Below are 72,089 nucleotides of genomic sequence, written 5' to 3'. Positions count from 1 at the left end.
GTAGCTGGAAACGGCAGATTTTTTATGGAATATCTACATAGGCGTACAAAGGCCCATTATCAGCAACCATCACTCCTGTGTTCCAGGAGTGATGGTGTTAGCTAATCCAAGTTTGTCATTTTTAAAGGATAATTGATCATTAGAAAACCCCTTTGCAAAACTATGAAATAAAACATATGGAATCATGTAGTAACCAAAATCAAAATATATTTTATAAGTAGTCACCCTTTGCTTTTATGACAGCTTTGCACACTCTTGGCATTCTCTCAACCAGCTTCATGAAGTAGTCACCTGGAATGCATTTCAATTAACAGGATGTGCCTTGTTAAAAGTTAATTTGTGGAATTTCTTTCCTTTTTAATGCGTTTGAGCCAATCAGTTGTGTTGTGACAAGGTAGGGTTGTTATACAGAAGATAGCCCTATTTGGTAAAAGACCAAGTCCATATTATGGCAAGAACAGCTCAAATAAGCAAAGAGAAACGACAGTCCATCATTACTTTAAGACATGAAGGTCAGTCAATCAAGGAAAATGTAAAGAACTTTGAAAGTTTCTTCAAGTGCTGTCGCAAAAACCATCAAGCTCTATGATGAAACTGGCTCTCATGAGGAATGCCACAAGAAAGGAAGACCCAGAGTTACCTCTGCTGCAGAGGATAAATTCAGTAGAGTTAACTGCACCTCAGATTGCAGCCTAAATAAATGCTTCACAGAGTTCAAGTAACAGACACATCTGTTAAGAAACCACTACTAAAGAACACCAATAATAATAAGAGACTTGCTTGGGCCAAGAAACACGTGCAATGGACATTAGACTGGTGGAAATCTATCCTTTGGTCTGATGAGTCCAAATTTGAGATTTTTGGTTCCAACCGCCATGTCTCTGTGAAACACAGAGTAGGTAAACGGATGATCTCCGCATGTGTGGTACACACCGTGAAGCATGGAGGAGGAGGTGTGATGGTGTGGGGGTGCTTTGCTGGTGACACTGTCTGTGATTTATTTAAAATTCAAGGCACACTTAACCAGCATGGCTGCCACAGCATTCTGCAGCGATACGCCATCCCATCTGGTTTGCGCTTAGTGGGACTATCATTTGGATAAGATGGCGCCGAAGAACATGGCTGACGTTTTACATTCTCCCAACCATTTGTGCAATTTTGTTATTTTTTTTGCGTTTTGTGTAACTTATTTTTTTAACTTATTATGCACATAATGTTGCTGCTACCGTCTCTTATGACCGGAAAGAACTTCTGGACATCAGAAAAGTGATTACTCACCACGGACTGGAAGAAACTTTTTCATTTAACGAGTCTGACGAGAAGGATATCCTGCTTTCACTGGAACAGGTCCAGATCCCCGCCTTTTGCGTGAAAAAAAGACACCGGAAAAGGGGACGCAGATTGGAGATCCTTCTGAGAAGCCAGAGGCAAGCGAGCGAGTAAACTCCCAATGCCTTCCATTCTCCTTGCTAACGTGCAATCGTTAGAAAATAAAGCTGATGACCTATTATTAAGACTATCCTACCAACGGGCATTAAAAATGGTAACATCTTATGTTTCACCGAGACGTGGCTGAACGAAGAAACGGACAATATAGAGCTGCCGGGATTTTCCATGCACCGGCAGAACAGAGACGCTACCTCTGGTAAGATGAGGGGTGGGGGTGTGTGTCTTTTTGTCAATAACAGCTGGTGCACGATGTCTAATATTAAAGAAGTCTCGAGGTATTGCTCGCCTGAGGTAGAGTACCTTATGATAAGTTTTCGGCCACACTATTTACTAAGAGAGTTCTGATCTGTATTATTCGTAGCCATCTATTTACCACCACAAAGCGAAGCTGGCACTAAGACCTCTCTCAACCAACTCTATAAGGCCATAAGCAAAGAAGAAAATGCTCACCCAGAAGCGGCGCTCCTAGTGGCCGGGGACATTAATGCAGTCAAACTTAAATCAGTTCTTCCAAATCTCACCGCCCTTTCTCACCTGGACAAAAGGAACACCTATGTGAGAATGCTGTTCATCGACTATAGCTTAGCGTTCAACACCATAGTGACCACGAAGCTCATAATTAAGCTAAGGACTTTGGGACTAAACATCTCCCTCTGCAACTGGATCCTGGACTTCCTGACGGGCCGCCCCCAGGTGGTAAGAGTAGGCAACAATACGTCCGCCACGCTGATCCTTAGTACTTAGTCCCCTCCTGTATTCCCTGTTCACCCACGACTGCGTGGCCAAATATGACTCCAACACCATCATTAAGTTTGCTGATGACACAACAGTGGTAGGCCTGATCACCGACAATGATGAGACGGCCTATAGGGAGGAGGTCAGAGAACTGGCAGTGTTGTGCCAGGACAACAACCTCTCCCTCAATGTGAGCAAGACAAAGGAGCTGATCGTGGACTGCAGGAAAAGGCAGGCCGAACAGGCCCCCATTAACATTGACGGGTCTGTAGTTGAGCGGGAAGAGAGTTTCAAGTTCCTTCGTGTCCACATCACCAACAAACTATCATGGTCCAAACATACCAAGACAGTCGAGAAGAGGGCACGACAAAACCTTTTCCCCCTCTGGAGACAAACATTTTTGGCATGGGCCCCCAGATTCTCAAAATGTTCTACAGCTGCACCATCGAGAGCATCGAGAGCATCCCGTAAGGCGCTACAGAGGGTTGTACGTACGGCCCAGTACATCACTGGGGCCAAGCTTCCTGTCATCCAGGACCTATATAATAGCCGGTGTCAGAGAAAAGCCCATAAAATTGTCAGAGACTCCAGTCACCAAAGTTATAGACTGTTTTCACTGCTACCGCACGGCAAGCGATACCGGAGCGCCAAGTCTAGGACCAAAAGGCTCCTCAACAGCTTCTACCCCCAAGCCATTAGACTGCTGAACAATTCATAAAAATTGCCACCAGACAATTTACATTGACCCCCCCTGTACACTGGTGCTACTCACTGTTTGTTTGTTACCTATGCATAGTCACTTCGCCCCCACCTACATGTACAGAATACCTACATGTACCTACATGTACCTAAACTAGCCTGTACCCCTGCACACTGACTCGGTACCGGTGCCCCTTGTATATAGCCTCGTTATTCTTATTGTGTTACTTTTTATTATTACTTTTTATTTTAGCCTACTTGGTAAATATTACATTTTTCTTGAACTTCCCTGTTGGTTAAGGGCTTGTAAGTAAGCATTTCACGGTAAAGTCTACACTTGTTGTATTCGGCGCATGTGGCAAATAAAGTTTGATTTGATTTGTTTTTCAACAGGACAATGACCCGAAACACACCTCCAGGCTGTGTAAGGGTTATTTGACCAAGAAGGAGAGTGATGGTGCTGCATCAGATGACCTGGCCTCCACAATCACCTGACCTCAGCCCAATTGAGATGGTTTGGGGTGCTTAGCATATGTGGGAACTCCTTCAAGACTGTTGGAAAAGCATTCCTCATGAAGCTGGTTGAGAGAATGCCAAGAGTGTGCAACGCTGTCGTCAAGGCAAACAGTGGCTACTTTGAAGAATCTAAAATCTAAAGTATATTTTGATTTGTTTTGATGTCTTCACTATCACTAAAACGTAGAAAATAGTAAAAATTAAGAAAAACCCTTGAATGAGTAGGTGTGTCCAAACTTTGGACTGGTACTGTATATATATAGCGACCTTCTCAAGGTGGACGCCGACGTGTTATTTCCATATGAGACATACAGTATATTTTAACAAGCTAGTAAGACTGCGGTGTTTTATGAAACACTCACTATTAACATTGCACTTTAGCAATGATTCCTTGTAAATGTGCGTCGCTAACGTTGCATAACAAACGTTGCGTGGCAAACGTTTCGGCACCATGGACAGGGAAAGCAACCAACTCTAATCCAGGGACAAAGCCTGTGAAAACCGGGCACCGTTTCAGCACGTTAGACAGTTCCACATACATATATTATCGTTTCACTTTGTATCATCACACTTGAGTAATAATGCGTCGTAAAATGGGATGCTACATTGGAATTGTTTCAACACCATGGACAGGGAGAAACTGCGAAAGCTTTAAAGTCATTTTAGCTTGGACAGATACGCATAGAGCTCTTAATGAGAGACTATCCCTCACAGCTGTGCCCGGCTGTGGCTGTAGGCTGGAAGGCCTGTTGATAGATATAGTGTTAATCGTATTCATTTTCTTTTGAATACTTTAGCTGCGCTTGTTTGAGCTTGCCTGGTGCAATGGATTCAACGTAATAGTCCAAAAAGTGAAACTCCCACCCATCTAACACACTAGGCAGGAACCCCAAACGCTTGAAGTAAATGAAAGAAAACAACAAACGAGTAATGGGTTGGTAGGGTTTGGGTTATGCAACGTAAACACACATCTTTGTTTGACTTACTATATTGAAGCGATGTACACTTACAACAAAGTTTGCTGTGGATGCCATGTAAGCTTGTTATAGGAACATTGAGTGAGTTAATGAGCCAGGGAATGAGTGAGTGAAGGAGGGATCTTGCTCTTTTCTCTTAATTGTGTCATTAGTAACAGACATGTTATCAGTGGATGCTTCAATCAAGGCTATACGTGCTAAATGCCTAAGTGTATTGCACGTCTCCATTGTTAAGTCTGCAGAGATACTGACATGCCTCGGATGTCTCTGTCTTGGTGCATCGATTAGATTCCCTTCTCACCGAGCCTGGAAGTTTACGTATCGTTTTCCCAATGAACTGGCAATGTCTCCTGCCAAATTTGTTTGGAGGCTTCCTACACTTGGCCAAGTTGCAGATATGGATCTACAGGATGTTTGGTGGTGAGAGAGTACTGTGATTATATTTTTCCTCCTAGACTTTTTTTCTTTTGTACTGCGACATGTTTTGTGAAATTGCAACCTAAATACATTTTGATTCAACACCCAAAAAATCTGTCGATTTTGGGGTGCTTAAAATGTGGATGTTTTGATGGCAAGTAGTGTCGCAAGACTTAAAGTGGTAGTTCACTCCAAAATCAAGGTTTGTCAGATGTTTTCAGACCTCCACAATGGGTTAACGTCCCAAGCCATTTGTTCCAGCTATATATCCATATCCAGGTGTATGGGCCTCAATCTCTTTTTTCATCATCTCTATTTACCTGGGATTGACGAATCAGCTTGACATCAGACCACTTTTGAGATCTGAAAGCATCTGACAAACTTTGATTTTGAACCTTGTTAAATAGCTAATTGTATTGCCACGTCACTGTTTTCAGTCAAGCTACCATTTTATTGAATCATTTTGCCTCAACTTTCTTTTTCTACGGTGCGAAAAAATATATATTTTTATTTTTTATTGAAAAATGAACCACATTGTATTCCCAGTCAGAACAGAGAAAGGGAGAATTCAGATGTTAAATTACATCATAGACTAAATTAAAAGTGTGCTGTCATATTTCTTTGAGAATATTGGTTGCCGTAACTCAATTATTAACAAAGAACTAATATGCTGCTTTAATAGTATAATCCCAATAGCGAGGCACAGCCTTCAGAGGTGTGCAGAAATACAGCTATTTCTTCATGGCGGCATTCCAACACAATTTGTCTGTAATTATTCTCTAAGATGAATAGATTGGTTAGCTAAAGAGGATTTGGTTAGCTTTTATCTCCTTTAGGTATTCGTAACACACTCCGAAGCAATGACTGTACAGACACGATAGTGCTTGTAGGGTATAAAAGCCATGTTGGTTTTATATCCACTTGGTGTTGTTCCACCTGTGGCAGCTTGTTTCAGATTTTCCTGGATTTGTGTTCCAGTCATGAAAGACTTGCTCCAGCCTCCCATCTCTCTACCTCATCACACTATTCCTCCTGTTATCATCTCTATGTCCTTCAACTTCCTGGTGAGAGAGGCCAATGCCCTGTCTTCCTATGACAAAACAACAGGGTAAACAACCAAGATGGGTTTCTATTGTTTTCTGTTAATTAGGGCCTATTTTTAATATTTCACAGAACTGGTCGGCAGCGTGGCAGCTCTATACTTACGAATGAAAACAAGTGGTTTCACCGCGAATGTGGATTCACTTCAAACAAAACAGAGACAGACACAGAGGCTCACACACACACACACACACACACACACACACACACACACACACACACACACACACACACACACACACACACACACACACACACACACACACACACACACACACACACACACACACACACACACACGTGCGCACACACACACACACACACACACACACACACACACACACACACACACACACACACACACACACACACACACACACACTCACTCAAGTGCACATGTTATACGACACACACACACGCACACACACACACACACACACACACACACACACACACACACACACACACACACACACACACACACACACACACACACACACACACACACACAATGATTACATCAATATATAAAAGGTGTGTGTGTGTGTGCATGGTACATAGGCACATCCTCTCTTCTTCTCTGCTACATTCAAACATGTGATGTCCAGCATAGAGGACAAAATGGCTGGTGCTGAGCAGAAAAGATGAAAAAGGGTGAATAAGATTTTTTTCTCTGTTATTTCCTATACGGGCTAATTATAGTACTTACTTTCAGAAGTAGAACAATTGCAAAAGCCTAATATTGTGATATCAAATAATTACCAGATAAATGCAGACAGGATTACAGTAATTAAATAGCACGATTCTTTATATGTGTATCTCTAACATATGCATTATTAAGTTCTTTATCTGTGTGTAATAATTTCAAGTGGCAAAATCCCCTTGCAGTGAAAAAGTTCAGCCCAGAGTTGAATATTAGAAACTCACAATAGCAATTATCATGTATTCCCTTAGGACAAACATAACCGCAAAGCGCGAGGCTTCAATTATCTTTAGTGTTTTTTTTAAGGTAGGCTATAAACTGGCTTCTCTTTTGCTTGGAGAGAGAGAGGAGATGAGGGAGCAGGGAGGAGGAATAGAGGTTTACATATGGGTTTAAGGGGAGGGGGAAAAAAGAGAGGGGAGGGAGGGAGACAGGGAGAGAGAGTTTTAATAAATATCTTGATTGCATACTGATACACCACTGAGTGTGTATCTACTCCTTCGTAAAAAATATTCCACAACGACAAGTTTAGCATTCAACACGTGTCGCGGGAGTGATGAAGAGAGAGGTTGCTAGGTGACGAGGCGTATATACGGAATTTTAACAAAATAACTGGTGAGAGGGGAAAAAGAGGGAGGGAGGTAGTCAGCAACATGTAGGTTCGCTGAGTACAGAAAAGCTCGACACTGTGTATCGGTGCAACATTTCAATAGATAGGCTACACATCGGGAGATCACCCGCAGGATATGGTCAGAAGAGGAATGGATGTATTGTGGATGGAGAGACGAGGGGAGAAGAGAGTGTCGGGCTCCTGAAAAACAGTGAGTATTTTCTCCTTGCTGTGAGGCTGATATGTTTAGGTTTCCATTAAGAAGTGTTCCAAGATTTGCCCTTCAAATTCTGCTGAATGTTATGCACGGGGACCGGAATAGTGGCGTAGCGTTTCTCGAGGCTATATATGTGTCGACTCGTATGGGTAGCTAGCTTGATGGATAGGCGACAACCTGCCGGTGCGCGAGACTTTGACCCCTCTGTCATTGATGCGCGTGCACACTCCAAGAGCTCTGACTATTTCCAGACTCACATTGCACATGCATAGCCTACTGTACACACACACACTGGCACGGGCTTTTATTCACACACACACACACGCGTTCTGAGTCACCACACATAACTTACATTAGTGATGAAAGAAATGTGGACCTTTCTTACCTCACCAAAATCCGCATGTGTATCTGGGTACATTACCATTCCTCATTAATATGCCATGTCGACCACATTGCCTTCATTTGAAGTCGGTTTATGCGCATGTGTGCGTTTGTCCTTTCTATTGTTTTCTTGTCCAGGGAGAACACTTTGTAGCCTTTTCCCTGCCACATCTCCTGCTATTTGCCCAAGACAGCTTTCAGATGTTGAATCAATCCTAGAGCTTTCTGTATGTACCCAATACCCATTTGTCAGCTGTTCACCCCACTATATTCATTGGGAGACAGCTCTTTGAATTGCAATTCTGAGCTGTGCACAAGTTAATTTGCTCTGATCTTATCAGAATTCTTTAGGCGAACTATCCTACTTGCACTGATGTTGTGTGTATTTCAGTGGAGGCTCCTCAGAGGAGGAAGTGGAGGACCATTCTCCTCAATGAATTTCATAAAAATAAATATAGTGAAACATTAAAAAGTTATCCTTTTTAGATAAAACTATACAAAATATATTCACATCACCAAATAATTTATTAAAATGCACTGTTTTGCAATGAAGGTCTACAGTAGCCTCAGCAGCACTCTGTGGGGTAGCACCTTGGTGTAGCCGAAGGACAGCTAGCTTCCGTCCTCCTCTGGGTACATTGACCTCAATACAAAACCTAGGAGGCTCATGGGTCTCACCCCATTACATAGACTTACACAGTAATTATGACAGCTTCCGGAGGACGTCCTCCAGCCTATCAGAGCTCTTGCAGCATGAACTGACATGTTGTCCACCCAATCAAAGGTTTAGAGAATGAATCTAGTACTGAAAGCATAAGCTACAGCTAGCTAGCACTGCAGGACATAACATGTGGTGAGTAGTTGACTCAAAGAGAGAGAAAGACAATAGTTTATTTCAAAATGAAGGAGAAGCAAGAGAGAGAGTGAGCTAGCTAGCTATATTTCGTATTACAGTGCATTTGGAAAGTATTCAGACCCTTTCACCTTTTACACATTTTATTATTTTACAGCCTTGTTCTAACATTGATTAAATAGTTTTTTCCCCCCTCATTAATGTACAAAACTGAAATATCACATTTACATAAGTATTCAGACCCTTTACTCAGTACTTTTTTTAAGTACCTTTGGCAGCGATTACAGCCTTGAGTCTTCTTGGGTATGACGCTACAAGCTTGGCACACCTGTATTTGGGGCGTTTCTTCCATTAATCTCTGCAGATCCTCTCAAGCTCTGTCAGGTTGGATGGGGAGCGTCGCTGCACAGCTATTTTCAAGTCTCTCCAGAGGTGTTAGATCGGGTTCAAGTACGGGCTCTGGCTGGGCTACTAAAGGACATACAGAGACTTGGCTGTGTGCTTAAGGTTGTTGTCCTGTTGGAAGGGGAACCTTCACCCAAGTCTGAGGTCCTGAGCGCTCTGGAGCAGGTTTTCATCAAGGATCTCTCAGTACTTTGCTCCGTTCATCATTCCCTCGATCCTGACTAGTCTCCCAGTCCCTGCCACTGAAAAACATTCTCACAGCATGATGCTGCCACCACCATGCTTCACCATCTCTTTTGCATTCAGGCAAAAGAGATAAATCTTGGTTTCATCAGACCAGAGAATCTTGTTTCTCATGGTTTGAGAGTCCTTTAGGTGCCTTTTGGCAAACTCCAAGCGGGCTGTCATGTGCCTTTTACTGAGGAGTGGCTTTTGTCTGGCCACTTTTCCATAAAGGCCTGATTGGTGGAGTGCCGCAGAGATGGTTGTCCTTCTGGAAGGTTCTCCCATCTCCACAGAGGAACTCTGGAGCTCTGTCAGAGTGACCATCAGGTTCTTGGTCACCTCCCTGACCAAGGCCCTTCTCCACCGATTGCTCAGTTTGGGATGGCCGGCCAGCTCTATGTCCAAGCTTCTTCTTTTTGATATTGATGGAGGCCACTGTGTTCTTGGGGACCTGCAGCAATGTTTTGTTACCCTTCCCCAGATCTGTGCCTCGACACAATCCTTTCTCGGAGCTCTATGGACAATTCCTTCGACCTCATGGCTTGTTTTTTGCTCTGACATGCACTGTCAACTGTGGGACCTTATATAGACAGGTGTGTGCCTTTCCAAATCATGTCCAATCAATTGAATTTACCACATCGCAAGGATGATCAATGGAAACAGGATGCACCTGAGCTCAATTTCGAGTCTCATTGCAAAGGGTTTGAATACTTATGTAAATAAGGTATTTCTGTTATGTATTTTAATACATTTGCAAAAATTTCTAAACACCTGTTTTTGCTTTGTCATTATGGGGTATTGTGTGTAGATTGATGAGTAAAAAATGTATTTAATACATTTTAGAATAAGGCTGTGACGTAACAAAATGTGGTAAAAGTCAGTGGGTCTGAATACTTTCCGAATGCACTGTATATATATATATATACATTTTTTTTTAAACTTTCACTTACTTAGCTAGCAAATGTAGCTAAGTAGTTTAGCATACTCAAACACCCGGTTCAGAGAGGGATGCTATGTCAGCTAGCTGGCTATGGACATTCAACACGGGAACTCTTCCAAGTCAAGGTAAGCATTTGGTTTTATTAATTTATTGCCACCGGAGCCCACCGGTGTAACTAACTGCTTGCTATAAACTGCACTGCATGATTGTAGCGGGTTAACTAATGCGTTAGTTCTAGTAGCTATGTTGACTATGACCTTAATATAGTGAAAACAATGTAGACTATGTGTAGCGGTTATGGTAGGAAAGTTTGGCTTGGAAAGGTTTTTTCCCCTGATAATAGACAGCTGTTGTATTGTGCACTGAAGTCCACAAGCAAAGGGTAAAGGTCAGAGGAGGAGAGAACGTAGATGTAAGAAGGAGTTATACATACAACGAACAAAGTGATCATGTGGTTTATGGGTTCGTTCACTCTGGCTATCTACTCTGATTTCAGAGCACTCTAGTCTGAGTGCCAGAGCGCAGAAAAAAGGATTCATTTACGAACGCGCAACACCCGTTGAATATGACCGGTGCCAGTAAATGTCGGCAAAATAACGTAATTACATTTTTGCCAGCAGTTCAGTTACAGTCACCAACACTCTAGATAACAGGAAAACAGCCTAACCAGCTCTGCTAGGGCGAGTAACATGGTCAGAGTCAGGTGTTCTCTCATTTGTGTCTGGAAGTAGCTAGCAAGCTAGCCAACTTTAGCCAGTTAGCTTAAGTTCTTCACTGACGTTGTGAGGTCAGAATGCTCGGATCAACCCTACTCGTCGGCCAGAGCGTCCAGTGTGCGCTCTGAACGCCCCGAGAGCTAAACGCTCTGAATTTACAAACGCCCACAGCGAACTCGGAGTTCACTCTGGCACCCCAGAGTGAATTTATGAACACACCCTATAGGCTATGTGGCTATTAATTCTGCTGATTCTGTTGAAAAAACGTTTCTTAAACGGAAGCAAACAAAATGAACCGGGGATAAACATACCTGAATTTGTCCAATAGAAACTCTCGTTTGCAACTGTTGGAGTAACGATTATAACCTAGATGAACTAGATGCAGGCAAGAGCGTGCAAGGTGGTGTTGAATGTGTGTCACTGTCTGTCACCTTGATTACTCTAATTTCTCTCGACCTGTGCACCTACATTGTAAAACGTTCATTCATAGGCTAGGTTGTAGCAACCTCATGATGAGTATAGGGAAAATTGGAGTATCATGTAGTAGCCTAAACCCATCGACGTTACGTTGAACCGGGTGAACGGAATATGAATGAGAGTCATCCAATATGCTGGAATAGAAATAAGGCCATGCTCATGAAAAAGAAAATGGTCCCCCCTCATCATAAACGGCACCGACCGCCACTGGTGTATGTTGAGTAAATACTTGATCTGTAGGCTAGTGGCATGTTTAAATAACATTTGCATCCTTAAACGGTCCATGGGTACACTCTGATTCTTGTGAAAACTAATATTGTAGGCCTTTTATTTCTATCCTAGAGCAAGTTGAAACAGGGCTTTTCATTGATCATTATGAGATAGATAGCCTTGAAGGGACACTTTCATGTTTGGGGTTCTCAAGTGCTTGACAGCATGGAATCTTGACTGTAGCCTGAAAACTCCGTGTTCAGTTGATGACACTGTGCCCGACATGTTTTCTTTTGTTAGTTATTCTGGACTGGACATGTGTGCATGAAAGCGGGTGGGATTTGCTATTGGACTATAATGGACCTAGTTTCACGTGTCATCAATTTTCACACACAATATGCAACAGTCCACACAATCTAATTTAGTTTTTTTTTCTCTGTGAAACCGATTGTGGAACTAGTGCTAATCCAAAATGCTCCATTTCATCCATTTAATCCGGGAAGGAAGTTGAAACATCTTACCATTTGTCATCAGCTGATATCATGGCCTCTGAATGAGTTATCCCAGAGTTATCCCAGAGGAACCCTTTTATGTAGAAAACCAAATCCGACAATGGCAGACCCAAGTCACTCAGGGGAGGCTTCTCTCAGACAGTTGTTTCAGCTCTGAGTAACTCTCGACTTGTTGGGACTTGTCACAGTAAATCACCAGAGTAATGTGACACTCAGAAGTTCAGGTCCACCGAGTAGGAGACAGAGGAGGAAGAGAAGTAGGGCTGCACCTGTAGTGTCACCTGAGGATTCAGTTCTGTGCTTCCAACTTCCAGGCAGGGGCGGGTTGTGTTCATTAGGGCACACGATTGAAAACGTTTCGAGCAACAGAAAATGAGTCCAGGTAGTTCCTTCCTGTTTCAGCCTGTTTTCTACCATTTGGTGCCTAATGAACACAAACCCTACCACAGACAAAGAACAGAAAGCAGGATGTCCTTTCATATCGAGTACACCTTTACAAAAGTGATTCTTCATCCCTGAGAATTGCACTCAGTCTGAGGTGTTTCATTGAGTCACTTGTGTATGAATGAAGGGTTGTTGGCTGCATGACATTGTCAGCTATGTTAGTGGGGGCCTTGGACTGAAATCACCTGTTCTGCTTAGCGGAGGAAAGGAGGCCATTTTAGCTTCACCTTCTTTAGCGACAAGCCAAGTGGCTTGATGGTGATGGTGATGGTGATGGTGGTGAAATTGTTGGTTGGTTTGGCTACACCCAGGGGACCCACCATGAGACTTTCTCAGCTTTCCTGACTGACAAAAAAAATTGGATTAAGCTTTCGATCCGACTTAACGTCAAAGTAGTGAGCTGGAGGTGGGGGTCTGCCTTAAGGTCGCATCCAATGACGACCGCCTGAACGTACTTGACAGAATAATATGATCGGAACCTCACCTTCGACTCACCCAGACCCTGTTTGAAGGCCACTCCGAAACTTCTGAACCACATCTTCATTCCAAATGCTCTATTGTCGCTCTTTGGCTACGTAGCCTAGTCAGTTAGCCTACAGTAGGCTAGGCTAAATGCAGGCCTAAAGGCTATCCTTTTCAGTATCAGATCCCATTGACCAAAGAAGGCGCCGTCTCATTTAACACAAGCCTATCTGGGAGCCGATATATCTAATGTTCAAATTAACTTTCAAAATTCATTAATGCTCCTTTTCTGTTTTTATCGGCTGTGTGTAAGCTAGTAAGACTTTTCAATGATAACCAACTCAAGCTTCTTGCCTCGGTGACTCAGAGAACTGGTGTTTAATGGTGCCTCTAGTATCACTGTTTGCATATTTACAGTGCAGCCAGCCAGTATCTATCCATTGCAAATAGGCCTGTGGTATATCATGGCTATAGTGTAGGTGTCGCAATATCTACTCTACTTCTAAAGCACAAAACCTGATAACGTCCCACGACAAGGAACCACACAATGCCCGTGAATTAATACTTGTTCTTTACTGTGAGCTGAGCACTCTTTCCAAAGTCTTCGGGTTACATTTTTTTTTGGGGGGGGGGGGGGGGGTCGTCTTGATCAAATGCATTCAGGGGACCCCAACCTTGATTGTTTAAGATTTTTTTTAAGCTTGGGCAAACAGTTTGGTATGGAGAGTCTCTATGCTTGACGATGGTGGGGCTGATACTGTCTAAATAATACTAGCTATAACGGTTGTTGAGAACACTGTGGAACAGATTGGTTTGCTTTCTGTTAACATTGCGTTTTAATCGGGTCGTAAATTGCGTCTCCCTTATCGTAGAGAGCTAACATTCGGCTCACGGCATTGATCGTAAATCCCCTTCGTCCAAATGTAAATTGACATTTCATTTGCACACTTTGGCTTGATGAAGTCACTGCTTCGACCTGCTAGGCCACAGCCTCTTGTACCAGTGCGACTGGAAACGTCTGTCTTCATTTCACTTCCTCTTAGGAGAGCAATTGAGCTTCAGTCAGCTACTCTACGACACCGACCAACACAAATGATTACACATCTCAGATCAGCTGTGTTTTTTTTTTCTTTTTTTTTTTTTCTTAGTCAGTTCTACTGACAGGCAGGTTTATTGGTCGGTCGCTTGATTGGCAGCTGGTTGTCTGACAGAGCCGATGAATAAGTCTGTGGACCTTTTTCACAGAGGCAGGTTTTTGGCTCAAACCCCAGTACAGTATGTTCAGAACATGTCTAGGAATAGAGAAAGAGAGAGAGAGAGAGAGCTGAATGAGGCATAAGAGGAAGACAATTTATAGAGACTGAAATAAAGAGTTATGTGTGTGTGTTGTCACTGGTATAGATTCGTTTTTTTCTTCTCTATTTTCTTCCGTTCTTCCCAGGTGTACTTTCCCTGCGATAGGTCTGTTTGTGTACAGACCCTGCCAATTTCTTTGTCTCTCTTTACCTTCAGCAACTTTAATTCCACCTTAGCACCAAACCACAAAACCACAGCCAAGGCATTTTACATAATTATACCTCAAATAGATGGATCTACTGTCAGACACATGGATTTAATAAAGCTGGTCATAAAGCTTTGTGTAACAATAAGGCCAGTCTTTGGGGGTTTACGTTGTGCCCAACAGGTCGTTAATCTTTGGTGCCACTGCATGGGGCGTGTAGATAGGCACCTTTGCCGATTCTTTATTGTGGCGTGACAACCGAGACACCCACCGGCGGAGACCTGTAATCCGCCAACTCCCCTGGGGTCAAAGTTGAGGATCGTGAGCCAGCTAAATACCAACTCATTAGGCCTGGCCAAATGGGACTCTGGAGACATGAAACCCTTAGAAGCGTGTGAGAGACTGAGGGAGCCACAAGGGAGGGAGAGGGAGTAGGATAGAGGGAAGAGAGGCAGGAGAGGAAAGAAGGAGAAACAAACGAGGGAGTGTGATAGATAGGATGTGGGAGAGGGAGAGAGGGACAGGCCAGGGATAGATAGAGAGGGAGTGGGAGATAGATGGAATGGTAGAGAGAGAAGAGAGAGAGAGAAAGATAGAGGCAGAATGAAGATACCAAGGGGGGGTCGAGGGAGCAAGAGACACCCTCAGCATCCTATAACCCACTGGGCACACATCCCCCCCACCCACCGTCCTTGGTCTGTCCTCATGTCTCTCCTTCGTCTTATCCACTTCCCCTCCCACCCCTCTTGCTCTCTCACTTGCCTGATTTTACCTTTCCTTCTTCCCCTGTCATTTCCTGAAAAAAAAAAATCTGATCATCCCTTGCCCCTTTACCCATAACTCCCTTCACCAGCTTCTCTTTAAATCTAATGAAGGTCATGTTTATTAAAAACATTGTTAGCAAGGTCACCGGTTAGCCTGTTGATTACTTCTTTGCAGAGGGAGCAGACGCTGTTAAATACCTCAGTGCTTCCTCCGAGCAGGCCAGCATTCATTGATTCCTTCCCCTCCCATCATCCATAGCCGCAGCATATGGGGAATGAAGAATGTCACCAATGACCCTCAGCAAATGTAATGTGATATGTATTTTTGGAGTAGCAATTATTGATAGAAATAATATTGCTCCTTTGTATGCAGAGTGCTATGGGGCAAGGTTTGTTCCCAGTACAATTTCCACCGCCAAATTACTTTCATGCAAAGACGACGCGTGAGGAAATGCATCACATCCCCAATAAATTGGAATGCGATGTTCTTTATTTACAGCCACAAAATCAGTAGGAAATGATGAATATTGCTTCTTGTGTGTCCTTATTTGGTGCAAAATGTAATGGGAAATACTAGTGCGTAATGTAATGATTTGTATTTCATCCAGGCAAACCCTTTAGACCATTTATCTTAACTACTTAAAGTAGTGTTGCATAACTAACTGCTGTGCTCAGTGTGAGGGAATTGGCGTATATTTTTTGTTCGAGAAAAAGAGGTATGTTTACGTGTTTCTGTTCCGTTGTTCTCCTGGGACTTCCTTGGAAACAAGACAGATCACCTCGAGGGGATTTTTAAATATTTTTTTTGTTTTGTTATATATAAATATATAAATAGAATAAGATAAATATAGTAACTGCCAGTCTGTCTGACAATGTATATATTACAAATGCATCGAGCTGTACCTACAGTAGATGCTGTAGCAGGAGGAAGACATCTTTAACCACGTGAAATTCCATTTCTGTCAGACATGGAGTCACGGAGTGCCATGAAAAGCAGTTTGCTTTGACAAAATTGAATTGAATCTTACTCTATGTGAGTGTGTATGAGAGTGTGTGTGTGTGTGTGTGTGTTTGCGTGCGAGAGCGTTTGTGTGTGTGTGTGTGTGTGTGAATGTCCTTCTGTGTGTCAGGGGGCTGGTCAAGTCATCTTTAAACTTATTAGGGAGGGTCCTGACTTATGGGTCATGAGATGTTTTGTGCACACCTGACTGTCCATCACACTCCTGCTAATGGTGTTAATGGTGCTAATGGGGTTAATGGTGCTAATGGTGTTAATGGTGCTAATGGTGTTAATGGTGCTAACGGTGTGCCACAGTGCCAGCGGATGCCGTTTGGAGTAAGACAGGGACAGACAGTTCCTCATAAGCCTTGTGCTGCTCTGGACAAGAGCAGAAAGTCTGGCAACTGAGACGGCCAGAAAGAGAGACTGGACACAATCACGCTGTCTGTGGGCTCCGCCCGTCCGTTTCCTTCATGGGCAGTGCAGTTACTAATGGCTACCGGTTATCTTGTTTTCCCGGAGAGCGTTTTTTTAGCTGACCGTGCTATATGATCACCACAGAAGATTCATGTTGGAGCTGAACATGCAATACGACCGTCGACGCAAGATGCGGGAGCTTTTGGAGGGGAAATATGAGGACATCCATTCATGTTGTAAAACCCATTAGGCCTGTAAGCCGTTGACAACCAAGACAAATAGATATGGGGTGGAGTTCAAGGATGTAAACCCTCTATGCTAATGCCTGGATAGATAACGTGGCTACAGAGTTCCGTCCAGTACTTACAGCTGAAACTGCTCATGCAGGCCAGGATATTCATTATCCATTCATACAGCCGTGTGTTTGACAGCAATCTCTGGGGAGCCACAGCGTACAGCAACTCTGACCTGTATTCTAATCATCTTCTCCCAACGCTATTTCCCTAACCCCTATACCACTCTACAGCCATGATACCGCAGGGCCCATTTAACATAGGCAACAAACAATGCACTCCATGCCAGTGGAAGACCATAAAACTCCTGTGTATGAGAGCTCTGGGGAGTGACAACAAGCTGACTGGTGTTAGGGCCAACGGATGGAATGCTAGCCTGGAATGATTGGTCCGGAACCCGTATGTATGGTTTGTAGTGCGGTTTGTACTGGATTTAGCCATATCCCCTTCGAACTGAGTGCAGAACCTGTGTCTGTACTGGTGTGTACTGGTTTCATACGGTTTGAACTAGATGAATCCCTATGGCCTGCGGACTGAGTACGGCACCTGTGTGGTTTGTACTGTTTTCATATGGTCTGTACTGGTTTCATATGGTTTGTACTGGTTTCATATGGTCTGTAGTGGTTTCATAAGGTCTGTACTGGTTTCATACGGTCTGTACTGGTTTCATATGGTCTGTACTGGTTTCATACGGTCTGTACTGGTTTCATACGGTCTGTAGTCGTTTCATACGGTCTGTACTGGTTTCATATGGTCTGTACTGGTTTCATATGGTCTGTACTGGTTTCATACGGTCTGTACTGGTTTCATATGGTCTGTACTGGTTTCATATGGTCTGTACTGGTTTCATATGGTCTGTACTGGTTTCATATGGTCTGTACTGGTTTCATACAGTCTGTACTGGACTCAGCCACTTGCCCTTTGGGCTGTATCGGGGAAACATATTCAAGAGTCTTTCTCCCTGTGAAAAAGGGTGAGGCCATTAGGTTTCATGGCAGGTTCTGCCCATAGGCTTAACTGGGGTAGGCAGTAGTAATATCCAACTTAATTATGCAACAGGCCGGGTTCGGGTGAGCCATTTTTCACTCATTCGGGCTGAGGTCTGGCTCTGTCTGAATGGTATATTGAGGGTAGTGTTAAATATTTCTCTTTCTACCCTCCCTCTACTACCGTCCCCTAGATACAGTATATCCTCTAGCCCTACTTTATTGCCTTCTATTTCACTTTCCAGCCACTGTGGCTATCTGGCTCCTATATCCTATATCTGGCTCTTATATCACTCCTATATTTGCTCTCTCTATTCCACGACTGCTACGGTTTATTTTTGTTTGTCCCCCCCCTTTTCCCCCAAACTGATCACTTCATTGTGATCCCCCTCTTTTTATGCATTTCTTCCTCAGATGATGACTCGGCATCAAAAGGAGGGTTGCGAAAATGGAATTAGATAGAGAGAGAGAGAGAGAGTGAGAAAACAAGGCAGGAAGAAGCTGTTGGTTTGGGGGTGTGAGGAGAACATTACGTCAGCAAGCCTTCTGGTTCAAAGCAATGACATCAGCCACGGACGCTAGGAGAAATAACAGGCTCTAGGAGACGGATGGCCAGATGCTGATTGTGTATGCACGTTAGTGATCTGGAGAGAGTGTGTTTTCGACTGTGTGTATTTGTGTGTGCCCCAAGGGGATAGGGAGGGTTAATTAAAGAGAGTGAATGGAAAGGGGGGTGAGAAGAAAGGGGGATTGGCGGGGGTGGGGGGGTTGGCACGCTAAGCGACTTCAAAATGATTCATTGCTTTACATCTCCTTACGTTTCGCGTACAGTCCCATAGCCTGATTCGACTGCACGGAGCATTACCCCACCTCAACCACAATTGTTTAAAAAAAAATGTGCATACACACACCTACCTCGACTTAATTCTTCCTTCCGCCACAGTTGTATTTGTATTGTAATTTAGCCCGGTCCGTTTAGATATACAGTACCTGTTGGTGGTTTATGGCTGCAAATACCTATAGCTTAGCTTTAAAGCTCTCCAATGGTATGGGACCGAACCATGAATCAGCTCCTGGGGTAATGAATTCTGATGTCCCGTAGGGGGGAGGGTTGAGTTCAAGGGGTGAGCACTCCTACTCTAGTCCCTAAGCAGTGAGCTTATGTTCCTCTGTAGTTCACTGTACTTGGCTTTACGCTTACACTGACCTTAATTGATGTTGATCGATCGTATGGTAGGTGATGCAGGCCTCCCCTTCACATTTCATCCACCCCCCCGTCTAGCGCAATCTCTCTGCCCCACTGCGACTCTCTCTCTCTTTCGCTCTCTCTCTCTCTCTCTCTTTCTCTCTCTCTCTCTCTCTCTCTCCCCCCTTCCCTGTTGAAACCTGCTCTTTGTAGATGAGGCACAGTGGAAAGCGCCCCTTTTCCCATTACGCCTAACCCCCCCTCTCTCTTCCACTTGATAGTTTTTCAATAGTATCCCTCGCCACTGCAGCTCCGACTTACTTCTATGCGTATCATTGCTCCTCTCCTCACTAACTTATCCTTTCTTCTCCCCTCTCCACTTCAGGTCCCTCTTCGCCTGTGAACCGCCGCCACCACTCCGCCCACCAAACTGCGCCCCCCCTCCTCCCTCCCCCATGGCGGCCAAGCCTGCCCTCTCCCTCCTGTTGGCCGTGCTGGCCTGCACGGGGCCCGCCCGCTCCTCCCCTCCCCTCCTGCTCCGCCCCCGGGAGAGAGAGAGGGACTTGGGCGTAGTCAACATCGCTGTGGTCCACTCGGGCTCCTCCCTGCTCCCGGAGACGGCTGCTGCTGGGGGAACGGGCGCAACGGGCGGGCCGGGGGGGCCTCAGGGAAGGGGGGCCTCGTCGTCATTGGCTACGGTGTCGGCATCCGCGCCGCTGGCGTCTGCATCGGCGGCTCTGGTGGGTGACAGCGTGATGACGCAGTATGGCCCGGCCAACGTGATCTACCTGACGGTGAACGAGAGCAGCCCGGCGAGCCTTCTTCTGCAGCTGTGTGAGCTGCTGGCCACCACGCCGCTCCAGGGCCTGGTGTTCGAGGAGGAGAGGCCCCCGCCACACAACCAGGCTCCCCTGGCCCCCATGATGGAGTTTGTCTCGGCCCAGACCGGAGTGCCCGTTGTGGCCGTGGGAGGAGGGGCCGGCCTGGGCAGGGAGCCACAGGTAACTACCTGGCTGTGACCTTTCCCTTGTTAATGGACTTCAAGTAATCAACCATTCTGTCGTGGCAGAATTATTGAATTTTCCACAATAAGTCCTAAATTACTGTGTGTTTGAAGCCTTACTAATTTGGCACATGATGCCTTCATTTTCTGCTTGTAAACTGGGTTTCTGGTTGAGAAGACGTCATAAAACCAGATTGCAACCAACTGGTCTCTGTTACAACCAGGTAAAGATGTCTTTTTCAAGACGTCATGGGGAAAGACGTTGTATTTTGGTTGCTCTCTGGTTGCTCAAAAGATGTTCACAGAACGTCCTCCTTATACAACTAGTATTGAACTGCACTGTTGGTTAAGGGCTTGTAAGTAAGCATTTCACGGTCTACACCTGTTGTATTCGGCACATGTAATAACTACAATTTGATTTGATTTGATCTTTGCAACAATGTTTGCCCGCTGTATACAGTGTGGTCTGATTAGGAGCACACTACTTCAGTTCTCGAGGGCCACAGTCCTGCTGCTTTTTGTGTCTGCCTCGTACTTACTATAATTGAACAATTAATGTCACTGATTGCTGGGAAGGTTCAACACTTGGTCTCCAAAGGTCAAAATCAGCCGCTGATGAAACAGACAACAGAGCGAGTGGTTGCACAACATTACCTTTAGAGACTCTCTCAATGGCATATCCTGTCTAAGTGTACTTATGTGCTTATTCGCCACGCAGTCCCATTTAGGATAAGGGCACCCAATACTTAAAGGCAACCCAGACCTTTGCCTAGCACCTTTAATCAGTCTTTCTTCTCAAACCCAAATGTATAATTTGATGCTTAACCTATTTTTGTACACATATCCAACTGTGAACCTTTCTACAATTAGAGGCTCCGCTCAAGTCTCACTTGGCTTTGTTAATTGTGCACAGTGCATTCGGAAAGCATTCAGACCCCTTGACTTTTTCCACATTTTGTTACGTTACAGCCTTATTCTAAAACGGATAAAAAAAAAAAAAGGTTTCCCATCAATCTATACACAATACCCCATAATTACAAAGCGAAAACAAGTTTTTAGACATTTTTGCTAATTTATATAAAAAACTACAACAGAAATAGCTTCTTTACATAAGTATTCAGACCCTTTGCAATGAGACTCGAAATTGAGCTCAGGTGCATCCTGTTTCCATTGATCATCCTTGAAATGTTTCTGCAACTTGATTGTCTCTATAAGATCCCACAGTTGACAGCGCATGTCAGAGCAAAAACCAAGCTATAATGTCGAAGTAATTGTCCGTAGAGGTCAGAGACAGGATTGTGTCGAGGCACAGATCTGGGGAAGGGTACCAAAAAAATGTCTGCAGCATTGAAGGTCCCCAAGAACACAGTGGCCTCCATCATTATTAAATGGAAGAAGTTTGGAACTTCCAAGACTCTTCCTAGAGCTGGCCGCCCGGCCAAACTGAGCAATCGGGGGAGAAGGGCCTTGGTCAGGGATGTGACCAAGAACCTGATGGTCACTCTGACAGAGCTCCAGAGTTCCTCTGTGGAGATGGGAGAACCTTCCAGAAGAATAACCATCTCTGCAGCACTGCACCAATCAGACCTTTATGATAGAGTGGCCAGATGGAAGCCACTCTTCAGTAAAAGGCACATGACAGCCTGCTTGGAATTTGCCGAAAGGCACCTAAAGGACTCTCAGACCATGAAAAACAAGATTCTCTGGTCTGATGAAACCAAGATTGATCTCTTTGGCCTGAATGCAAAGCGTCACGTCTGGAGGTGACCTGGCACCATCCCTACGTTGAAGCATGGTGGTGGCAGCATCATGCTGTGGTTATGTTTTTCAGCGTCAGGGACGGGGAGACTAGTCAGGATCGAGGGAAAGAGGAAAGGAACAAAGTACAGAGAGATCCTTGATGAAAACCTGCTCCAGAGCGCACAGGACCTCAGACTGGGGTCCAGACTTCCAACAGGACAACGACTCTAAGCACACAGCCAAGAAAGACAACGCAGGAGTGGCTTCGGGACAAGTCTCTGAATGTCCTTGAGTGGCACAGCCAGAGCCCCTCTCCGGAGAGACCTGAAAATAGCTGTGCAGAGATGCTCCCCATTCAACCTGATAGAGCTTGAGAGGATCTGCAGAGAAGAATGGGAGAAACTACCCAAATACAGGTGTGCCAAGCTTGTAGTGTCATACCCAAGAAGACTCGAGGCTGTAATTGCTACCAAAGGTGCTTCAACAAAGTACTGAGTAAATGGTTTGAATACTTATGTAAATGTGATATTAAAGTTGATCATTTTTAATACATTTGCAAAAATTTCAGAAAAACAGTTTTTGCTTTGTCATTATGGGGTATTGTGTGTAGATTGATGAGGGGAAAAAGCAATTGAATCAATTTTAGAATAAGGCTGTAATGTAACAAAATGTGCAAAACGTCAAGGGGTCTGAATACTTTCCGAATGCACTGTAGCTCTCTGAAAAATGTATATAGTGAGTGAGTTCAACGAGGGTCATTTACATATGCTTAGTACATAGTCCCTTCTAGATTGTATCCCCCTGTTCAGAGATGGGCTTTATTTCTGTTACATGTATTTGAAATACATATTTAAATTACTTTTGAGTAACTGTCCTGAAGTACAATCCAATGTATTTTGTAACAAGATACTTTAGAGTAGTGCATATATTTTTTTTTACCCTAGCACTGCACAGTAATCAACTAACCATCAATATTTGTTTATTTGAATGAACTGTGTCGTGCTAGGGCAAAAAACAAAATGTGCACTACTTGGGGTCCACAGGATTGAGTTTGGGACAATACAAAATACTTTTCTGTACCATTTTTTTTTAAAGCGGTTCACAATTTTGTTCCTCCCCATCTCCCCAAATTTGCTGCGTTGGTAATCAGAAGTCTGATGGCACTAGGGTGTGATAAGAGTGTCTGATAAATGACCAAAATGGACAAATGAACACTAGCATAACACACTGGGTATTATTCTAATGAGCTCTGCCCACAAACAAGGCCATATTTAATTAAAATACAAATTGTTTGGGAGTAGAGCTCATTAGAATATAATACCCAATGTGCTTTGCAAGTGTTCATTTTTACAAGTGTACATTTTGGTCGTTTAGCAGACGCTCTTGTCCAGAGCGTCTTACAGCAGTCAGTACATTCAACTAAGGTATATAAACAACCACATCAAAGTCATAGCAAGTAAAACATTTCTGTAATCGTTACTGAGAATGTTGCTGTTGTTAATGGGGCTACTTGCACGTATTTTAATGAAATACATTACTTGGCAAAAGTACTTTTGTATTTGACTTTGATATGTTGTATTTTCTAACAAGAAACATTTTTTAAATATCTTTGCCCATCTCTGGCTCTGTTATTTTATCTGTCTTATGTACAAGGGTCTAGAAACCTTATCCTCTACTTAAACCTTTCAGTACACTATCTTCCATTCCTCCATCTGTTCTTATCCTAATCTAATCTAAAAGAACCGGGACAATTGTAGGCTTTCCTCATATCACTTTTACCTGTCCAATCTGGTCCGATCAGTGAAGATGAAAGAACGGAGACGAGAAGAGGAAGGCTAGTCTTTTTCATTTAAAATGATGGCCTACAGTACAATACAGGATTTCAAATCAAATAAAAGGATTCACTGTTAGATGTAGACTAACAGTGAAATGCTTACTTATGGGGCCTTTTCTAACAATGCAGAGTTAAAGATAAGTTGACCATTTTCATAAAAATGGAAATAGTGGCACGGTGAATAACAAATCATTATAATTCAACCCACATCTGGTTAAAAAAAAACACAGGGACATACTGATTGTGTTCCAAATGACACCCTATCCCCTACATAGTGCACTACTTTTAAGCAGGGCCCATAAGGCTCTGGTCAAAAGTAGTGCACTGTAAAGGGAATAGGTTTGCCATTTGGGACATACTGTTGGACTGTACTGGAATGACTTCACAGTAGACCCTGTCACATGTCTACACAAGACAGACAAAGAGAAAAGAACAAGAAAGGGAGGAAGGCTATTGAGACTGGAATTCAATTAAAATGGCCATATCGATGTTTGCGCGGTGTCTTTGGGTAATGACTACTACCTACGCGTGTAGTTGTTACTCTGAAAACAGGAAGCTTTGAAAGGAGTCTACCTGGGTGGTAGCAGCAGTAGAAGGGTTTTTATACTACCCATAGGCATTGTGTCATTATAGGCCTATTTAACCATGAGTAAAATTGCTATGGCATGAATGTAAGCCACTGAATAGGTAAGAAACTTGATGCACCACAACTTTAATGGATCTTTCTAACCAACGTTTAAATAGGCCTCCATCAGACTAAGCCACTGCAGTGCGTGTAGGATTGAATTAAACTCACATTGTCATTCTTATTTTACATTACTCCTAACATGGACTATGTTCAGTAGGAAGAATGTGTTCTTGTATGACACGTTCAGATACTACCTCCTCGTTTCAAAATGTTTTCTCCCTCTTGAACACAACACTGGACTCCACTGTATTCATAAAGCGTCTCAACGTAGGAGTGCTGATCTAGGATCAGGTCTCTCCTGTCCATGTATCTTACTCATTATGGCTAAACTGATTCTATATCAGCACTCCTACTCTGAGACTCATTGTGAATGCGAGGCCTTGATTCCTCCTCTATCCTCCTGAGACACAGCAATTCATTTTTGTCCTCTCTAGTGGACATCCGTTCTTGGTCCGTATCTCTGAGGCCATACAAGCCACGGTATTAAGTCCTGTTGTCCATTTGAGAGGACATTCTGGGCTTTTCAATGATATCACATGTATGGGGATGTGACCTTGACAATTTTATCTTCCTGGTTCTTAGAAAAATGGCTGCTGTGAAAATTAGCACATTTTATGGAAATTTTGTAAGAAGTGTGTGTAATTATAAATTATAATTTTTGTGAGTTTGATATTCAAATTGCTTCTAGTAAGTGAATATCTCAGGAATAGTTAAGTGAGTTGTCAGGACCGTGTAATACTTTTTGCACGTGAAATAAGAGCTAAATTAAGAGGTTATCAAGAAATGTCCTCTGTAGTGGACACCTGGATGCCACAGCTAGGTTTTTCACCTACAGTACCCATTGACTATAATGTAAATGTAAAATATTTATGTCCTAATGACCACTACAGAGAACAATTTAGCACTTTAAAAGATAAATAACAATATTTTCCCCCAATTTTTTCTTGGTAACATGTCCCCCCCCCCCGAAATACTTTTGTTTATGTAAAAAATAATACATATTTCAGGAGGCAATAGCAGAAAATAAACTCTGTTCACATACTACCTCCCCATTTCACTCCGCTTCAAAAAATGTCTCCCTACTGAACAAAACCCTCTAGGAGACAGTTCACTGCCACCTCTTTCTCTATCCCTCTCCAGGTCCTGAAAACCCATTTCACTCTTTAACAAACCGTTTTCTCCCCCTTCTGTACACCACTGTTGTCCTCCTCCCCCAGGAGAGCGGCTCCATCTACCTCCAGTTCACCTGCTCCACAGCCATGCAGCTGGACGTGATCTTCGAGGTGCTGGAGGAGTTCGACTGGACCTCCTTTTCCGTGGTGGCTACGCGTCACCACGGCTACGAGGACTTCCTGGCCATGGTGGAGGGCCTGACGGACGGATCCTTCATCGGCTGGGAGAAGAAGGGAGTGGTCATGCTCAACGTCACCGACGACCCAGGAGGGACGCGCACACGCAGGCTGCTCAAGGAGAACGAGGCGCAGGTGAGACGGCTATGACCTTTTTTCAATTCGCTGTACTTTTCTATGGTACAGAAGGAAGGATACTGATGGAGAGGGGAGACACAGGAAGAAAGGATGCTGTGGATTGAACCCAGGTCTCCGGTGGGGAGGCATGTACAGTTGAAGTCGGAAGATTACTTACACCTTAGCCAAATACATTTAAACTCAGTTTTTCACAATTCCTGACATTTAATCCCATCAACAATTCCCTGTCTTAGGTCAGTTAGGATCACCACTTTATTTTAAGAATGTGAAATGTCAGAATAATAGTAGAGAGAATGATTTATTTCAGCTTTTATTTCTTTCATCACATTCCCAGTGGGTCAGAAGTTTACATACACTCAATTAGTATTTGGTAGCAATACCTTTAAATTGTTTAACTTGGGTCAAACGTTTCAGGTAGCCTTCCACAAGCTTCCCACACTAAGTTGGATGAATTTTGGCCCATTCCTCCTGACAGAGCTGGTGTAACTGAGTCAGTTTTGTAGGCCTCCTTGCTCACACACGCTTTTTCAGTTCTGCCCATACATTTTCTATAGGATTGAGGTCCGGGTTTGTGATGGCCACTCCAATACCTTGACTTTGTTGTCCTTAAGCTATTTTGCCACAACTTTGGAAGTATGCTTGGGGTCATTGTCCATTTGGAAGACCCATTTGCGACCAAGCTTTAACTTCCTGACTGATGTCTTGAGATGTTGCTTTAATATATCCACATAATTGTCCTGCCTCATGATGCCATCTATTTTGTGAAGTGCACCAGTCCCTCCTGCAGCAAAGCACCCCCACAACATGATGCTGCCACCCCCGTGCTTCACGGTTGGGATGGTGTTCTTCGGCTTGTTACCACTATGCCACAGGGTCTACACTGGGGACCCTTTTATTCCCTCTTCTTAATCATTTAGTCATTTTCATGTTTATTTCTTTAGACAGGTGTAATGGAATTTGTGCTTTTCTTATAACAAATTTCTGTGTTCTATTCATGTGCTGTTCTATAAACCAATTTCTATGTTCTATTCATGTGCTGTTCTATAAACCAATTTCTGTGTTCTATTCATGTGCTGTTCTATAAACCAATTTCTGTGTTCATGCAAGTGGCTGACTGTACAAATCCTCACTAGCAGTAGCTGCAATTTGGCAGTATGCCCAGACCTTGTTTTGAGAACGAATGAAAGATATCTCAGTGTCAAGGTCTCCGCTTAGAGAGAAGAAGCATCGTGAGGTATTGGTCTGTCACATGTTATGAAACAAAACGGTAATGATGATTTAATTATGCTAAATCATGCAAGTATAATTTCTCTGTGTATATCCGTATATAAGACAACTGCAGGGACAGCCCAGGCAGAGCTCCTGATTGATTTGTGTACTATTGTGCATTGAGTTGGTAGGAACCTCTCCAGCGCACTGACAAATAAAGAATGATTCGTTTAAGATTGACTTTGAGGGTCCCTGTGTAAGAATTTCCACGACACAGGGTTGAGGGTAGAAGGGAGACAGGGAGAGAATAGCTGTGGGACTGGGATTTGATCCCACACTGAAAGGGTAAACATGCACTTGTGTATACACCCCAGTCCTGCGCATTCCCGGTCTGCACTAAACACTCCATAGACCATCAGACTGTATAGATGTGCTGCAGATGGTAACTCAACCCGCTATACCAGCCACAGGACTGTAGGGACCTTTGTTGTATTTCATGCCGTCGTCCTGTCTTTGCAGTCCTTTCATCGCAGTGTACCTGTACTGCAGGACAGTGTTTCCTTGTTCCCGGGGACCCTGCTGTGCAGTCTATGCCGGATTTCATTCCTGCTAAGACTTAATTAGACACTAATTAGTACAGAATTGTCTTGGTATCCAATTACCTGAAAGACACTCCAATCACCTGTCTTGGAAAATATGCTAAGATATTCTGCCAGTTTTTCAGAATAGTTAATAAATTAACTGGAATACTTCAAATAGTTCAACCTGGGACATTGAATTCAGTCTTTTCTTCCATGTAATGGAAACCCTGCTGTTGATGGTCTTTTTGATATATATGTAAATAAGAAATAGGAGAATGGACAAAGAGAAAAATAAATGATGTAACGATATGAAATTTCGCCCCCAAAAACTGTCCACTTCTGTAGTCTGAGTGGGAAATGGCCTGAATTTAAATGTTTTCAAAGAGCGCAGTGAACAGGGTCAGCAACCCCCCCAAAACTGCCACAGTGTGACTGACATCATTTGACCTAGTTTGGTCCAACAAGACTCCCACTTAACTGCTCCCCCCCCCCCCCAACCCTCTTCTTCCTCTCCTCCCCCCCGCTCCTTCCAGGTGCGTCTCCTCTACTGCTCCCAGGAGGAGGCCGCACTGATCTTCAAGGCGGCCTGGGCCTCGGGTCAGGCCGGACACTCCCACATGTGGTTCGCCGTGGGGCCAGCCCTGTCCGGCCTTGGCCTGGAGGGCCTCCCCAAGGCCCTGTTCGCAGTGCGGCCGCAGGGCTGGAGGGACGAGCCCCGCAGGAGGATCGCCAAAGGGGTGTCTGTGCTGACCCACGGAGCCATGGCTTTGAGGAAGGAGTACGGCTGGGCCCGAGGGCCACACTACTTCGCAGGCAACTGCCAGACAGATGGCAACCAGACACAGAGGGTGCCAGACAGGATCAGGTGAGGAGAGCGGAGGTGCTCCTTCAGAACTCTCAGGGGGGAGAACTGCTCAGCTGTGGCAGAGGAGTGTCACATACTGCTGCTGGCTGTTTTTCCCTCTCTCTCTCTCTCTCTCTCTCTCTCTCTCTCTCTCAATCTCTCTTGCTCTCTCTCATTCTCTCTCTATTTCTCTGCCTGCCTCTTTCTGTCCATCTGCTTCTCTCTATCCTCAGTGTGTCTCTGCCTCTCGTTCTCTCTCTTCTCTTTCTCCCCCTCTCTCTTTCTGTCTCTGTCTATATCGGCCTCTTTGTCTTTCCTTATCTCTCTCTCTCTGCCTTTCTCTGTCATCGCTGATTATCTCTGTGTCTGTCTCGTCCCCTCTCTCTCTCTCTCCCCCTTGTCTGCCTCTCTCTCCCCATCAACAGCTGAAACACTTCAACCTCTCTCTCTCTCTCTCTCTCTCTCTCGCCCTCATTTTCTCTCTCTCCCTGTCTAGTTCTCAGTTGTGTATGAGAAGTCTCTGTATCTCCCTCCGTCTGTCTTTTGCTGCCTGTCAACCGAGTCTCATAGGTGACTCCTCCAAGTCCCTCTCGTGTCATTCGTCAGTACATTTGTCTGAAAGATACATGAGCCATGTGTACATGCTGTATGTCTGTGTCCGTCTGTATACAGTACGTGTCAGAATAAAGTAAATAGCGATGAATCACAATCAGAACATGAGTCATGTTCCTGTGTTGAAGTAAAGATACATGAACCATTCTAATTTGTGAATCAAGTTAAAGATACATGACTTATGCCCATATGAATCAAGTTAAAAGGTGCAAGACTTGTTGCGTTCATGTAAATTAAGTTAAAGATACAGTTGAAGTCAGAAGTTTACATACACCTTAGCCAAATACATTTAAACTCGGTTTTTCACAATTCCTGACATTTAATTCTAGTAACAATTCCCTGTCTTAGGTCAGTTAGGATCCCCACTTTATTTTAAGAATGTGAAATGTCAGAATAATAGTAGAGAGAATAATTTATTTTGGCTTTTATTTCTTTCATCACATTCCCAGTGGGTCAGAAGTTTACATACACTCAATTAGTATTTGGTAGCATTGCCTTTAAATTGTTTAACTTGGCTCAAACGTTTCATGTAGCCTTCCAAATCAAATGTATTTATATAGCCCTTACATCAGCTGATATATCAAAGTGCTGTACAGAAACCCAGCCTAAAATCCCAAACAGCAAGCAATGCAGGTGTAGAAGCACGGTGGCTAGGAAAAACTCCCTAGAAAGGCCAAAACCTAGGAAGAAACCTTGAGAGGAACCAGGCTATGAGGGGTGGCCAGTCCTCTTCTGGCTGTGCCGGGTGGAGATTATAACAGAACATGGCCAAGATGTTCAAATGTCCATAAATGACCAGCATGGTCAAATAATAATAATCACAGTAGTTGTCGAGGGTGCAACAAGTCAGCACCTCAGGAGTAAATGTCAGTTGGCTTTTCATAGCCGATCATTGAGAGTATCTCTACCGCTCCTGCTGTCTCTAGAGAGTTGAAAACAGCAGGTCTGGGACAGGTAGCACATCCGGTGAACAGGTCAGGGTTCCATAGCCGCAGGCAGAACAGTTGAAACTGGAGCAGCAGCACGGCCAGGTGGACTGGGGACAGCAAGGAGTCATCATGCCAGGTAGTCCTGAGGCATGGTCCTAGGGCACAGGTCCTCCGAGAGAGAGAAAGAAAGAAAGAGAGAAAGAGAGAATTAGAGAGCATACTTAACCTCTCTAGGGTACGTGAGACGGTAGCGTCCCACCTCTTCAACAGCCAGTGAAACTGCAGGGCGCCAAATTCAAAACAACAGAAATCCCATAATTAGAATTCCTCAAACATACATGTATTTTACACCATTTTAAAGATACACTTGTTGTAAATCCAGCCACAGTGTCCGATTTCAAAAAGGCTTTACGACGAAAGCAAACCAAACAGTTATGTTAGGTGAGTGCCTATTCACAGAATAACACAGCCATTTTTCCAGCCAAAGAGAGGATTCACAAAAAGCAGAAATATAGATACAATTAATCACTTACCTTTGATGATCTTCATCAGATGACACTCATAGGACTTCATGTTACACAGTACATGTATGTTTTGTTCGGTAAAGTTCATATTTATATCCAGAAATATGAGTTTACATTGGCGCCTTACGTTCAGAAGTTCCAAAACATCCTTTGATTTTGGAACTGTTCTATAAACCATCATTTGATTTTCCTTGTTGTTCTAGCGTTCAGTACACTTTCCAAACTCACGACGCACGGGCAAGTCCAGCGGAAAGTACGGACGAAAAGTTAAAAAAGTTATATTACAGTCCGTATAAACATGACAAACGAAGTATTGAATCAATCTTTAGGATGTTTTTAACATAATTTTTCAATAATGTTCCAACCGGATTATTCCTTTGTCTTCAGAAGTGCGATGGAAAAGAGCTCGCGCTCACGTGAACGCGCTGGTCAGCCCATGTTCAGGTCATGATAGACCTTACTCATTCCCCTCTCCTTCGGCCCCACTTCACAGTAGAAGCATCAGACAAGGGTCTAAAGACTGTTGACATCTAGTGGAAGCCTTAGGAAGTGCAACATTACCAATATCCCACTGTATCTTCAATAGGAGCTGAGTTGAAAATCGACCAACCTCAGATTTCCCACTTCCTGGTTGGATTTTTTCTCAGGTTTTTGCCTGCCATATGAGTTCTGTTATACTCACAGACATCATTCAAACAGTTTTAGAAACTTCAGAGTGTTTTCCATCCAAATCTACTAATACTATGCATATTCTAGCTTTTATGGCTTTGTAGCAGGCAGTTTACTCTGGGCATGCTTTTCATCCGGACGTGAAAATACTGCCCCCTACCCCAAAGAAGTTAAATTCACACAGGACACCGGATAAGACAGGAGAAATACTCCAGATATAACAGACTGACCCTAGCCTCCAGACACATAAACTTGTGCAGCATAAATACTGAAGGCTGAGACAGGAGGGGTCAGGAGACACTGTGGCCCCATCCGATGATACCCCCGGACAGGGCCAAACAGGCAGGATATAACCCCACCCACTTTGCCAAAGCACAGCCCCCACACCACTAGAGGGATATCTTCAACCACCAACTTACCATCCTGAGACAAGGCAGAGTATAGCCCACAAAGATCTCCACCACGGCACAACACAAGGGGGGGGGGCGCCAACCCAGACAGGAAGACCACGTCAGTGACTCAACCCACTCAAGTGACGCACCCCTCCTAGGGACGGCATGGAAGAGCACCAGTAAGCCAGTGACTCAGCCCCTGTAATAGGGTTAGAGGCAGAAAATCCCAGTGGAGAGAGGGGAACCGGCCAGGCAGAGACAGCAAGGGCGGATTGATGCTCCAGAGCCTTTCCGTTCACCTTCACACTCCTGGACCAGACTACACTCAATCATATGACCTACTGAAGAGATGAGTCTTCAGTAAAGACTTAAAGGTTGAGACCGAGTCTGCGTCTCTCACATGGGTAGGCAGACCATTCCATAAAAATTGAGCTCTATAGGAGAAAGCACTGCTTCCAGCTGTTTGCTTAAATATTCTAGGGACAATTAGGAGGCCTGCGTCTTGTGACCGTAGCGTACGTGTAGGTATGTACGGCAGGACCAAAAGATAGGTAGGAGCAAGCCCATGTAATGCTTTGTAGGTTAGCAGTAAAACCTTGAAATCAGCCCTTGCCTTAACAGGAACCCAGTGTCGGGAGGCTAGCACTGGAGTAATATGATCACATTTTTTGGTTCTAGTCAGGATTCTAGCAGCCGTATTTAGCACTAACTGAAGTTTATTTAGTGCTTTATCCGGGTAGCCGGAAAGTAGAGCATTGCAGTAGTCTAACCTAGAAGTGATAAAAGCATGGATTAATTTTTATGCATCATTTTTGGACAGAAAGTTTCTGATTTTTGCAATGTTACGTAGATGGAAAAAGCTGTCCTTTAAACAGTCTTGATATGTTCGTCAAAAGAGAGATCAGGGTCCAGAGTAACGCCGAGGTCCTTCACAGTTTTATTTGAGACGACTGTACAACCATCAAGATTAATTGACAGATTCAACAGAAGATCTCTTTGTTTCTTGGGACCTAGAACAAGCACCTCTGTTTTGTCCGAGTTTAAAAGTAGAAAGTTTGCAGCCATCCACTTCCTTATGTCTGAAACACAGGCTTCCAGGGAGGGCAATTTTGAGGCTTCACCATGTTTCATTGAAATGTACAGCTGTGTGTCATCCGCATAGCAGTGAAAGTTAACATTATGTTTTCGAATGACATCCCCAAGAGGTAAAATATATAGTGAAAACAATAGTGGTCCTAAAACGGAGCCTTGAGGAACACCGAAATTTACAGTTGATTTGTCAGAGGACAAACCATTCACAGAGACAAATTGATATCTTTCCGACTGATAAGATCTAAACCAGGCCAGAACTTGTCCGTGTAGACCAATTTGGGTTTCCAATCTCTCCAAAAGAATGTGGTGATCGATGGTATCAAATGCAGCACTAAGGTCTAGGAGCACGAGGACAGATGCAGAGCCTCGGTCTGACGCCATTAAAAGTTAATTTACCACCTTCACAAGTGCAGTCTCAGTGCTATGATGGGGTCTAAAACCAGACTGAAGCATTTCGTATACATTGTTTGTCTTCAGGAGGGCAGTGAGCTTCTGCGGACAAATTCAACTAATCAGCGTAGACTGAACCATCGGAAGCTTCCCACAATAAGCTTCCCACAATAAGCTTCCCACAAGCTTCCCACAATAAGTTGGTTGAATTTTGGCCCATTCCTCCTGACAGAGCTGGTGTAACGGAGTCAGGATTGTAGGCCTCCTTGCTCGCACATGCTTTTTCAGTTCTGCCCACAAATTTTATATGGGATTGAGGTCAGGGCTTTGTGATGGCCACTCCAATACCTTGACTTTGTTGTCCTTAAGCCATTTTGCCACAACTTTGGAAGTATGCTTGGGGTCATTGTCCAGTTGGAAGACCCATTTGCGACCAAGCTTTAACTTCCTAACTGATGTCTTGAGATGTTGCTTCAATATATCCACATAATTTTCTTTCCTCATGATGCCATCTATTTTGTGAAGTGCACCAGTCCCTCCTGCAGCAAAGCCCCCCCCACAACTTGATGCTGCCACCCCCGTGCTTCACGGTTGGGATGGTGTTCTTCAGCTTGCAAGCCTCCCCCTTATTCCTCCAAACATAGATGGTCATTATGGCCAAACAGTTCTATTTTTGTTTCATCAGACCAGAGGACATTTCTCCAAAAAGTACAGTCTTTGTCCCCATGTGCAGTTGCAAACCGTAGTCTTTCTTTTTTATAGCGGTTTTGGAGCAGTGGCTTCTTCCTTGCTGAGAGGCCTTTCAGGTTATGTCAATATAGGACTTGTTTTACTGTGGATATAGATACCTTTGTACCTGTTTCTTCCAGCATCTTCACAAGGTCCTTTGCTGTTGTTCTGTGATTGATTTGCACTTTTCCCACCAAAGTACGTTCATTTCGCAGCCGTCATCCTGAGCGGTATGACGGCTGCGTGGTCCCATGGTGTTTATACTTTATACATTGCCAGTGGGTCAGAAGTTTACATATACTCAAATAGTATTTGGTAGCATTGCCTTTAAATTGTTTAACTTGTGTCAAACGTTTTGGGTAGCCTTCCACAAGCTTCCCAAAATAAGTTGGGTGAATTTTGGCCCATTCCTCCTGACAGAGCTGGTGTAACTGAGTCAGGGTCCCATGGCTGCGTGGTCCCATGGTGTTTATACTTGCATACTATTATTTGTACAGATGCATGTGGTACCTTCAGGCGTTTGAAAATTGCTTCCAAGGATGAACCTGACTTGTGGAGGTCTACAATTTTTTTCTGAGGTCTTGGCTGATTTCTTTTGATTTCCCCATGATGTCAAGCAAAGAGGCACTGAGTTTGAAGGTAGGCATTGACATACATCTACAGGTACACCTCCAATTGACTCAAATGATGTCAATTAGCCTATCAGAAGCTTCTATAGCCATGACATCATTTTCTGGAATTTTCCAAGCTGTTTAAAGCAACTTAGTGTATGTAAACTTCTGACCCACTGGAATTGTAATACAGTGAATTATAAGTAAAATAATCTGTCTGTAAACAATTGTTGGAAAAATGACTTGTGTCATACACAAAGTAGATGTCCTAACCTAAGTGTATGTAAACTTCCGACTTCAACTGTACATAGCTTGTTGAGTCAATGTGAATCAAGTTAAAGATACTGTGCATGCCATGTTGAGTCCATGTAAATCAAGTTCAAATACATGACTTGTCTATGCTAATCAAGCTAGTTTATTGACTAGCATTGGGGGATTAAAATGAACTGCTGAGGATGTATTCCATAATAACTACAAAGGCCTGGTCAAACTTTATTTGGATAGTCCGGATTTTCAACCTGTAGATGCTGTGCAGATGGTCGTACTATCATCAAACTATCTGTTGATAAGCAAACTGCTTGGTAAGGTTACGGTTAGGGTTAGGTTTAGAGTAAGGGTTAGGGCTAGGGTTAAGTTTAGGGTTAGGATAAGGGTAAGGGTTAGGGCTAAGGTTAGTAGATCGTTAGTTGAAATGTTACTGATAGGCTATAGATACAGTGCCTTCAGAAAGTATTCATACCCCTTTACTTATTCCACATTTCATGTGTGTTACAGCCTGAATTCAAAATTGATTAAATATGTATTTTTTTCTCACACATCTACACACAAAAAGTGAAAACATATTTTTAGAAATGTGTAGAAATGTATTGAAAATGAAATACAGAAATATCTAATTTACATAAATATTCACATCCCTGTGTCAATACATGTAAGAGTCCCCTTTGGCAGCGATTACAGCTGTAAGTCTTTCTGAGTAATTCGCTAAGAGCTTTGCACACCTGGATTGTGCAACATTAACCCGTTATTCTTTTAAGAATTCTTCAAGCTCTGTCAAATTGGTTGTTATTCATTGCTAGACAACCATTTTCAGGTCTTGCCATAGATTTTCAAGCAGATTTAAGTAAAAACTGTTACTCAGCCACTCAAGAACATTCACTGTCTTCATGATAAGAAACTATAGTGTAGATTTGGCCTTGTGTTTCAGGTTATAGTCCTGCAGAAAGGTGAATTAATTTCCCAGTGTCTGGTGGAAAGCAGACTGAACCAGGTTTTCCTCTAGGATTTTGCCTTTGCCTCAATTCTGTTTATTTTTTATCCTGAAATGACGATTACAAGGTTACGATTAACCATAACATAAAGCAGCCACCACTAAGCTTGAAAATATAGAGAGTGGTACTCAGTAATGTGTTGAATTCAGGACAAAAAGTTAATTGCTTTGCCACATTTTTTGCAGTATTACTTTATTGCCTTGTTGCAAACAGGAGACATGTTTTGAAAAAAAAAAAAATCTGTACAATCTTTTCACTCAGTCAATTAGTTTAGTTTTGTTGAGTTTCTACAATGTTGTTGATCCATCCTCAGTTTTCTCCTATAACAACCATTAAACTCTGTAACTGTTTTATAGTCACCATTGGCTTCATGGTGAAATCCCTGAGCGGTTTCCTTCCTCTCTGGCAACTGAGTTAGGAAGGACACCTGTTTCTTTGTCACTTCCTGACCTTAGATATCTCTGTTTTTCTATATATTTTGGTTAGGTCAGGGTGTGACTAGGGTGGGTACGCTAGTTTTTGTATGTCTAGGGTTTTTGTATGTCTAGGATTTTTTGTATGTCTAGGGGTTTTTGTATGTCTATGTTGGCCTGATATGGTTCCCAATCAGAGACAGCTGTTTATTGTTGTCTCTGATTGGGGATCATATTTAGGTAGCCATTTTCCTCGTTTGTGTTGTGGGATCTTGTTTTTGTATAGCTGCCTTGTGCACTGCAATACTGCACGTTTGTTATATTCTTTGTTGTTTTTGTTGTAAGTTTCACTATTAAAGAATGTGGAACTCTACGCACGCTGCGCCTTGGTCCGATCCTTTCAATGAACGTGACAATCTTTGTAGTGACTGGGTTTATTGATACGCCATCCAAAGTGTAATTAATAACTTCACCATGCTCAAAGGTGAAAAGTATTAAAAAGTATGCTTTTCTTATCTTTACCCTACAAATAGGTGCCCTTCTTTACTGTCATTGGAAAACCTCCCTGGTCTTTGTGGTTGAATCTGTGTTTGAAATTCACTACTTGACTGAGGGACCTTACAGATAATATGTGTGGGGTACAGAGATGAGGAAGTCATTCAAAAAATCGTGTTAAACACTATTATCGCACACAAAGTAAGTCCATGCAACCTATTGTGACTTGTTAAGCACATTTTTACTCCTGAACTTATTTTGACTTGCCATAACAATACGTATTGAAATTACATATTTATTGACACGACATTTCAGCTTTTCATTTTTTATTCATGTGTACAAATTTCAAAAAACATAATTCCACTTTGACATTATTACAAGAAATCTCAATGTAATCAATTTCAAGGGGTGTCAATACTTTCTGAAGGCAGTAAATTGTTACCAAAAGCCTAAATGGTACCAATTTATGTATTAATTACCACCTACTGTTCATTCATTTTTAATGTGTCAGCTATAATGGGTCTCTTTAATACATTTATTTGACCAGACAAGGTAAAACTACAATTATCTACCTCTCACCACTCTCCCTTCTTTTTCTCACAATTCTTTCTATCTTTCATCTGCATCCCCTTCCGTACCTCTCTGCTCCTCTGTCATCCCTGCACCCCTCTCTCCTCCCTCTATCTCTCCCACCGCTATGCTCTTTATGCTTTGTTTTTATTACACCATTCAATCTCATCCTCAATCTAATTTCCTTCTCTCTCCCCTCCATCCCTCCCTCTCTCCCTCCTTCCCTCCCACGCTCTCCTATCTATTGTCATTTCACAACCCTCTCTCTCTCTCTCTTCTCTTCCTCCCTGGTTCACTCTCTCCTTTTCTCATCACTACGTCTCTTCCCTTTACCTTCTCTTCCTTTTCCCCCCATCTCTCTCCTCCCTTGGCCCGACTCTAAAAGGGATCTGATGCTTCATCGTTTTACATGTAAATAGGATAATTGATTGTGGTGGCTTAGATATGTGGAAGTAGAGTAGTGGCCTGAGGGCACACACACTTAATGTGTTGTGAAAAGTGTTATATACAATTTTAAATTGTACATAACTGCCTTAATGTTGCTGGATCCCAGGAAGAGTAGCTGCTGCCTTGGCAGCAGCTAATGGGGATCCTTAATAAATTCAAATACAAATGCAGGGTATAAATATTGGAGGCAGTCACACACAGCCACGAACCCAACCAGCCATCAAAGCTCCTCTGGCCTCTCTCTGTATCTCCCGCGCCATCACTATCATGGCAGGAGCACTGTCAACAGCATAGGGACACACCAAACAGTTCCCATACCCGTCCCGTTTCCTAATGGAGGCGCTGGCACCAGTGAGGCATGGGAGAATCTAATAGAAGGGGGGAGGGGGGGCATGCAAATGCAGCTCTAAAGAGAGTACATTCATGTGAATGTTGTCTGATGTTTAAATAGCTAGTAACCCCCCACCCCAAACCCTTCACCCCTACTCCCCATATCACTCTCTCTCACTCGCTTTCCCACTTTGCCTATCCCTCTCTCTCTCTCTCTCTCTCTCTCTCTCTCTCTCTCTCTCTCTCTCTCTCTCTCTCTCTCTCTCTCTCTCTCTTTTCTGTCTACTCTCTCTTTCTCTCTCGCTCTCTCTATTCCCCCCCTCCATCTTTCTCTGTCTGAATGCATTAGCCATTATGAGTTGTCTTTGTTACGGTGCGAGAGACAAATCTATATTCAAATATTCCGTAGCTTGTTCACCTCACAATGTTTCGGCATCAGTGGAAACACATGTAATGTCAATGACGGTGTGTCGCCATGACAACATGGCACTCACCCAGAGAGACCCGCGGCATTGCAGAGTTCAAGTGAGCGCTAACATTAACACATTGTCTTTCTTCATCTTATAAGAAAAGCAACTTCTGAATAGTTTTGTGTTTGTCAGCAGAATTTCTCCTCTATTTTTCTAAACCATGAAATAATCATTTGAATGTAGAATAGCGACCGAGGGTGTTTTCTGCTCATTTTTTTCTGCTTTCTATTGGATTTCTGTTTGCCGTCAGTATTCTCTTTATAGGCTTGGTTGGACAAATCATGTTTGAAAAGTTATAATGCCCTTTGTGACTCCTTCATACAGCCTTAATAAACATATACAGCCTTCTAGCTCATTTGCATTGCATTCCATTACTTTGCATTCCATTATTGCCCCTCATATACTGTATACAGTAGCAACAGGAAGGATAGGAAGATCAGCACAGCCCTAGAAGTAGGGCTCCAGCCTGTCTTATCATGTGCCAGAATGTGAATCATTTCTCCTACTATATGATCTAGAAATACCCATAAATTATAGGTCATAATTCAGCTCAATACTCTTGTGAAGTTCGAGAGAGGGCAGTGGGTGAGACGCAGATAAACATCTCATATTACGTGGTAGGCTTTCTATGTGACAGCCTCGTATAAATAATGGCTGGATGAAAGGAAATGAGGGCATCTTCAATCAGCGTTTGCTGCATCACGAAAACAAGAAAGCGCTGACGACAAATTCCAAATGCCTTTTGAAGGAAGGGAGAGAAAAAGTGAACCGCCGTTGGTTTTTTAACATTCTATCTGACTGGCGTCCTCTGTGAATGGTGCTTTTAGGTGCAGTGTTGTCATGGTGACACAGAAGCATCTCAGACTCTGTAACCGACAGACTGCCTCTAACAGCAACATGAAAAACATGAAAGCCAACAGCTAGTGTAGTTTGCTCTATAGCTTTTACCCCTGATTATCAGGGTAGGGCTGGGAAACCATTAGCACTCTCGATATCAACGCGATACAGATGCGTTGAAGACTATGGAAAATAGCCTGCCTACCCTACATCGCTGCATACTGCAGTCTTTGCAAATCTCAACCACTCACAATTTCTGCACATTAGTCATGTGATAAGCAGAAACTACTCGCCGTTTGCAGAACTTTGGCTACTCCAAAGGCGAGCTCACATGTTTTATTCATCAACTCATTGATTTACTTACATTTCATGTCACGTAGCTACCTGTAACTGTACATGGCTGGAACATAATAACAAGCAGCTTGGGACATAGAGAGATCTTTAGTGTAGTGCCTAACTGCCCACCTGCATCCTGCTGTCTCTCACCCTGCCACTCTGCCACTCTAGTCTTTCAACTACAAAGCTTGCAGCTGAAGACACATGAACGATATCTAGTATTAAGTGTCCCCTGCTTCTCTCGTTCTCTCTCTCGCTGCCTCTCTCTCGCTCTCTCGCTCTGCCACTCTCATCGCCTTCCCTGTCACTTCCAGCGAAAACTTGAATCTTGCTGAAAGTCTAGCATGCCACTCCGTTTCTCTGTTTTTCCGTCTCCTGTTTCTCTGTCTGTCTGTGCTGAAAGTTGTTTCGTGTGTCTCTCTATTTCCCTGTTTCTATTTCTTTCTTTCTGTCTGCCATTCCCACACTCCCTTTCCTGTCTTCCAGGTTTTTCAGTAACATTACGCTGAGTGGCCGGGACTACTCGTTCAACAGCGATGGCTACCTGTCTAATCCAGTGCTGGACGTGATTTCCTACTCCGAGGGGAAAGGCTGGGAGGAGGTCAGTGAGTTAGCGTGCTAACCGCTAATTATCTGACACGCTCGCTAATCACCATTTCACACCCATCAAGTCTGGCTAACTTATCCTCCTGCACACGTACACACACTCTCTCCCCTCAACTTGCTAACCACCCTTACCGCACTATCACAGTCCATCGGATGTGTCTACTTAACCCTTATTTAACGTTTTGCCAACCTTGTTAGCTTTTGTTAACTGGCTAACTCGACTTCTAATGTTTGTTCCCCCGAGAGAGAGAAAGCCCATGCACTTGCCTCAGCTCTCCATTCACTCCATTCCTGCTGTTTTCAACTAACCTTTCAGCACTCTGTACGTTTACCCACGTTGTTGCCTCAAGGCCTGGTGATTCCATGATATCCATTCACAACAGGAGGAATTTGTTCAGCATGAACCGTGATATGCCTCCGTACTGTCAAGGTGGGATAATCTGACCCAGTTGCAGCTGTATGATAACATGGACTCTGTAGTAGTGCTCCTTCAGTTAATTTCCTATCTCCTCTGAGTGCTCTGGGCTCTGATCAGTAAGGGTGAGTGAACAAACAGTGGACGATTGAGCTCTGGGACCAGTTTTTGACCCGAGACCACATTATGTAATGGAAAAAGTCTGACCGCTTCAAATCAAATCGTATTGTATTGGTCGGATACACGTTTACACATGACCACAAATTATATACTGTGCGTCTGTAGTCTCCATAGATCCGTAAATACTGTAACTTACTGTTCCCTATAGTATAAAATAACCCTGATTCCAAATATTAGGATAATAATATAAATGTGTAGGCCATTCCATGGTCGACAGGTATACGTCTAATACATTGTGGTGATATTAGAACCTGACAAGTTCAAGTAACCCTGAAGAAGAACTGAGGAAATGGTTCTCTCAAAGCACTCACTTCAATTAATTAGTGAATCACTTCAACACAGGTTGCGTTCACTTCTGGTTTTTATTTTTCCCCAGTATGCAGTCTCCAATGTAAGCTTGACCGCCGAGACACCGAAACACTCTCAAGTGTTTAGTACATGCCACACTTACCGCAAACCGACGCAGTGAACAAAAGAGAAGTGTGCGTCGCACAAAGGTTTCCCTTTTCCTCCTCACGATCCATATACAGTTGAAGTCGGAAGTTTACATACACTTAGGTTGGAGTCATTAAAACTCGTTTTTCAACCACTCCACAAATTTCTTGTTAACAAACTATAGTTTTGGCAAGTCGGTATGGACATCTACTTTGTGCCTGACACAAGTAATTTTTCCAACAATTGTTTACAGACAGATTATTTCACTTATAATTCACTGTATCACAATTCCAGTGGGTCAGAAGTTTACATACACTAAGTTGATTGTGCCTTTAAACAGCTTGGAAAATTCCAGAAAATTATGTCATGGCTTTAGAAGCTTCTGATAGGCTAATTTACATCATTTGAGTCAATTGGAGGTGTACCTGTGGATGTATTTCAAGGACTACCTTCAAACTCAGTGCCTCTTTGCTTGACATCATGAGAAAATCTAAATAGATCAGCCAAGACCTCAGAAAAAAAATTGTAGACCTCCACAAGTCTGGTTCATCCTTGGGAGCAATGTCCAAACGCCTGAAGGTACTACGTTCATTTGTACAAACAATTGTACGCAAGTATAAACACCATGGGACCACACAGCCGTCATACCGCTCAGGAAGGAGACGCGTTCTGTCTCCTAGAGATTAATGTACTGTGGTGCGAAAAGTGCAAATCAATCCCAGAACAACAGCAACGGACCTTGTGAAGATGCTGGAGGAAACAGGTACAAAAGGTTCTATATCCACAGTAAAACGAGTCCTATATCGACATAACCTGAAAGGCCGCTCAGCAAGGAAGAAGCCACTGCTTCAAAACCGCCATAAAAAAGCCAGACTACCGTTTGCAACTGCACATGGGGACAAAGATTGTAATTTTTGGAGAAATGTCCTCTGGTCTGATGAAACAAAAATAGAACTGTTTGGCCATAATGTCCATCGTTATGTTTGGAGGAAAAAGGAGGATGCCTGCAAGCCGAAGAACACCATCCCAACCGTGAAGCACGGGGGTGGCAGCATCATGTTGTGGGGGTGCTTTGCTGCAGGAGAGACTGGTGCACTTCACAAAATAGATGGCATCATGAGGCAGGACAATTATGTGGATATATTGAAGCAACATCTCAAGACATCAGTCAGGAAGTTAAAGCTTGGTTGCAAATGGGTCTTCCAAATGGACAATGACCCCAAGCATACTTCCAAATTTGTGGCAAAATAGCTTAAGGACAACAAAGTCAAGGTATTGGAGTGGCCATCACAAACCCGGACCTCAATCCTATAGAACATTTGTGGGCAGAACTGAAAAAGTGTGTGCGAGCAAGGAGGGCTACAATCCTGACTCCGTTACACCAGCTCTGTCAGGAGGAATGGGCCAAAATTCACCCAAATTATTGTGGGAAGCTTGTGGAAGGCTACCCGAAATGTTTGACCCAAGTTAAACAATTAACTGCAATTATACCAAATACTAATTGTGTATGTAAACTTCCGAGCCACTGGGAATGTGATGAAAGAAATAAAAGCTGAAATAAATCATTCTCTCTACTATTATTCTGACATTTCACATTCTTAAAATAAATTGGTGATCCTGACTGACCTAAGACAGGGAATTTTTACTAGGATTAAATGTCAGGAATTGTGAGAAACGGAGTTTAAATGTATTTGGCTAAGGTGTATGTAAACTTCTGACTTCAACTGTACTTCCTAAATGGCTCTAAATGATCTCCTTGCAGGTTGGCACGTGGCAGAACGGTGTTCTGGATCTCATTATCCAGCCCTTTTCACGCTACGGCTCCTTCCTCAAGCCGCTGGATGACACCCAGCACCTCAAGGTGGTCACCCTGGAGGAGAGGCCCTTTGTCATTGTGGAGCCAGCTGACCCAGGCACCAACTCCTGCATCCGGGACTCGGTGCCCTGCAGACTACCGCTCAACACCACCAAGTAAGGCCTGCTACTGGGACGGATGTATTTAACCATGACCTACCCTGGTCTAACCATGGAGATATTTAACCATGACCTACCCTGGTCTAACCATGTAGATATTTAACCATGACTGACCATGGTCTAACCATGCAGATATTTAACCATGACTGACCATGGTCTAACCATGGAGATATTTAACCATGACCTACCCTGGTCTAACCATGGAGATATTTAACCATGACCTACCCTGGTCTAACCATGGAGATATTTAACCATGACCTACCCTGGTCTAACCATGGAGATATTTAACCATGACTGACCATGGTCTAACCATGCATATGTTTAACCATGACCAACATGTAACCAACATAGTTTAAATGTTGTAACTATCATAAGCGTAAAGGGTAATACAAAAATGATAATTGTGGTTGGCCGTGTTGCTCCTCAGTATTGATATCGTTTATTGAGAGTGTGTTTCAAATACAATGTTTTACTCCACTCTACCTATGATGTCACATGGTTACATTCCCTCCCCTCAAGCCATTCAGGGATAAGAATTGCAGGGAATTTGTAAAGATTTAGCAACTGAATTGCAGTAAATAAGTAATAAACCCTTTAAACTTTTAAAATGTCTTTATAATTGTCAAAGTAAATCTATGCCATGCGCCACAATGGTGCCCAGTGACCCTATGACATCATCAGCTTCATTGCTCTACTATAGATTTTGACAAACAGCTCCGGGCTACACACAAGGTAGAAATATACTTTGAAATATTAAAAAACCTTACATTTTTGGGATGCAGCGTAGTCTAACCAGTAACCACATGCTTTGCCAGTTTTTTTCATTGACATGCTGTTGTTTATTCTCTCTTGTCCTCTTTTATAAACTCTCACTCGGTGTTTCACAGTCTGTCCTGGTCTCTGGAGGTCTGTTAGTGTGTTATGTGTTCCCAGCCTGTCTCTGATAAGACGTCTGGTAACAAGGCCCGCTGAAAGTTCCATCAATTGTATTGGCTCAGGGAGATTGCCCCAGTTAATCAGCCTGCTTTTAACATTCCATTGGCATCGCAACACCTGCACTGCCTGGTTGCTTATCATAGTGGGCATACAGGGAGGGACCACACATTGATATTTGCCCAGTTAAACTTAACTTTTAATATGTCATTGGGCTTTTTCTGTTGACATTCCTATTGTAAAGCTACATGCTTGGAAAGAGTCCACGTATGCCCTGTTCAATCTCCTCATCCCCTGCTGAGGATAACCCACCCTGAAAAATGACAATTAACCCAGTTTTTATGCAGTCCTCCTCCTCCTCTCCTGTCTGTTCTGATATGCCTCCCTTCTCTAAAACTGAGCAGTCCAACTACAGGCAGTATTGATCCAGCAACTACAGCTCTCACTAATAATTCATACATTCCTCCTTGCCCTTCTGTGTCTCCCTTCTGTTTCTCTCTTTCCTCTACCTCCTGTCTCTAACATCTCCCTCCCTGTCTTTCTCTCCTTCCCTCCCTCGCTCTATCTGTAACCACAGTGTGCCGGTGGATGAGAAATCATCGAAGCACTGCTGCAAAGGCTTCTGCATTGACGTCCTCAAGCGATTGGCCAAAATAGTGGGCTTCTCCTATGACCTCTACCTGGTGACCAATGGCAGACACGGGAAGAGGGGGAGTGATGGGCAGTGGAATGGCATGGTCGGGGAGGTCAGGGGTCATGTATTTCTTCTTCTCTCTTTCTTTTCGTATTCAAATAACGTGTTCAAGGGGTGCCATGCAATTCCTCCTCAAAATCCCCTGAAAGTAAACGGGAGACAGAATGAGACCAAGAACTGTCAAATAGATTAGTATTCCCATGGAGAAGTAACTCGGGAGTGTTTGGCGTGGAGTCTTGGGCAAATGCCTCGCTATTTCCAGGGAAGACAATCCCCCTCTGGGTGCCGGGATTAATACGGGTGGCTAACAGAGAAGAGATGGGGATGTGTCAACCCACATTCACAGTGACAGCACAGCTAAGGGTGTGTTGCTGTGTTTATACAGCCACCGGGTGGCTAGGCTGCTGCTACTACCAGGTGCAGGTGTCCCTTTTCCCCCACCGTGAGGCTCCTCAGTTGCACAACTCACTCTCGGATCTCATTAACGTAACCATTTTACTACTGAGACAGCTGGAAGTGAATGCCTGTGAACGTGAATGGGCCCATTTTTTTCTGTTCCTAACTGCAGTTCCCCTCCTGCCCACCAGGTGGTTTATAAACGGGCCGACATGGCCATTGGCTCCCTGACCATCAACAAGGAGAGGTCAGAGGTCGTGGACTTCTCCGTCCCCTTCGTGGAGACGGGCATCAGCGTCATGGTCTCCCGTAGCAACGGCACCGTCTCGCCGTCGGCCTTCCTTGGTGAGCAGGGCTGACTAAGAGCTTATGAAGGCCTATGAAGGGCATATGACGGGCTATGAAGGGCCTATGATGGGCTATGAAGAGTCTATTGTAACACACAATACCTGACATACCCCAACCAATGTTACCCCCCATTAACAAGGAAAACCTTGATTTCTCCCTCTTGGTTTAGTATCAAAGTTGTCAAGCATGGTTTCACAGGCATCTCAAACAAAGGCCATAAACACGTCGATATTTTATTTTTTTCTTGATTTTTTCACTGTAGCCTTTGGTGAAATTCACTATTCCAATGGGCTATGCCCCCCCCCCCCCCCCCCCCTCGATAATGAAGGGTGAAGATATTTCAGAGTGAAATATGTCTCTAAGATAACACCTCTACATTTCAAATCGCGTTAGCATAATTCCAGACTTTTCCCGAGCATGTAGAGACAGAGACTCAGTCTGCAGACAAGGCCGACATTTTAATCCTACAGCCATCGATTGAGACGTGATGGTACGTCTATATCTGCAGCCAGATCTTAGATAATACAGTGTGTAATGGCAGCTCATCAGATATGACTCAGTATTACACAGTAATCTGGCCATAGGAGGCGTCTGTGCTGTAAGTACAACAAGCTCGTTCAGCCATCGACTCAAGTAGCACAGACTGGATGTGGTCTTAGTTTCAGACACTCAAACAGCACATACTGTATGTCGTTTTTCCCTCTGAATGATCCGTTTCAAACATGGATGTTTATCTATCTGTCAAGTAAGATTTAGTAGGCAATCTGGACATGTACTGTAGCCAACCTGGAGTTTTTTTTACTCCAAGGCCATTTCGTCTGATTCAAGGGTCACTGATTTGATTGTAACCTAAGGGTTCTTGGCTTGGTCTTAGTATGTCTTAGCTGGCCTGAGCCCAGAGTAATCTCTTGCCAAGGAAATCTTGGATCTTCAAGCCTGACCCTTTCTGTAAGGTCATTTTCTTGAGACCATCAGCCATTTTGTCATCCATCTTGGGTTTGACCTTAATTGTTTTGAGCTTGTAAGTTACTCCTACATGACTCGAGTCAGACAGAATCTGAACCTCCAAAAATTCTTTAAAGACAGTTCCTTATTCCACTTGTGTAATAACAAAAAACTTCATTTCATGAAACACAATAATACATGTAATTACAGCGTTACTTCACAGGTATCAAATCGACATCATGTTTCTGCAGAACAACCCCTTTAAGTTCCAGCTATCCCTACCTATGACACAAGTGTATTTGTTTGCGAATGGCTTTTTTGGAGAATCCCCTCCCCTTCCTCGCTGTGTTCCAATGTTGGATGCATTTGCAGTTTGTTTTGGTTGTGTTTCAGATGATTTTGTGCCCAATAGAAATTCATAGTGAATGATGTATTGTGTCATTTTGGAGTCACTTTTATTGTAAATAAGAATATAATGTTTCTCAACACTTCTACATTAATGTGGACGCTACCAGGATTACAGATAATCCGGAATGAATCGTGAATAATGAAAGTTACAGAGGGTCAAAGACAATACCCCAAGACATGCTAACCTCTCACCATTACCAATAACAGGGGAGGTTAGCATGTCTTGGGGGTATGATTTTTGACCCTCTGTAACTTTCTCACTCATCATTATTCACGATTCATTCAGGATTATCCATAATCATGGTAGCACCCACATTCATGTAGAAGTGTTTAGAAACATATTCTCTTCTTTTTTACAGTAAAAGTGACTCCAAAAAAACACAATACATTATTTACCATTAATTTCTATTGGGCACAAAATAATCTGAAACAAAACCAAAAATAACTGCAAATGCATCCAACATGTTTGTAGAGTCACAAGCTTGATATAGTCATTGCGTTCTCGGAATATGGGACCAAAAAACGAAACATTTAACCACTTTATTAATAAGCATCTTTAGGGGTGTCAATAATTTAGACTCCTACCTTGTTGATATTTTTTTGTATTACTTATTCAATAAAATCTCTTTCTCTGAGCAATTGTATTAGTATAAAATAATATAATTTCCCAATTTTTTGGAGCGTTCAATATAGCTCAGTTTTTGAATTATTTATTCTATACAATCACTATTGCTGATCTTTTTGAAGGGTGTCAATCATTTCAGACCCCACTGTATATAGAGAATTGTAGGGTACCTATTTTGACGATGGCCCGTAGGGTGCCATTTCAAATCAAATCAAATGTTATTAGTCACATGCGCCGAATACAACAGGTGTGGTATTCTTACTTACAAACCCCTAACCAACAATGCAGTTTAAAAAATAAGAATAAGAAATACAAGGAACAAGAGTAAAATAACAATAGCGAGACTATATACAGCGGGTACCGATACAGAGTCAATGTGCGGGGGCACCGGTTAGTCGAAGTACTGTAGGTAGAGTTATTAAAGTGACTATGCATAGATAATAGAGAGTAGCAGCGGCGTAAAAGAGGGGGTGGGCAATGCAAATAGTCTGGGTAGCCATTTGATTAGATGTTCAGGAGTCTTATGGCTTGTGGGTAGAAGCTGTTTAGAAGCCTCTTGGACCTAGAATAGGCGCTCCGGTACCGCTTGCCGTGTGGTAGCAGAGAGGACAGTCTATGACTAGGGTGGCTGGAGTTTTTGATCATTTTTAGGGCAATTTGGCATGCATCCATAGCTTCATTCTAAGTAGCAAGCGAGTGAGAACCTTGGGACAGAACCCATGTCTTTGTGATGTGATGTTTCAGAGCCGTACAGCCCAGCTGTGTGGGTGATGATGTTCGTCATGTGCCTGTCCGTGGTCGCCGTCACAGTCTTTATTTTCGAGTTCTTCAGCCCTGTTGGCTACAACCGCAGCCTGCAGAGTGCAAAGAGTAAGTCATTTATTACAGTACGGTCATTATTATTTCAGGTTATCACCATTGAAGCAATTTAAGTGGTCGTGATGAGTTATATGCCATTGTGAGTACCCTGGGGATATTTATTTTCCATTCAATGTCCATTTCTCTCTCTCTCTCTCTCGCTCTCTCTCTTTTTCTCTTTCTTTCTCACTCACTATCTCTCCCACTCCCCCCTCTGTCTGTCCCCCTTATCTCTCTCTATCCAGAGACAGGGGGCTCTAAATTCACCATAGGGAAGTCTATCTGGCTGCTGTGGGCTCTGGTCTTCAATAACTCAGTGCCTGTGGAGAACCCCAGAGGAACCACTAGTAAGATCATGGTGCTGGTGTGGGCCTTCTTCGCTGTCATCTTCCTGGCCTCCTACACGGCCAACCTGGCAGCCTTCATGATCCAGGAGGAGTACATCGACACTGTGTCTGGCCTCAGCGACAAGAAGGTGTGTGAGTGAGGAGGCCCTTCTGATCCAAGGCCAAGATGGCCATAATGTCTGTTTCCATACCACAGCGGTGCCTCAATTTTTCCCACTTGCACATTACTTGTCTATGTCTATGGATTGGTGAAGGCATTGGCTGGAGGGAGTCTCCATTATTGTTAATCCATGACGGGAATGTGCAAGTGCATGCTTCAGGGTAGCGCCTGGAAGTCAATAAAAGTAGATGTCTTTTGTTGTGCTGAAGGTTGGTCTAGTGGTAATTCTGCTGCCACCTTCAGACAACTTATGCATTGATCCATCAATGGGGGGGGGGGGGGGGGGGGGGAATAGAAGAGGCCTTTTTACATGAGCTCTAAGTACGTTGGGTGGGCACTGGACAGCACAGCCAAAAATCACAATAACATCTCAAAAGATAGACGCTCAACTTGCTGAGTTGGTGTTGGAGATTTGAGCCGCAATCTTTTCAAATGTTCTTGCGTTTTGGCAGCTCTTTGATTTCATGACACGTTGCTTGGGGTATTGTCCACCTGTCCAACTTCCTTAGATCTCTATGCATGCATTATTTACGATGTAATGTACTCTTGTCACTCAACTTTTACCCTGAATCCCCACATCAACCTCTAGTTCCTCCTCTATCCCCTCAGTTCCAGCAGCCCACTGAGCAGTACCCCCCGCTACGATTTGGCACCGTCCCCAACGGGAGCACGGAGGAGAACATCCGCAGCAACTACGCCAACATGCACAACTTCATGATCCGCAACAACCAGAAGGGCGTGGAGGAGGCCATCGACAACCTCAAGACTGGGTCAGTTTGTGTGTTTGTGAAGATGACATCCCTTTCATTTCATTGCATTGAACCAGGGCCATGTTCATTAGGCACCAAACGGAAAGAAAACAGACTGAAACAGGGAGGGACTACCTAGACTTGTCCAATAAGAAACGCACATTTTCGTTTTCCGTTGCATTTATTTTCCCCGTTATGTGCCCAAATGAACACAACCCAGCATAGCAACCTCTTAGCAACAATTATCTCCCTGGGATGTCTTGTCGTACTGTACTGTATGTGTGTTTGTCTCTCTGCTGGTGTCTGTAGTGCAAAATATGGGATTCTGCTTACATTAGACAAAACATACATAAACTTATGTTGGAAGCATGAGGGTATTTATAAGAAATTGTGCGCCTCATGCAGAGGAAAGACAATCACTTCCCCTAGACAACTTGACCACTAGCAGCCTATTCCTCACCCGGACCTGACGTACCGTGTTATTAAACCTCACATGATGCATTCTCACTTATCATCTCCCTCTCATCCCCTCTTCTCGCCCCTCTCTCTCTCCCTCCCTCCCCTTCAGCAAACTAGATGCCTTCATCTATGATGCGGCTGTGCTAAACTACATGGCGCGGAAGGACGAGGGCTGTAAGGTGATGACCATTGGCTCGGGCAAGGTGTTCGCCACCACGGGTTATGGCATCGCCCTGCATAAGAACACCCGCTGGAAACGCCCCGTGGACTTGGCCCTACTGCAGCTGGTGGGAGACGGTGAGGAGAGAAAGAGGAGTGGGGGAGAGATGGACGAGGGAGAGAGGGATTGGGGACAGGCAGGAGAAGTTGATAGATGTGCTGGCTTGTTAGTGGCGGGCTGGCAGCATCAATCTATGTCTCTGCTTTTTGGTGGTGGATTGAAGTGAGAGAAAAAATACACTTTCCTGCAGTACTTACTGCTTAATTCAGTTGAATGCTGTACGTATTCACGGTTTTACAGTTTGTACTACATACTGTACATTTTACAGTAGACCTACTGGTAATTGCCAAAATAAAGGAAACACCAACATAAAGTGTCTTAATAGGGCGTTGGGCCACCAGGGCGTTGGGCCACCGTTGGGCCACCAGCAGCTTCAATGCACCTTGATCATACATTCTACAAGTGTCTGGAACTCTATTGAAGGGATGAGACACCAATTCCATCATTTGCTGTTTTGTTGATGGTGGTGGAAAGCTCTGTCTCAGGCGCTGCTCCAGAATCTCCCATGAGAATTCAGTTGGGTCGAGATCTGGTCTGAGATGGCCATGGCATATGGTTTACATGGTCAACAAACCATTCAGTGACCACTCGTGCCCTGCGGATGGGTGCATTGTCATCCTATGGGGGCATAGCCATGGTAGCCAAAATAATGGCCTGCCCAGCATTTTTATGCATGACCCTAAGCATGATGGGATTTGAATGACTTAATTAACTCAGGAACCACACCTGTGTGGAAGCACCTGCTTTCAATATACTTCGCCTCCCTTATTTCCTCAAGTGTTTCCATTATTTTGGCAGTTACCTGTATGTCTTACAGTGGGCCTACACACTCTGTTTTACAGGAGGCTCGCCGTACTGTAAGACAGTAAACGAATGTTGAATGTTGGATTTATTATGGGTGGTTGTGACCCAGATGAAGCATTAACATGGACTGCAACGGTGATTCTCTAGTTAACATTTAGTGCATGAGGACTTGTAGGCCTAATCTGGGTCTGTGCAGCCACCCCAGAATGTTTCACTAATCATCACATTATACGAGGTCTTAAAGATTCCATACATGTATTCTCCAGTACTGTATCATACGTTGTATTGTTAACATTACAATTGGTCTTCCTATTATGGGACTTTTTTCTTTCTATAATACATCTTTTTTTCTGTCACTCAATCGCTCTGGTGCTGTGATTTATACGGCGGGGTTATTCCTTCGCTAACGCCGAGGATGTTGCAGCTCCGTCTCAGTTCATCGGCCTTTGTGAAGATCTCAAAGCGGCTTTATGAAGCCCTGAGTTCAGGCTGCCGTCGTGATTCAGGGCTGAATGTGAAAGAGAGCGGGGGACGGAGGTGCTTATTGAAACATGATGCATGAGATTAGGAGTCTGCCACAGTTTATGATCATGCAAATTAGAATCCATTGTTGAAAACACAATTGGCAGTTAAGTATAGTGATTTTCGTGAACCAACATTTGCACTTCACTCCCCCCCCCCCCCCCCCCCCCTACTAGCACTGACTTGGGCTGATAGCTACTTTATTAAGGAAGAATGTACGTACTATGACTGAGATATGTGGTTGTCTCACCCAGCTATTTTAAGATGGTTTGCTCTAACTAAATCACCCTGCATAAGAGTGTCTGATAAGTGACTCAAATGTAAAAATGTAATCAGACAGATCACTAACTCTCTGACTGTGAATTCTTAGCTACACATTCTTGGAAGAATATTTTTGTTTGGTAGAATCCTTTTTATTGAGTTTTATTGGAGTGGATTATGACATTCCAGTCAACATGGTTAATTCCTGTTTTTCTAATCCATGTACCTTGGGCTTTACAATTTCGTATCCCACAAGGGGAAATTAACCTAAGGTTAATATAGTTGAATGTTTCAGTGTTATAATGAACAGGGATTTTAAAACTTACTTTAAGTAGCTCCTCTTGCAATGCAGAGGGCTTTAGCTCACAGATGTGGCTGTCATTTCACTGCACGTTATCTGCTCTCCACTGAGTACAAGCTCTGGCTTTTCCTTCATTATTCCTTGACAGTGTAACAGTTGTTTTTGATAAGGTACTGATGATTAGTGTGCGGAGTCCTATCAGTGTCCGCTTCCTTTCATCTTGAAGCACTGTCGGGGTCACTCTTAGCATGGGACATTCTGTATCCTGGCCATTTCAGACCTCCATCAAAGCTGTGCAGCTTCTATCTCCCCTCTTCTCTCTCTCCCTGTCTCTCCCTGTCTCTCCCTGTCTCTCCCTGTCTCTCTCCCTGTCTCTCCCTGTCTCTCTCTCTCTGCCTCTCTCTCTGCCTCTCCCTCTCTTCCTCTCTCCCTCATTCTCGCTTCGCCCCCCGCCATGCATCATCTCTTCCAGCTCCCCCCTTTCAGGTATAAAACACTGCTTGTCTCATAACAAAGGCAGATAACACCTTCTCGTTGTTTTTTATTTGCCTCCCGGCCTCTCTTCTCCCCCGCCAGACGAGATCGACATGCTTGAGCGCCTGTGGCTCTCTGGGATCTGTCACAACGACAAGATTGAGGTGATGAGCTCCAAGTTGGACATCGACAACATGGCGGGCGTCTTCTACATGCTGCTGGTGGCCATGGGGCTCAGTCTGCTGGTGTTCTCCTGGGAGCACCTGGTGTACTGGAAGATCAGGCAATGCCTGGGCCACTCCGGGGGCATGGACTTCCTACTGGCCCTCAGCAGGGTGAGTCACTGACTGGTGGTGGTGGTGGTGGTACTGATGCCCCCTGGTGGTGGTGGTAGTGGTGATGGTAGTGGTGGTGGTGATACCCCTGCTGGGGGTAGTGGTGATGGTAGTACTGGTGGTGATACCCCTGCTGGTGGTAGTGATGGTAGTGGTGGTGGTGATACCCCTGCTGGGGGTAGTGGTGATGGTAGTACTGGTGGTGATACCCCTGCTGGGGGTAGTGGTGATGGTAGTACTGGTGGTGATACCCCTGCTGGGGGTAGTGGTGGTAGTGATGGTAGTGGTGGTGGTGATACCCCTGCTGGGGGTAGTGATGGTAGTGATGGTAGTGGTGGTGGTGATACCCCTGCTGGGGGTAGTGATGGTAGTGGTGGTGGTGATACCCCTGCTGGGGGTAGTGATGGTAGTGGTGGTGGTGATACCCCTGCTGGTGGTAGTGGTGGTAGTGGTGATGGTAGTGGTGGTGGTGATACCCCTGCTGGTGGTAGTGGTGGTAGTGGTGGTGGTGATACCCCTGCTGGTGGTAGTGATGGTAGTGGTGGTGGTGATACCCCTGCTGGTGGTAGTGAAGATAGTGGTGGTAGTGATGGTAGTGGGGGTGCTGATACCCCTGCTGGTGGTAGTGAAGATAGTGGTGGTGGTGATACCCCTGCTGGTGGTAGTGGTGATGGTGGTGGTAGTAGTGATACCCCTGGTGGTGGTAGTGGTGATGGTAGTGGTAGTAGTGATGCCTCCTGGTGGTGTTAGTGGTGCTAGTGGTGGTAGTGATGGTAGTGGTGGTGGAGATACCCCTGCTGGTGGTAGTGGTGGTGGTGATGGTAGTGGTAGTAGTGATACCCCTGGTGGTGGTAGTGGTGATGGTAGTGGTAGTAGTGATGCCTCCTGGTGGTGGTAGTAGTGCTAGTGGTGGTAGTGATACCCCTGGTGGTGGTAGTGGTGGTGTTAGTGCTGATGGTAGTGGTAGTAGTGATGCCTCCTGGTGGTGGTAGTGGTGCTAGTGGTGGTAGTTATACCCCTGGTGGTGGTAGTGGTGGTAGTGGTGATAGTGGTGATGGTAGTGGTAGTAGTGATGCCTCCTGGTGGTGGTAGTGGTGCTAGTGGTGGTAGTGATGCCTTGTGGTGATGGTTGTGGTAGTAGTGATACCCCTGGTGGTGGTAGTGGTGATGGTAGTGGTAGTAGTGATACCCCTGGTGGTGGTAGTGGTGATGGTAGTGGTAGTAGTGATACCCCTGGTGGTGGTAGTGGTGATGGTAGTGGTAGTAGTGATGCCTCCTGGTGGTGGTAGTGGTGATGGTAGTACTGGTGGTGATACCCATGCTGGTGGTAGTGATGGTAGTGGTGGTGGTGATACCCCTGCTGGGGGTAGTGGTGATGGTAGTACTGGTGGTGATACCCCTGCTGGGGGTAGTGGTGATGGTAGTACTGGTGGTGATACCCCTGCTGGGGGTAGTGGTGATGGTAGTACTGGTGGTGATACCCCTGCTGGGGGTAGTGGTGGAAGTGATGGTAGTACTGGTGGTAGTGATGGTAGTGGTGGTGGTGAAACCCCTGCTGGGGGTAGTGATTGTAGTGGTGGTGGTGATACCCCTGCTGGGGGTAGTGATGGTAGTGATGGTAGTGGTGGTGGTGATATCCCTGCTGGGGGTAGTGGTGGTAGTGATGGTAGTGGTGGTGGTGATACCCCTGCTGGGGGTAGTGATGGTAGTGGTGGTGGTGATACCCCTGCTGGTGGTAAGTGGTGGTAGTGGTGGTAGTGGTGATGGTAGTGGTGGTGGTGATACCCCTGCTGGTGGTAGTGGTGGTAGTGGTGGTAGTGGTGGTGGGGGTGGTAGTGGTGATGGTAGTGGTGGTGGTGATACCCCTGCTGGTGGTAGTGGTGGTGGTGATACCCCTGCTGGTGGTAGTGATGGTAGTGATACCCCTGCTGGTGGTAGTGATGGTAGTGGTGGTGATACCCCTGCTGGTGGTAGTGGGGGTGGTGATACCCCTGCTGGTGGTAGTGGTGGTAGTGGGGGTGGTGATACCCCTGCTGGTGGTAGTGGTGGTAGTGATACCCCTGGTGGTGGTAGTGGTGGTAGTGATGATGGTAGTGGTAGTAGTGATACCCCTGGTGGTGGTAGTGGTGCTAGTGGTGGTAGTTATACCCCTGCTGGTGGTAGTGGTGATGGTAGTGGTAGTAGTGATGCCTCCTGGTGGTGGTAGTGGTGCTAGTGGTGGTAGTGATGCTAGTGGTGGTAGTGATACCCCTGGTGGTGGTAGTGGTGATGGTAGTGGTGATGGTAGTGGTAGTAGTGATGCCTCCTGGTGGTGCTAGTGGTGGTAGTGATACCCCTGGTGGTGGTGGTAGTGGTGGTAGTGGTGATGGTAGTGGTAGTAGTGATGCCTCCTGGTGGTGGTAGTGGTGGTAGTGGTGGTAGTTATACCCGTGGTGGTGGTAGTGGTGATGGTAGTGGTAGTAGTGATGCCTCCTGGTGGTGGTAGTAGTGCTAGTGGTGGTAGTGATACCCCTGGTGGTGGTAGTGGTGGTAGTGGTGATGGTAGTGGTAGTAGTGATGCCTCCTGGTGGTGGTAGTGGTGCAAGTGGTGGTAGTGATACCCCTGGTGGTGGTAGTGGTGATGGTAGTGGTAGTAGTGCTAGTGGTGGTAGTGATACCCCTGGTGGTGGTAGTGGTGGTAGTGGTGATAGTAGTGGTAGTAGTGATGCCTCCTGGTGGTGGTAGTAGTGCTAGTGGTGGTAGTGATACCCCTGGTGGTGGTAGTGGTGATGGTAGTGGTAGTAGTGATGCTCCTGGTGGTGGTAGTAGTGCTAGTGGTGGTAGTGATACCCCTGGTGGTGGTAGTGGTGGTGGTAGTGGTGGTAGTGATACCCCTGGTGGTGGTAGTGGTGGTAGTGATGCCTCCTGTTGGTGGTATTAGTGCTAGTGGTGGTAGTGATACCCCTGGTGGTGGTGGTGGTAGTGGTGGTGGTAGTGGTGGTAGTGATACCCCTGGTGGTGGTAGTGGTGGTGGTAGTGGTGGTAGTGATGCCTCCTGGTGGTGGTATTAGTGCTAGTGGTGGTAGTGATACCCCTGGTGGTGGTAGTGGTGGTAGTGATGCCTCCTGGCGGTGGCAGAAGGGAAAGGACTTGGTGCATCAATACTGGTGGTAGTGATGGTAGTGATACCCCTGCTGGTGGTAGTGATGGTAGTGGTGGTGGGGGTGGTGGTGATACCCCTGCTGGTGGTAGTGGGGGTGGTGATACCCCTGCTGGTGGTAGTGGTGGTAGTGGGGGTGGTGATACCCCTGCTGGTGGTAGTGGTGGTAGTGATACCCCTGGTGGTGGTAGTGGTGGTAGTGATGATGGTAGTGGTAGTAGTGATACCCCTGGTGGTGGTAGTGGTGCTAGTGGTGGTAGTTATACCCCTGCTGGTGGTAGTGGTGATGGTAGTGGTAGTAGTGATGCCTCCTGGTGGTGGTAGTGGTGCTAGTAGTGGTAGTGATGCTAGTGGTGGTAGTGATACCCCTGGTGGTGGTAGTGGTGATGGTAGTGGTGATGGTAGTGGTAGTAGTGATGCCTCCTGGTGGTGCTAGTGGTGGTAGTGATACCCCTGGTGGTGGTGGTAGTGGTGGTAGTGGTGATGGTAGTGGTAGTAGTGATGCCTCCTGGTGGTGGTAGTGGTGGTAGTGGTGGTAGTTATACCCCTGGTGGTGGTAGTGGTGATGGTAGTGGTAGTAGTGATGCCTCCTGGTGGTGGTAGTAGTGCTAGTGGTGGTAGTGATACCCCTGGTGGTGGTAGTGGTGGTAGTGGTGATGGTAGTGGTAGTAGTGATGCCTCCTGGTGGTGGTAGTGGTGCAAGTGGTGGTAGTGATACCCCTGGTGGTGGTAGTGGTGATGGTAGTGGTAGTAGTGCTAGTGGTGGTAGTGATACCCCTGGTGGTGGTAGTGGTGGTAGTGGTGATAGTAGTGGTAGTAGTGATGCCTCCTGGTGGTGGTAGTAGTGCTAGTGGTGGTAGTGATACCCCTGGTGGTGGTAGTGGTGATGGTAGTGGTAGTAGTGATGCTCCTGGTGGTGGTAGTAGTGCTAGTGGTGGTAGTGATACCCCTGGTGGTGGTAGTGGTGGTGGTAGTGGTGGTAGTGATACCCCTGGTGGTGGTAGTGGTGGTAGTGATGCCTCCTGTTGGTGGTATTAGTGCTAGTGGTGGTAGTGATACCCCTGGTGGTGGTGGTGGTAGTGGTGGTAGTGATACCCCTGGTGGTGGTAGTGGTGGTGGTAGTGGTGGTAGTGATGCCTCCTGGTGGTGGTATTAGTGCTAGTGGTGGTAGTGATACCCCTGGTGGTGGTAGTGGTGGTAGTGATGCCTCCTGGCGGTGGCAGAAGGGAAAGGACTTGGTGCATCAATACATCACAGGCTGTTTAGGCAGTACTATTCAGAAGGTAGGTCCTTGTATCAAAATGTTGACGTACACGGTGACCTCGTTTTCAGGTGACCTAGTCAAAATTGAGCCAAATTTTCTCCCAGATTTCAGATGACATTGTGTAGCGTCAAGTGTTTTCGTACTAGTGCGTTCTACGTTGGTGATCCGGGATATGTCCGACCGTGACTTTCACAAAATGTTGATTCATGTCCATCAGATTTGTGTCCATCAGATTTGTGTCCATCAGATTAGTGCGATGACTCTCATTTTCCATTAAGACCTATTGTTATTGAATGAATCACCTTCAAGTAAAGGTGATAAATCTGTTATGATTTACATGGCCTCGCCATTCAACGCACTTAATCGATAATTGTTGCCTATCAGTCTTTTAAAGCAGTAAATTACTTAGTATTAGACCTGTATTAGACCTGTCACAAGTTCCTCTTCCATCCTCATTAGTATGTTGTGGTCAGTTTCCACCTCTCCCAGAGTACAGAGTAGAGATATTGCTTAGAGCAGCATCCGCCATATTCATGGCACGTCACATTTTACGCTGGAGGGGAGAGAAAGGACAGATTATTCAATCAATCAATCAAATGTATTTATAAAGCCGTTTCTACATCAGCAGATGTCACAAAGTGCTTGTTCTTTTTTTTAAAGAGTCAGTTGTGACTTAGTGTTTGAGCAGTGCAGCGGGAGCTCCAGAGTACACAGCACACTAGGTGGTAGTTTAAAAAGATGAATTGAACTGAAGCCTGAGTGCACCTTAAATGCAGACACTGAGGTAAGTGTATTCAGTCTTCTATAGGGACACATTTCTGCTACATTTCTGCCACAACATATGTACATATGTGACCTAGTTTTACGAGACTTACTAAGCTCACATGTTTTTAAGCGACTTTCATAAGTATCAATATTCTCATCAAGGGATACTGGGATGTGTAGTGTGCTAGCTGTATCCTAATTCGCTTTCCCTTCTCTCTCTACCCAGGGTATGTACAGTTGCTGCAAGTTTAAAGATGAAACCATCTCTGGAGGCCTAAAAAACACACTTCCCCTATATCATAGTGTTCCCACAATGCCGCCTCCACCCCAATCCCACATCTCAGCGGCTGTAACCTGTAACACTACCCTTGCTATGGTGCAGCAGCAGCAGATGCATCAGCAGCAGCAGCAGCAGCAACAGCAAGCATACAGCATGCTTCCTGCTGCATCTCCTCCGACTACTGGGCACTCTGCAATGGCCATTGGGCCATCAAACAGTCCCCTTATGGAGGGTCCTATGCCGTGCTCCACTTTTCTGCCTCGTCATGACCGCAGATTGGCTGTGGTAGACCGCTGGAACCGTCCCAAGCCCAGCACGGACAAACCTATTGGTGGCAGCGGTGGGATCCCAGACATGGCACAGTTTCAACAGGGCTTGCCCCCTCATTGGGCTGGGGGAGCCGGTGGAGGGGACGGGAGTCTGGATGAATACAAGCGATACTATGGCCCGATCGATCCAGAGGGCTTAGGGGCAAATGCTGACCCACAAACAGGTGGCTCTCAAACCCCCAAAATTAACCAGAGGGGAACAAAGTCCTCAGGAATGCCACGGCTACCTTCTAAAGGACCGCCCCCTTGGCACTTCATGTCCAAGCCCCCTCTACCGCTCCCCTCATCCCCACATCGGCCGCTATTTTGGAGAAGAGGCAGCCTCCCTAAAAGAAAGGGCTCCGGGGGGCCTCTGTATGAGAACATCCTCCCCCTGGGGAGAAGAGGGGGAGGGCGGTACGGCGCAAGGGATGGAGGTGGCAGGCGAAGCCGTTGCCCTCCCCCACTCCCTTTGCCTGTCCCTGTCTCGTCCCCTGCCCACACTACTCCTACCACTCCTTCTCACTCCGTCCTCTACACCTCGAGCTCCTGCTCCTCCACCTCATCCAGTTCATCCTCATCCTCATCCTCCGTCTCCCTCTCCCGCTCCAACTCAACCTCATCCTCCATCACCTCATACACATCGTCCCAGAGTTTTAAGTACAGGGCTGGCAGTAGAGATGTCGATGACATCTATGACTCTGATGAGCTGACAGAGGAGTCTAGCCTCCTGCTAGTACGGAGAAAGGGCAAATCCCGACGCATGTCCTCTCGCTCACTGCCTTGCAGTCCACCCCCTCCGCCTGTGCCACCCCGCAAGCCTCATCTACAGTATGAGAGAGAGAGGGCAGGGAGCCAGCTAGCCCAGCTGCAGGAGTGGTGGGCCTCCTGGGGCGAGAGAGAAAGACGTAGAGGAACAGGAACCAGGGCTGAGGGGAAGGAGGAGAAACGGCATCACAAAGAGAGCGAAAGGGAGAGAAAGAGGAGGAAGAAAGGGCGGAAGAAAAAAAAGAGAGAGGAGAAGGAGAGAGAGCGGGAGCGCAAGCGGCGTAAAGTGAAGAAGAAGAGGAAGAAAGAGGAGAAGGTGAAGAGAAGAGACCGGGGCAAGCGATCAGAGCACGAGGGAGATGGTGAGCAGAGAGGGCACCTCAAAGCGATAACGCAAGAGGCCTACTCCTCCTACCCTGCTCCGAGGCGTGACTCCATGCGGAAAAAGAGTGAAAGTTCTATCAGAAGTTACGGATGGGATATTCCAAGGGATGAAGAGAGGAGAGAGAGAGAGGATAAGGAAAGAGATGATGGAGACGACACTAGAGGCAAGGAAAGGAACAGAAGTCCTCACTCTCGCCACAGGCATGCAGATAGGCCTTCCAGTTCCAGCAAGCAGTACCAGAGCTCCAGTAAACCCTCAACCTCTGTCAAATTCTGGGGAGCAGGAAACCCATCCTCAGAGACTCCTTCATCTGCATTTCTACCACTGATCCCTTTCTCATCCAGGCGCAGGAGTAAGGGTTCAGATAGAGAGGCCCTAGGGAAAGAAGGGGAGAAGCGCCCCCTGTTGGGCAGGAACGAAAGAGTGGAGGTTCACTCCAAAGAAGGTCTGTCGTTTCATGAGTGGGATTCCGAAGATGAGGATGACGATTCCAAGGCGCAAAGGAGAAAAGTGGAGCAAGAGACGAGACACGAAAGAAGAAGAAGGACCGCATCAGAGTCCGAAAGGGAACGCGATAAGGTGGTGGGCATCTACTCCGACGACGACGGCTCCTCGGGAGAATTCGGAAAGTTCGAAAGGTACTGGGATGGTCATGAGGGTAGGGCGGTTGGGGGCATAGGAGGGGGAGGTTGGTTTTTCGGCACTTATCCCGCCAGAGAAAAAGCTGGCAGCATAAACAGTAGGGATGACTCGTTACTGAGGCATGGGGAGGGATGGAGGGGAGCAGGGGAAGGTGGCTGGGGATCAGGTGAAGCCTGGGGTTCAAGGAGGATAGGTGGTACACAGTGGCCTCCACCTCCATTGACACCACCAGCTCCTCAAAGATACTGGTCCGTGGACAAGCTTCCCGTGAAGGAGGAGAAGAAAGGGAAAAGGAAGGTCAAAGGGCGCGGTGATGTGGCTTGCAACTGCCAATCTGCCCTCGAGCATCAACACGCTCACTCTAAATGGGCCAAGGTGAGCTCTCGTAGCCAGGAGGAGCTATTTCTACACTGTCAACGTTTCGGGAGCAGCGCCAATTCCAAACGGCATTACTCCAAACCCGACCGGACCCAGAATCAACCCATATCGGGAAGCCAGTCCAACCTCAGCATCCAGCGAACACAGCGGACGGACCGCATTCGGCAGTCCTCTACATCGCAAACCCTCATCCCCTCCCTCCCTCCACCAACACTCCCAGCCCTTCCTGCCCCTCCTTCTGCATCCCATCCCATCCACGTCCCTCTTCCCACCTCGTCCTCTTCGGTCTCATCTCCCTCTGTAGTATCCTCCACCCCAGGCGCCCCCCAGCCGTCTTCTATGGCTTCTGCTAGTGCCAAACTCCTGTACCAGAGACTGCGTTCAGTGCCCCAGCCCCAAAGGTTACAGTCACCTCACCTGCCCCTCAAGGCAAAGAGCCTCTGCTCACGGAGGGGGTCTGCACACTTCTCCAGTGTGGAGAGTGAGGTGTGAGGCGAATCATAGACACCTACCTGGGTAGGAAACACCGACCTATTCAGACAACCTTGGGTCATGACTGTGTGGCAACAGCAGTCCTGTAACTCAGCCCCCTACAACTCTTGCACAACCCCCATTGTCCAGTGAGAGGGAGTGCACAGCAATGTCATGTTTACTGGGGCTCTCTTCATTCTGGTCAGAGTATCTGAAAGACTACATGTGTTGTTGGTTCAATGAAATTGGTGTCCAAAGTGGGCTCTCAGAAATGGGGCCGTCCTCTTGACACGGCGTGTCTTTGGGTCTTGAAGTGAAGTGGTTATTATTGTCAAATTTATATTTGCTCTTGAGGGCTCAGGTACTCATTCATAGACCTCCCTACTGAGGGCTCCAATGCAGAAACATTTTATTTACATCCCTTAACATTAACCCCTAACTTTCCTTTAACTTTCACAGAACTGTGAAGTCTGGGGTCATGTATGTTCTATATTTCACTTTTAGGGAGAATGGAATAGCAGCTAGCCCTCTCTGTTTTCCCCATTCACCCTCTCAAACTCATATTTGATATTCTGTGTGTCTGTGTTTTACTGTGTTTGTATTCTTGACAACAGGGTAAGTCGACTGTGACTGACCTTATACTGTGCCAAACTTCAGTGGAGCTTACATACAATGCTGTTTCATTTATACCACAGGTACTCCCCCATTCATGTCCCTCTTGAGCAATACATTACCCGCACACCAACAGTTCATGCATTTTATATTTAAAAAAGGTTAGTTTACTATATGTGTTATTATAATATGAGACAAATGTATTAATTATGACAAAATGTAAGCACTGTGCTGTACTATACTGGGTACACGCGAAACGTTTTTCAACTACCTAACGTCATTGGCAGCCTTTCCCCCCATAAGACAGAATGTAGCCTTGACCTAGTCTGCTGCAACTATGAAGACACTTTAAGATTGTAGCATTTTGGGGGGGCACTATGTGGAAAACCATTGGGTAAATGCTAGATGGAATTGTCGGACATGTGGCCGCACAGATGGCCAGAATGAATTCTCTGTGTCCCAGTAATGATGTCAACATGATAGGTGCCTAAAAGATGCTACCAGAGATGCGTTTGTAAATCTGTAATCAAGAGCTAGCTTATTTATGGCAATTTGACTGCAAAGCTGATACCTGCATAGTCCGATGTACTTTCAAATCAGCCCGTTACCCACCTTTAGCATTAGCATTAGCAACAGGAAGTTGAGTAGCGGAGAGTGAATACTGTTACGACTTTTTGTGCATGTTGTCAGTAACCCACACGGCTAGTTTCCATCTTCTCCATATAGTCTGTTCAGTTCATTCGTCTGTCCGCGACTGCATCTGAGCCATACTTCAGCCGAAGAAAAAGAGTTAACACAAAATTGTGTCGTGTAAAGTTTTGTCTGCATTTCTTTGAATATCTAGATGTATATCACATATATATTTGTGGAGTTGGGTAGCAGTAGATCAATTATTGTTCAGCATCTTGATGTGAGGTTATTGTTTCTCATTCCAGTGCCATGAGATAAGATATGAAGGAAAAATTCACCCACAACTGGGAGTGCTCGCTGTTGCGAATAGTTTAGTTTTTTCATTCTTAAAACCTGGCTAACCCCAAGAGCTATAGGAACACAATGGAAGCCGTGCTTTGCTTGTTACAATCAACAGCTTACAAGAATCCAATGACGAGGCTAACCGTGGACGAAATGTTACCTGCCAAGGTATTTGTACCACAAATGAACCGAAATATCTGCCCCTTATGTCTATTTGTTGTGTTGATGAGTGTCTGCAATTGTAAACTGTTCTTTTTTTTAAATTATAAAGTATCGGTGAATATTTATTTCATCTCAATAATAGCATATCTATATATAATATATTTCAAAGGTAAGATATTATACGTTACGTTTGTCTACTAAATTGATAGTGTTATCTAGGAAGCTGTATTTTTGTCTGTCCTCAAAACCCAGTGAAATCAGAGACCAGTACTTAACTATGTTCTTACTGACCATCAACCACGATTAGTTAACAATGATATTTGCGATGTGACTGAGGTGTGTGTCTGACGACCGTGTCACTGTAGTTGTGTGAGTATGGGCCTTGGCTGTAAGACGTTATTAATAACTATTGGATTATAAGGTATTTTACCAGGGCATAGCCTGTCCAACAACATGACCGTCTGGTGAGATACTGGGGCCTGGATTCCAACTGGACCAATGTGTTGACATGTACAGTGACTTCTTTACACACAATATAGCCTAGCGGGCATCAAAAGGCTTTTTTGCATCATGCAGAAGTATACTATCCATAGTGAGCCATACCAGGACTGTGGTGTGTGCTTTCACTCTGCAAAGATGCATCTGTCGTGCTGAACTAAACAAAAACACACTGTGTTCCTCCATAATAATCCCCACTGTAGCGCCCCGTCCGGCGCTGTCTCTATTCGCTAACCCTGCGCGGTCTTTACGCCACACTGTGTCCAGACGGACTTGCACTGCGTCACTGTGTGAGAATCAATGTGCCATACTGGAGCAGAACACAGTGGTCATGTTGGGCTGCCGCACCACTGGAAAGACGATACTGTGCTGTACTGCAAGCAGAACAGAATAAAAATAATTTTCATATTAAAACCTGTTCCGTCCGTTTCGATTTGTCTTTGTGTCGGCGTCAGAGGAGCGGATGCGGGTGGGATGATTGGGTAAGCACGGAGCGAGAAAGTTATCTGTTCACATATCTCCACGAGGACATGTTGTGCAGAACAGATTGTCCTTAGAAAAGTACAATGTTTTATCACAGCAAGTGACACCTTAGTGGAGGTATTATAGATAGGTGTTCTCATTCACACACACAGATGCACCACGTGAAAATGGTTCGCGTCCAGTTCAATTCTTTTACAAGTCATTTGTCATATGCACAGGAACACGTACGTGTGGTGTACACATGACAATGAAATGCTTACTTGCAGGTTCACCTCTCGACAATGCAACAACAATAAGAATAGAAATGTGGTAAATTGAAACGGAGGTCCAAAGTGTTGACTGAAATGTGTTTTTACTATGTACCAGCCCGGGACTATGCACACTCATACACACATACCGACTTATATGGAAGCTCATTAATGCCATAACACATTTAATTGAGATGGAGCTGCTCAACAGATCTTGGAGCACTTACAGTGCATTGTTATGAGATGGCTGGGGCTACTATTAAACACCTTAATGGAGGTTGGTTGACAGCCATTTTGTGCCAGAGTGTCTTTCTACCATCACCCCTCACTGTGAGGAGATCAGTTATCACCCACCGAGTTGAAGTTAAAAATGATTAGTTGGATCGTTTATAACAGTTATTCCCAAACTGGGGTACGGGGTACGCGCAATGCCGTCGGGGGTACTCCAAATAAAAATGTGATTCACGTTTAAAAAAAATAAATATTAGAAATATTTTTTTATTCACATTTTCAAACAGTACATTTATATTTTCCAACAGGGCTATACATTTGGGTGAGTTTTTTTTCTCACCTGAGTAGCCTCGTTTCACTGCCAAAAATAAAATAAAAACATCTAGTGTAGAGCGAAATAACAAATACAGGTAGCCTAGTCAAATAATTAACATCCAATCACATTAACCGTTACTCTCTCGCGGGAAACCTTCACTCTTGCGCAGACATTTAGAAACGAAACATGACAATTTGAAAAATTAACAACGGGAGTTTGAGTGAGAATAAAGACGACGTTTGAGTAGTATGACATGTAGAAAAGCAACAGATACCATTAATAAGAAGGGGCTAGAAGCGTCTTATATGGTGGGCTACCAAGTGGCTAGGACAGGCAAGCCCCATACTATTGTGGAGGACTTAATTCTTCCTGCTGCTGCGGATATGGCTGGGACAATGCTGGGGGAAAATGCTAAAAAAACAATACAGACAATGCCTTCATCAAGACATAGTGGAGTGGTAATGCGCGTGCAAACAGTTGCTCCCGACGCCACTTTGGTACACTGCAGCATCCACCGAGAGGCTCTTGCTGCCAAGGGAATGCCTGACAGCTTGAAAGACGTTTTGGACACTACAGTGAAAATGGTTAACTTTGTTAAAGCAAGGCCCCTGGACTCTTCTGTATTTTCTGCATTATGCAATGATATGGGCAGCGACCATTTAACGCTTTTACAACATACAGAAGTGCGCTGTTTATCAAAGTATTGACACGTTTTTTTTAACTGAGAGACGAGCTTAAAGTTCTTTACTGACCATAATTTTCACTTGTCTGACCGCTTGCATAATGACGAGTTTCTCACACGACTGGCCTATCTGGGTGATGTTTTTAATCACCTGAATGATCTGAATCTAGGATAACAGGGACTCTCCGCAACTATATTCAATGTGCGGGACAACATTGAGGCTATGATTAAGAAGTTGGAGCTCTTCTCTGGCTGCGTTAACAAGGACAACACACAGGTCTTTCCATCATTGTATGATTTTTTGGTGTGCAAATGAACTCAAGCTTACGAACAATGTCAAATGTGATATAGCGAAGCACCTGAGTGAACTGGGTGCACAATTACGCAGGTACTTTCCCAAAACGGACGACACAAACAACTGGATTCGTTATCCCTTTCATGCCCTGCCTCCAGTCCACTTACCGATATTTGAACAAGAGAGCCTCATTGAAATTGCAACAAGCGGTTCTGTGAAAATGTAATTTAATCAGAAGCCACTGACAGATTTCTGGATAGGGCTGCGCTCAGAGTTTCTTGCCTTGGCAAATCACACTGTTAAGACACTGACGCCACATACCTATGTGAGAGTGGATTCTCGGCCCTCATTAGCATGACAACTAAATACAGGCACAGACTGTGTGGAAAATGATTTAAGACTGAGACTCTCTCCAATACAACCCAACATTGCAGAGTTATGTGCATCCTTTCAAGCAATCTCTTCTCATTAACCTGTGGTGAGTTATTTACAATTTTTGATGAACCAATAAGGTTTTATATGTAAGATGGCTAAATAAAGATCAAAATTATTGATTATTATTATATTACTATTTGTGTCCTGGTCCTATAAGAGCACTTTGTCACTTCCAAAGATCCGGGTTGTAACAAAAACTCACACTCATTCTTATGTTTAATAAATGTATAGTATGTGTGTGGCAGGCTTACAATGATGGCAAAAAACAACATTTGAGAGTGCGCTGACCCTGGTGCTAGAGGGGGTACACAGCTGGAGGTCGAATGTTTGAAGGGGTACGGGACTATAAAAAGTTTGAGAACCACTGGTCTATAACATATTGTAAGAGCAGGAATGGGATTTTGTTTCATATGGGTTACTGATATAAAATACCTTTTAAAATATTACATTATTTCCTCAGAATATTGAATATATTTATGTTTAAACTGATTTATAGTTTGTTGGTTTGGTGCTCGAGTCCATATGTAGGATCTACTGTATTCACATTTTGCCTTATAAGTAATGTTTTCTCCCTTGAGATGGATGTGGATGTAGCCTGTTATTATTCAATGTCTATGGTCCTCACTTTCTGATGCAATAATCTGACAGACTTGTTATTCAGGCAGACAGTCTTTATGTAATAATACAAGGCAGACGTAATAATCTAGAGGTGCAACAACGGCACCTCAAGGCGAGAACACGTCTCAGTAAGTGCTATTGTTGTACTTTTCACCATAATCGCCCCTTAAAATTCTCTGTATAGTTGCTGCACTTCAACTGCAGTGTACTCTGAGTGTACAAAAACATTATGAACACCTGCTTTTTCCATGACATAGACTGACCAGGTGAATCCAGGTTAAAGCTCTGATCTTTTCTCGATGTCACTTGTTAAATTCACTTCAATCAGTGTAGATGAATGGGAGGAGACGGGGTATAGAATATTTTTTTAAAGCCTTGAGACAATTGAGACATGGATTGTGTATGTGTGCCACTCCAGAGGGTGAATGGGCAAGACAGAAGATTTAAGTGCCTTTGAACAGGGTATGGTAGTAGGTGCCAGGTGCACCGCTTTGTGTAAAGAACTGCAACGCTGCTGGGTTTTCCATGTTCAGCAGTTTCCTGTGTGTATCAAGAATTGTCCACCACCCAAAGGACATCAAGACAACTTGACACAACTGTGCGAAGCATTGGAGGCAATATGGGCCAAGATCCCTGTGGAATTCTTACGTGTTCATGCCCCAATTAATTGAGGCTGTTCTGAAGGCAAAAGCTGGTGCAACTCAATATTAGAAGGGTGTTCCTAATGTTTGATATACTCAGTGTACAATTGTCAATTATTGCAATACAAAAGTTATATCGCCACTTAAAATGTATGATAAGTACTTCTAATAATGTCAATTAGACTAATATCGAAGGAGTCTACACTGAATTAATTTGTTGTGTAACATATGTATGTATGTAACATGCGCTATGCATGTTACTGTATTATTTTCTATGTATAGATGACAGAACACAAACACTACATGGCCAAAAGTATGTGGACACCTGCTCGTCGAGTATCTCATTTCACAATCATGGGCATTAATATGGAAGCAAGTCCCCCTTTGCTGCTATAACATCCTCCACTCTTCTGGGAAGGCTTTCCACTCGATGTTGGAACATTGCTGCAAGGACTTGCTTCCATTCAGCCACAAGAGCATTAGTGAGGTCGGGCACTGATGTTGGGGCGATTAGGCCTGGCTCGCAGTCGTCGTTCCAATTCATCCCAAAGGTGTTCGATGGGGTTGAGGTCAGAGCTCTGTGCAGGCCAGTCAAGATCTGTATGGATTTCTGTATGGACCTCGCTTTGTGCACGGGGGCATTGTCATGCTGAAACAGGAAAGGGCCTTCCCCAAACTGTTGCCACAAAGTTAGAAGCATAGAATTGTCTAGAACAGTGGTTCCCAAACTTTTCATAGTCCCGTACCCCTTCAAACATTCAACCTCCAGCTGTGTACCCCCTCTAGCACCAGGGTCAGCGCACTCTTAAATGTTGTTTTAAGTCCTCCACAATAGTATGGGGCTTGCCTGTCCTAGCCACTTGGTAGCCCACCATATAAGACGCTTCTAGCCCCTTCTTATTAATGGTATCTGTTGCTTTTCTACATGTCTTACTACTCAAACGTCATCTTTATTCTCACTCAAACTCCCGTGGCTTATTTTTCAAATTGTCATGTTTCGTTTCTAAATGTGGTCTAAAGTACTTAAGTAAAAATTATTGATAGTACTACTTAAGTAGTTTTTTGGGATATCTGTACTTACTATTAATTCCTAAAGAAAATGATGTACTTTTTACTCCATACATTTTCCCTGACACCCAAAAGTATTCGTTTTGAATGCTTAGCAGGACAGGAAAATGGTCTAATTCACACACTTATCAAGAGAACATCCCTGGTCAACCCTACTGCCTCTGATCTGGAGGACTCACTAAACACATGCTTCATTTGTAAAGGATGTCTGAGTGTTGGAGCATGCCTCTGGCTTTCTGTAAATTAAAAAAATCAAGAAAATGGTGCTGCCTGGTTTGCTTTATATAAGGAATTTGATAAGATTGATACTTTACTTTTAACTTTTGATACTTAAGTATATTTTAGAAATTACATTTACCTTTGATACTTAAGTATATATAAAACCAAATACTTTTAGACTTTTACTCAAGTAGTATTTTACTGGGTGACTTTCACTTTTACTTGACTCATTTTCTATTATGGTATCTTTACTTTTACTCAAGTATGACAATTGGGTACTTTTTCCACCACTGGTGTAGATTGAGTGTTGCAACCGAGGACAGACGATTTTAATGCGCTACACGCTTCAGCACTCGGCGGTCGTATTTTGTGAGCTTGTGTGGCCGAGCCATTGTTGCTCCTAGACGTTTACACTTCACAATAACAGCACTTACAGTTGACCGGGGAAGCTCTAGCAGGGCAGATTATTATGAATATTTTATTTTATTTTAAGGGGTAGAGCAGCTTTAATATTGCAAATAGATGTAATTTTCTGCATCATTTCCAATCCCCAATATATATTTTTTTGTAAATAAATATATATATATAAACATACATACACATACATACCTACATACACTACCGTTCAAAAGTTTGGGGTCACTTAGACATTTCCTTGTTTTTGAAAGATCAGCACATTTTTTGTCCATTAAAATAACATAAGATTGATCAGAAATACAGTGTAGACATTGTTAATGTTTTAAATGACTATTGTAGCTGGAAACGGCTGATTTTTTATGGAATATCTACATAGGCGTACACCAGTCTCAACATCAACAGTGAAGAGGCGACTCCGGGATGCTGGCCTTCTAGGCAGAGTTGCAAAGAAAAAGCCATATCTCAGACTGGCCAATAAAAAGAAAAGATCTGCAAAAGAACACAGACACTGGACAGAGGAACTCTGCCTAGAAGGCCAGCATCCCGGAGTCGCCTCTTCACTGTTGATGTTGAGACTGGTGTTTTGAGGGTACTATTTAATGAAGCTGCCAGTTGAGGACTTGTGAGGCATCTGTTTCTCAAACTAGACACTCTAATGTACTTGTCCTCTTGCTCAGTTGTGCACCGGGGCCTCCCACTCCTCTTTCTATTCTGGTCAGAGCCAATTTGCACTGTTCTGTGAAGGGAGTAGTACACAGCGTTGTACGAGATCTTCAGTTTCTTGGCAATTTCTCGCATGGAATAGCCTTAATTTCTCAGAACAAGAATAGACTGACGAGTTTCAGAAGAAAGTTCTTTGTTTCTGGCTATTTTGAGCCTGTAATCGAACCCACAAATGCTGATGCTCCAGATACTCAACTAGTCTAAAGAAGGCCAGTTTTAATAAGGACAACAGTTTTCAGCAGTGCTAGCATCATTTCAAAATGGTTTTCTAATGATCATTTAGCCTTTTAAAACGATAAACTTGGATTAGCTAACATAACGTGCCATTGGAACACAGGAGTGATGGTTGCTGATAATGGGCCTCTGTACGCCTATGTAGATATTCCATAAAAAATCAGTCGTTTCCAGCTCCATTTACAATATTACCAATATCTACACTGTATTTCTGATCAATTTGATGTTATTTGAATGGACAAAAAAATTGCTTTTCTTTCAAAAACAAGGACATTTCTAAGTGACCCCAAACGTTTGAACTGTAGTGTATATGTTAATGTACATACAGTACCAGTCAAAAGGTTGAACACCTACTCATTCCAGGGTTTTTCTTTATTTTGACTTTTTTCTACATTGTAGACTAATAGTGAAGACATCAAAACTATGAAATAACACATATGGAATCATGTAGTAAGCAAAAAAATATTCTTTACATTTGAGATTCTTCAAAGTAGCCACCCTTTGCCCTGATGAAAGCTTTGCACACTCTTGGCATTCTCTCAACCAGCTTCATGAGGTAGTCCCCTGGAATGCAATTCAATTGACAGGTGTACCTTGTTAAAAGGCAATTTGTGGAATTTCTTTCCTTCTTAATGCGTTTGAGCCAATCATTTATGTGGTGACAAGGTAGGGGTGGTACACAGAAGATAGCTATATTTGTTAAAAGACCAAGTTGATATTATGGCAAAAACAGCTCAAATAAGCAAAGAGAAACGAAAGTCCATCATTACTTTAAGACATGAAGGTCCATCAATGCGGAACATTTCAAGAACTTTAAACGTTTCCTTAAACTTTAAACCACCAAGCACTATAATGAAACGGGCTCTCATGAGGATCGCCACAGGAAAGGAAGACCCAGAGTTACCTCTGCTGCAGAGGATAAGTTCATTAGAGTTACCAGCCTCAGAAATTGCAGCCCAAATACATGCTTCACAGAGTTCAAGTAACAGACACATATAAAACATCAACTGTTCAGAGGAGACTGTGTGAATCAGGCCTTTTTGGTTGAATTGCTGCAAAGAAACCACTACTAAAGGACCCCAATAAGAAGAGATTTGCTTGGGCAAAGAAACACGAGCAATGGACAATAGACTGGTGAAAATCTGTCCTTTGGTCTGATGAGTCCAAATGTAACATTTTTGGTTACAACCGCCGTGTCTTTGTGAGACGCAGAGTAGGTGAATGTGTAATCTCTACTTGTGTGCTACCCACCGTGAAGCACGGAGAAGGAGGTGTGATGGTGTGGGGGTGCTTTGCTGGTGACACTGTCTGTGATTTATTTATAATTCAAAACACACTTAACCAGCATGGCTACCACAGCATTCTGTAGTGATACGCCATCCCATCTGATTTGCGCTTAGTGGGACTATCATTTGTTTTTCAACAGGACAATGACCCAACACACCTCCAGGCTGTGTAATGGCTATTTGACCAAGAAGGAGAGTGATGGAATGCTGCATCAGATGACCTGACTTCCACAATCACCCAACTTCAACCCAATTGAGATGGTTTGGGATGAGTTGGACCGCAGAGTGAAGGAAAAGCAGCCAACTCCTTCAAGACTGTTGGAAATGCATTCCAGGTGAATCTG

General features: G+C 44.4%; 1 protein-coding gene across 1 annotated transcript; it reads left to right on the top strand.

Annotated features, from left to right (window-relative positions):
• Nucleotides 1-19,071: 19,071 nt before the first annotated feature.
• On the top strand, nucleotides 19,072-61,626 carry grin2da (glutamate receptor, ionotropic, N-methyl D-aspartate 2D, a). The gene is made up of 15 exons (XM_038971500.1): nucleotides 19,072-19,088; nucleotides 19,582-19,687; nucleotides 19,748-20,177; nucleotides 25,659-25,945; nucleotides 28,272-28,603; nucleotides 40,183-40,297; nucleotides 43,095-43,303; nucleotides 44,817-44,985; nucleotides 45,521-45,674; nucleotides 48,400-48,525; nucleotides 48,759-48,988; nucleotides 49,630-49,790; nucleotides 50,338-50,525; nucleotides 52,973-53,205; nucleotides 58,600-61,626. The coding sequence occupies exons 1-15, from the start codon at nucleotides 19,072-19,074 to the stop codon at nucleotides 61,624-61,626; spliced, it is 5,784 nt and encodes a 1,927-aa protein (XP_038827428.1).
• The last annotated feature ends 10,463 nt before the right edge of the window (nucleotides 61,627-72,089 follow it).

This window comes from Salvelinus namaycush, chromosome 32 (assembly GCF_016432855.1).
Source record: "Salvelinus namaycush isolate Seneca chromosome 32, SaNama_1.0, whole genome shotgun sequence".
In the NCBI taxonomy this organism is placed as follows: Eukaryota; Metazoa; Chordata; class Actinopteri; order Salmoniformes; family Salmonidae; genus Salvelinus; species Salvelinus namaycush.
This window is presented reverse-complemented; position numbering and strand designations above follow the sequence as displayed.

Bases quoted from the DNA above. Each gene is read 5' to 3' on its own strand.
- grin2da (XM_038971500.1), top strand. The intron at 44,986-45,520 runs GTCAGGGGTCAT...CCTGCCCACCAG, and splicing joins GGAATGGCATGGTCGGGGAG to GTGGTTTATAAACGGGCCGA. The intron at 53,206-58,599 runs GTGAGTCACTGA...CTCTCTACCCAG, and splicing joins TCCTACTGGCCCTCAGCAGG to GGTATGTACAGTTGCTGCAA.